Below are 69,323 nucleotides of genomic sequence, written 5' to 3'. Positions count from 1 at the left end.
AAATGTTCATCCACCACCACGCCCGAACGGATAGCGTTTCTCGAACGTGGAGAGAAAGCATGAATGCATAATTAATGTGCTGTTCGGCAGCAGGCCTTCGTTGATCATTATCTTTCGCTATGGTTGTCATTTCCCTCTTTGCACCCCCCGGAAGCACTCGGCCAAACTCGGTCGGTCATGGAGAGTGTAAACAAGTGGAAGCCCGCATCATGGTGTTTGTGCAGACTGGGACCGGCTCGGTCGGTTCGAAGTTACGAACCACCGGCACCAACTATTTGCAGACTTGCTCGGGCCAGCGTTCCTTATCACAATTGTGCTGAACAGACAAACAAAAATTCCAACACAAGCCACCGTCAGGACAGTTGTGTCTTTTATTTTTTGCAACAGAATAAAAAATATGACATAAACGGTAGGAGCTGGGGGAAAAAATGGTGTCTCGGTCTCCCGAAGACACACAAATGCGTAGAATGGGCGTTATCTTCCGTGGCTGTCTTTAGCAGGAACGCATTTTCCCGAACAACGGAGCTTTGTGTTTGATCAGCAAACATCGTCGAGGTCATCCTGAACTTGGCAAACTGGAAACGAGAAAAAAAACGGTCTGGTGCGGTGTAGGCGAGTTTAAAAATCCCACTGCCAGGGTCGGCTGAGCACAATCAAACAACGTGCCGAAAATGTGAAGAAGCTAATTAACGTTTAAATAAAGATTAGATAGCTTTACACGATGCCCGAGCTGATACGCGCCGCAGATAGGCATCGGAACGGGAGTTTCTGAAACGAACAACCGGTGCAGACACTTTAAAGGTAGCGATTTTTTCCTAACCTTGAAGGTCGGCATTTCCCAGCCGGGTTCTTGAATTTTGAAAATCCTTCCATGATCCGGTAGAAGAAGGTGCAAACCCACTCTTCAAAAGCCTTCACCATCCCGGTGTACGCCTGAGGCACGAAAAAAGCTGGCCGAGGTTACGTGTTCGGTTCGTGGAAATGTTTTCCCTACCCATTGCATGCGATGCGAGCAACAGGTGGCATCAAAGTTCTGCGGGACCTTTGATGCTGGCAGGAAAAATCACTTTTTCATTCTCTCTTGTTCCCTCTCTTGAAGACAACGGTGAAGACGATAGGAAGAAACATACTCCAATTTAAAGATAGAATTTCATCCAGCTCTTTGCGGAAAGCAAAGAAAAAAGTGGCACAGTAAATTGCTGTTGAACAGTATTAAATGGTTTGCAAGTTATGTATGATTTAGAACAATTTAGTTTTATCAGAGAAAAAACAAAGAAATATCAAACAGAATAAAATCATAACGAAGTTAGTTGGAAGCTTAAAAATGCTTTACCGACCATTTATAAATATTTTTAATTAAAAATACATCCAAATAATTTTTTTTTATTTTTAAAATAATACTTTCCGGTTATTGAAATTTAACATACTTTTATTAAGTATGAATCTACAACAATTTACCATATTTTTTACCATATAATTTATATTCCAGGCTAGTGTTTAGAAAAAGGTTGTACATAAATTTAACAACCTCCAACCCTACAACGGTATCCACTTAGCGCCGGAAGCTTGGAGAACACTTTAGATTGGACCCTGGACGAGGACGAATGGTTCGGCAGAGATTTCGTAACACATCCGTCAAAAGGCACCTTTTGGGAACGAGCCTCGGTTTGCCGTCCCTTGTTCTCATAATATACCAAGCTGAGGCATGTGTGGGTTCCAAAATCAACAGCAACTCGACTCACGGCGAGCGGAAGGACGGCGGAGTGTTGCTCCGGGGCCTGAGGTTAATTAAAACCTCCACCCCCCAGAGCTGCCCCGGTGCCTACCGCGAGCTCCCTGAATGGTTGAGGACCGTACTGAGCAACTTCTGTTAATGAAAAGGCTGCTCGGAAACATTTGATGACAGATTTTCCTAAAACACACGCGCGCAGATTGGGTGTATCGTTGATGCTGGGCATATGCTCAACAAATGTCTAGGTCAAACAATGTTTCACCATTTCGGGTGATTTTGGCAAATTGATAAAAATATGTGGGACGATGTCAAAGTTAGGCAATACTCAATAAACTTGTTGTTATGGAAAGTTTGTAGCTTATGACAAGTATTACACATTTGACGCAAAGGTCTATTTCGATAAATAAAATATGTTTGAAGACTATGAATATGTTAAGTGCATTCAAATCCTATAAAGTTGTTAGACACATTGGTTTTATTTTTAATAGACACATTGGTATAAAGAAAATACATAAGGGCTATTAAATGAAACCAAGACCAAACCAAGATGAAAGGACTATTTAACTAGCAAATTCAATTGATACATTTAGAAAAGATAAGCTTATGTCGGTAATCAACAACTCACTCGGAGATAGCTTCATATTCATCACCTCAAAAGCAAACATGAACAATCGCTTTCGTACTAGGTGAATCCGCCTTCAATTTGTTTACGAGGCGGCAATTCCCTACGGGTCGCAAAAGGTCCAGCTGCTCCCAGCAGGGTGTTGTTTACAGCTGTGACTAGTTTGTAGCAATTATTACAACATGTTGGCCCGAGTTGACGGGTTCGTGATGCAGCCCTAGAATGCGGGAACGAGGTTGTTTAGAGAATTGAACTGAATTTGATCGATTTCCAAACGAACAAACGGATAGAATAGACTAGATTTGAGTGGTTAAATTATGAGTGACACTTGGGAGCAGCAAATTCATTCGCTAGAACACAAATTACGTGGGATAGGGAAGTTAAAAATGTTTACGAGCGGTTCGATTAAAATATGTGATCCAACCTTGTTACATTTATAATGGGTTGCGGTTCACCAATCGTTTCAAATCACCGTTAATTAATACACATTCTCGCAAGAGTATTTTATGGTTTTCAAGGATCGTCATAAGACTATAAGCAATGAAATAAAACCATTTCATAGTCGTTGGAAAATAAAACTAACAGCTCTCATAAACGGATGCTATAAAGTGCTATCCTGGCCTTGTGCTAGATCTCGTCCCATGAAGGATATCGTAATTGAAAAATGTTTTAATTTCTTTATCAAGCATACCGGATTAATTTTATATTTACTCGGCCGTAAACTTTACGATCTAATATCAATTGAATCACATTCAAATCGTCGGTACACATTCCTTGAGTGCATCGTGTGCGTCAGTTGCACAAATCTCTCATCGATGTTAAAAGTAGTTGCCATCCGTATTCCAGTTCAGTGAAATCGCTACAATCCGTTTTGAAACGGATCGAAAAACATTGCATCAGCTATATACAACCTCAACAAGAGCGCATCTTGTTCGGCAACAAAACTAACGTGTGTATTTTGCGCTGCAAAAGTGTAGTTATTAATAAACGTTCGATTTGTATCGCTGGCCGCTGGATGGTATTCAAATGGCTGGATGCAACATGGTGAGAGCGGTATAATTCATTATTCCGAGTTCAAAACATTCCGTCGAACTTTTGACAGGACCCGCTCTTAAAGAGAAATATTTATGGACACTGGAATGGCCTTATCGCTCCTAAATAAACACAAATATAGCCACACCTTTGTGGAGAGTTTAATATCATTATGGGAAAGTATCCCTATTCTAAAAATAGACAAAAGTCGTCATTAGTTGTACCGTTTAGTCGAAATAAGACGAAAAACATGCAAAGGCAAAGGTGATCATAAATTGCCCGGGTTAGTATCCCTTCTAGCAAAATTAACATAAAACACACATTGCTTTCGGGGAACCGTTACTATTTCCGAAAGGTAAAGTATGAGCATTTGCATATTCTGATATCGACACTAAGAATAAACGGTACTTGAAGATGACATCATGGCTTGGCAACGAAGATTACCCGACATTAAGAGGACTCCGTATCTTTTAATAACCCAACTCTTTCAATATTTATCAGAGCGTCATGGTAAAACAAGCTATTCAACTAAGAAAAGCATGAAAAAAAGGTCTGCACATGTGAAGAAAATGAAAAAGTACTGGGAACAAACGGAATAACAAGAAAAACTGTGCTAACTCCAACAAAAACCGTTCGGAAATGTTATACGAAGCAGTGTGACGTATATTAATCAAAGTTGGTGGAAAACTTTTGATGGAATCTGCTAGAACAACTTTATCCTGTCTGTAGGGATGTTACGAATCCTTCCGGAACCAACACCGATGTCACTAGTGCTAGTGGAAGAAAAGAAAGATAAAATGGACAAGAAAGATGGGTAAATTTTCCTGATGCGAGCTACTCATGCAAACGATAGTTGGTGATTGGTTTGCTTCGCCCACTTGGCCAGGGGAAAAGAGTTTACTTCCCGGCTGTTCGATGTTGTTCCAACTTCCAACAACTCTCCCTAGGTCCTCCCATGGATGTAAATGTTAATGTAATCGAGGAAGTGCCGGGGAACGGGCCGTCGGAATTTCCGTCGACCTGGAATGGAAACTGCGGCGGTGAACAGGAGTCGTGTCGGGTGTAAAACTTTCACTTCCGCCGTTTGAACGCTCGTTGGCTTTTGAGTAACGGTGGATGTTGGGGTGTTTCCGGTATGAACCGGGTGCCGTAATTTGCTCTCCACGCGTCGAGGTCGATGTAAAGTTTATGTTAAATCATTTCGCTAAACTAAGCATGAAAATCGATAGCTTGAACCTTTGAACGGTTCTGCAAAAACCCCATCATATTGGTGAGCTCATAGAGCACCCAACTTTGCACCATTCTTCTAAGGATCTTCCCCTTTCGAACCGAAAGATCAATTGTCAAACAAAGTTACCCGGTGACATACGGCAATGAATTGATTCGTTTGCTAGAACGGCCCACGTTCCTGGTGTACTTCCGGGAAACTGGAAATACGGCTCTTGAGGGGTTGAGCTTGCTGCAAGCCAATGTGTCACCAAGTACGTCATTTGACTTTGCAGTTCAACGCTCCCGCCTTTGGCAACCTTTTCTCGGCTTCACGCGACCGCCTGCTTTCCACTTACCAATCAACCTGTTCAACCTAACCTGCCTTATCGCCCGTCTCTCCTCCGACGCGGGATGATAAATGGGCCTTTGGGACCATTTAACGTTTGCCCTTTTTCCCGCCAATTAGGCGCGTAATGGTGGGTAATAAAAAAACACAACCACACCGTTGCCTATCGGGGGGTCCGACGTTTATGAGACGTTTTGATTAATTTGCGAAATTAGGAAGCCACGGATCGTCTCCGATGGGTTGATGAATGATGCATCGGTGGCACGTCCGATTAAAGATCTGGTTTACGAGCACCTTGTTTAACCTCCACGCCTGGACCTGCCCACCATAAAGTATGTCCGTGATTTTATTGGATCATTTATTGGGCACTTTATTGCCTCCACAATGCATTTATGATGTTGTACGAGGAAGGGACCGCTTATTAAGCGATTAGGGAGTATCTAAAAATGGTACAAACTGCCTCTTGAGAGGTTCATTTGAATCTCACCTCAAGCACCCTAAAACACAACACCCACACCCTCGCGCGAACACAACCACGCGGGTACATTTATGTTTTGATAACTTTATCGCATCGTCAACACCTCGTTCGAGCACGCGTCATTGGCTCGGATCTTCTCAGTCGTTCGGAGATGATGCACGTGAGGTGTTTCGTATGTTTATCTTACGCTTTTTATTTTCTGTCTTCGTTCCAGTCGGGGGTTCCAAAAATCCAATCAACGCAACCGAACGAGTCCGACCATCACAGCTTCATCCAGAGAGTCGTTTACATTTTTCATCGGCTCATCGAAGCAGTGCTGGAGCACGTCGAGCACATGGCCACGCTCTTGTCGATGGCTTGCAGCATGGTGGCGCCTACAGCAGCCTCCAATGTAAGGGGTTTTACAGTGGGGTTTCGAGCTGCGATGTTTGGAGAACGTGTTTGAGCGCTAGATAAACGGCGTTCAGGTGTACTAATGCATGTGTGTGTGTGAGTGCATGTAGACTCCTAGCGAATGGTTTGATCAGCGTCATGCGGCCGATATAGAAACACCTGTACGAATACCAAATTAATTTCCACCAAACGGTTGACGCTTTCGCAGTACTCTTTATTGACTCTCGGTTCGTCAACACTTTATTGAATACAACCTAACACAAGGCAACCAAACATCGCCGACAGCGACACCGAATCGATAGAATCATTTTTTTCCGATCGGTACAAGTTGTTTCAAATTTATTTATGTTTACTCCAAACAACAACCACCGATCGGCACGTTCCTCAATCGGCAGGCGTATATGCTTAGCGCCCGTTCCAGCAATTTCCATCATCCCTTTGGCGCGCTACAATCTGCTATTGCAATCTATCAAACGGCAATCAACATCCACGCGGGCAACCCGTCGGGGAATCGGGTCGATAGTTTGCTCTCGGCATCGGCATCGGTCCAAGTCCGCCTTCCTGCCCTGAATGTGTCGCGGTTTGTTTGACGTTGTTTATTGTCTTATCGAAGTCGGACTACGGCCTGTTTGTTGCACGGGCTGAAATTCCCGTTGCAAGCATCAGCAGAGAAGATAGAGTTTTAATAATTCCCTATGGACCCACCGAGTGGCTAACGCTTGTTTGCTACAAGCTAATCCAGAGATTTAATTTTTATAGCACTGTTTATACTTTATAGTTTGCAGCGACATATGCGAAGATAAGAGAAAGTAGTACACTTAGCAGTGCTTAACAAAGGGTCAGTGCCATGGTCAGTGCAAATCTCTCTTTTTCGTTGCGTAGAATTCATAAAAGGGATTTCTGACAAATAAGGCTTTGATGAAGGCGCTCATTATGTTTATTACAATTATTAACCATTTTGTAGTTCGCGTTTGTGTAGAGGAAGTTCGCTACATTGAACATTTGAAATATAATTCGTACTAATTAGGTAATTTAGAAGCACTTATAGAATCACAATAGCTATTATAACATTAGTAAACTATCGTAGATCTTAAAAACAAGTAAAATTAAATTGTTAAAAGACAGAAATAAAACTTAAAGTTTATAGCTAAAAGACCGGAATAAAACTAAGTAAACAAACATAAGTAATTGAACTATCTTTTTAAAAATGTGCATGAATGACGAAGAAGGAGACAGTTTAAAAATGGTTTGCACTGGAGAATTTTGTACAGAAGTTCCAACAAATAAGGTAGTGCAATTTCTCGAAAACGTGTAATGATAAATAGTAGGCAAGTAAAGCCATAAAAAAAATCATATAAAATAGATTTAATTATAATAAGCTCTTGTAATATGGAATAAGCATTATTTGAATGCTTAAAGTTTACTGCCTACTGTACGACTAACTACTGCCATTTGGGTGTGCTTCTTTTATACTTCTCGTCAGCAAAGGATTCTTCGACACCATAAACAAACAAAAAAGTCTTACAAACACAATAACTGCTCTGTGCGTAGTCGATCACAAATGGTTCTCCGTAAAACTATTTTATTATTTCTTTGATTCTAGCCACGTGCGTTAGAGAAAACAATCCACCTACACTCGATCCTCGAACGCAGATTCCTGCCTAATCCAAAAGGAAACGATCGTTTTACAACTGAAACTAAACAGCGTCGGACCAACACCACGATCACAATCAAATTCAATCCGGTACACGACACTTTCGCCCACGCCAAAATTAACCGTAAACATTCACCCTAAAAACACATTCCCCGAGCGATCGGAGGTACGGTATGATACGCACACGCGTCTAGTGGATCAGCTCTAGAAACGCGATCACCATACGACCGAAACTGAAACCTTGAACGCGGCTACGGAGAAAGCGGATCTCGAACGTCCTTCACCCTTGACATTTGAGTGGACTTGGTCGTGAATCACAAGATCAAGGACAACCTGTTCCGGAGGATCGTCACGCAACGTTTTCCAAACTCGCGCACACACACACACACACACACTCTCGTTGGTTAGGTACAACAACGACGCACCATAGTCTCGTGGTCCACACAACCTCTCCTGTGTCGGCTGTGCGACGGAACTGTGGCACAAAATCGAGTTCGCCCACATCCAAAGCGAACCGCGAGACTCACGGTGCTCTCCTTCGCGATCCGAGGCGACTGATAACGCGCGGTTATATGCGGTTCCGCACTCTCCGCCGTTGTTTGGCCATCTCTCAGCGTTGCTCTTGTGCTTGCGACCGAACGTGGGAGCATCGGGTTCTAACCTCCAACCATTCCAAAACTGGATGATGGTTGTAAATGATGTAAGAAGCCCGATGTTTGTGGAAGGAATGGGAATGGCCCTCGAGAGGATGCTGCTAAGAAATGGCTTATGATAATGTATAATTTATCTCCTAAGCGATGAGTACGGGTTTTACGATGATGATGATGATGGCGATAATGATGATGCTGATAATGGTGGTCATAAGGACTCACATTCCCAGCCCAGACGCCAGGGAGCAAATTCCACCCGACTCGAAGTCCGACCATTTCGCTCGAACAGTTCGATTGAATTCAAGATGAGCTATCTATTCCCCCGTCATTCACCGCAAACGACGTCTTCAGGCACGCGAGCTCCCGGCAGTTGGTGCTGATAAGAAATCGAGAGTTACTGCTTCCCGACGATGATGCTGATGATGATTAGAGTGTGAAGCTTGCTGATACTGATCGCTACCGGTGAGATAGCTTGTCGGTGTGCGTGAATGTACACCATAACCGCAGAATCCGTCCGAATGGAAGCATAGAAATACCAACGCGCCTCCGACGGTGGCGGCATTGATGGGTTGAATCGACAGGATGGTCGATTGGTTGACTGGTGGTTTGGCAGGAAATAGGTTTAGCCTCTTGGTCTGTTCTCCCGCAAACAAGCTCCCAACATGGGGAAAGGAGAACTCCTGTTGAGAGTTTATAACTCGAGCATTTGGCAGGCGCCAATCAACCATGGCGAGCACCGGTACCTATTCTCAGTGGCCACGAACCCCTGGCCTACGCTTAGTCCTATCTTAGGACGGAAATGAGACTCGGTTGATTCGGGTTGGGGTTTATGTAAGCCCTCCGGAGAGGGGTGGTGCCAATTTGTGGGCGAAAAACCAAATGACCTGCAAAAGTCGAATGTGCGTGCCATGAAGCTGCGCACAGGTTGAAAGGATAATAATGTAAATTCATTACTGAAGGCTGCAGGAGCGTGTGGCATCGAGGAGAAACATAACAAAAATGTACCTCCCCAAGCTCATCGTAGCCGATGTTTTATTTTTCGTCCGAATTATTTGCCCTTGGTTAATAGACTGAAGTGGGGTGAATTTGTTTAAGATACATTTATACGGCGTGAGATCGCACCGGACGTGAACCTGTTGCTTCCAACAACCACCATGAAAAAAAACCCACAGAAGAGCGTTGAACCATTTTGGGGAAAGCAGCTACGAAGGGTCATTTCACCATAAATTTGCATTTCTCTTTATTGATTGAAAATGACGACCAGTTTTACAAAGCGGAAAGTAAGTAAATTGTTACCAAATTAATTCAGAGTTTAAAAAAAATGTTTTCTTTTTTCGCAATTCCCTTATGTAGTGAATATTTAGTCTTAGGAATATCAAATACTCGTTGAAATGTCGTTCCTAATACATTTGCTTGTTTTGGTATAGCAATAAATGATTGTTTTCCTTCTTCCCTGAATTTTCTACAAATTTTCATATTTTTTAAAATAATAAATCCTCATTTGCTGTTAAAAGTTAATTTAAAAATTTGAGAAGCATAAGTTTTGCGTTTCATGAACAGTAGAACTAAGGTTTAATCAATAATGTTTTCACATAATAACTAAAACAAGAAAGTTTGTTATTACTGTTCTATTGACTATGCTCCATAGCTTTTGATATTCATCTTTTTCAAACACGTCGCTTTTCAAGATAAATTTATGATTCAATCAATCATGTTCCTCGTTCAAAAAGATGTTACCTAGGAAAAGCATTCTTATTAAAGGTATTTTTGCACCTGAAAGCTTACAAAATTGTTTCAACAATTTGCCGAACACGCTTTCTTTCGTTTCGAATCATTTTCGCGAAACATAAGGAACTTAAAGCACCACAAATTCCAAGAATAAATACGCGTAATGGCTTCCCTGGCTGGTGTGTGAAACACGCTTCCATTTTCCGCCGGTGCGAAAACCAAACATAAGAAGCCGTAGGGAGAGAAATTGCGTCCAACATCCCACCCTTTTCCGAGTGGAAGCATCGGTTTTGCCCGCTTCTCTCCCTTGCCTCAGGACCGAGGGGAAGGATACTCCGTTCGCTTCTCATTAAAATTTCACTGCCTCGTGGAGGTAACGTGGCGGATGTTTTAACACTGAGTTGAAAGGTCGAATATGGACAAAAACCCGCGCCAAACCGGGAGCAACAGTGCTTCAGCAAGAGTATGCTCCTTGTTCAACTTTTGGCACGGGAAAAGTTACAGGAAATTTCGATGTTTTCAAGGAGACGCACACCTTTTCCAACGGAGCCCATTTCCTGCCTCCAGCTTGAGACACTCTTTCCATTGTTTGCTTCTTCGTCCACACCTTGGCCCTGATTTCAGGAATACATCAAACGAACGGGTGATTCGGTGAGGTTCAAAAATTGACTGATGAAAATCACAACCCGGAGGCTAATTAACCTTCCGGTCGAGGCGTCTCGGTAACAGCACAACCCGGCCGAACGGTGATGGGTCGGAATTTTTGAGGTTTACATAATACAACAGTTGAAAAAAGGAACCCAACCTCAGGTGCTATCTCTACAATGTGGTTTTATGCTCACTTTCGGTACTAAGATTCCCACGGGTTCGAGGGTTTTTGATACAGCGGTAGGGTGTTCGAAGATGTTTCTTTCTTTTGTGGTGTTCGCCTTTCGGTACCTTCCGGGAAAATCTGGCTGGAATTTTCCATTCCTTCGGGTTATCTTTCCAGTGTGGAATTAAATTAGTATATCAAAGGTGTTACTGATTGAAACCGAAATCTGCAGATGGTGTTAATGATACACCTGAAACAGAGGTTTCCGTTTTTAATCTGGTTTTGGTAGCAAACTTTTCATTAAATCGTCTCAAAGATGGAACGCAGCATGATTTACAATTTACCTAAAAAATTTAAGATGTTGATTGACTGAAAGTTTTTTACAGTAATTATTAGTTCCAAACTAGTCAGCACACTCATAAATATTCTTCATTTTTCAATTTTTTTTATACTTTTGTAGTTGATAAGCATAAACATCAAATTCATACCTGTACCCAATTTATATAAATGGTATTTACACTTCTTCCAGAAAATTCACATAAATTTCTTCCACTTAAGACAAATTAAATCGAACTTGTAACTGGTTATGCTTTTAAGGGAAAAACATTAACAGTGTAGAGAGCGGTTGCCATAAAATCAACACTCGTCTTTTTAAATGGCATTCCTCGAACGAAGCACTCTGCGGCAAAACAGAAGGTAGGCGGTGAAAATCGTTGTGGTTCGATGTTGCGAATGGTTCATCATATATTCGCCAACGCAAACGCCACTGGTGATGGTGGAGACCGCTTGATGGGTTCTTGTTAAAAAAGATTCCTCGAACCGGGCGGAATATTGTCACAATCGAGCAATGAGCCAAAAGTTGAACGAATTTTCGCCGAGGGACGGAGAAAGCCAAACCAGGCGCAACCAACGGTCGAACCATGCGCACGATAATGGATCGACCTACGCAGAGAAACTTTCCAGCCAGAAGACCCCAAAAGTGCACACGGAAAAGCATGGTGGTACCGATGTTCAGGAGGGGAAACGGAATCAAAATTTCCCTTCGCATCGCTGCTCGGTCAACCATGATGTGGACCTGGTGAAGCTGCTCGTGCCGGCCGACACGGTCCTACGCAGGTAAGCCAGGGGTTCTGGAATGGAACGACAAAATGGCCGGCGAGTATGTTATTCATCATGGTAATGATATGATTTCCCCTTCGGTATGCTGCACCACGATTGCGAGGGGAATTCTAATCACCCGTCGAACAATAAACGATAGTTTGCAAACGTCATAGTCTGCCAAAGGTTCCCACCAAACTGCGGTGCTAACGTTCGCCATTTTACCCATCCTTTTTCCAGAACCGAACGATGGTGGCGTAGGCTTTGTCTGATCGATCCGCAGAGCACCCTGACGAGGCAAATTTTCCGCAGTGACGCCGCGATAAAGCGCGAAATTTCACGCCATCTGACCTATTTCCGCTACAGCATACATCCACTGAGCCGCTTCCGGTAGGTATCGAGGGGCGCTCTGTCGAAACGGTTGTTATGCAAATGTCCTTACCGAGATCTCATCCCTGGACGCATGGTCTGTTTTGTTTCGTTTCAGATTCATCTGGGAGTGCCTAATGATAGTGACGTTTGCACTGGCGTTCCAGATGATACCGTACGACGTGATGCTCCTGTTCCGGGCCGGTGATTATTATCCTTTCACGTCGTTCCACGCGATCCTGTTGGCGATTGGTGAGAGGGACACATTTGGGGGACCTTCATAGGGAATTTTAAATCAATGGTGTAACGTTTAAATATTCAATCATTCTAAACCTTTCACCCGGAAGATGTTGTCTGCCTGTTGGATATAGGAATGTCTTTCATCACCGGAGTGTACGTGCACCGAACGCAACGGGTCGAGCTAAATCTGAAGCAAATCCGTAAGGAGTACCTTCACCCCTGGTTCTGGATTGATATAGTTAGCTCGGCTCCGGACCCAATGATTACCAGACTGGTAATACTTCCTAGAGGTTTTGAATTAATTATCGCTGTTTTACAAATATGGATCTTTATCCCCAGATTCCCTCCTCAACGCTGGACAACTCGTTGCTGTATTGCTTACACAAACTAGACTTTCATCCCGGATGTGCGTGGGACTTCTGGAACCTTATATCGGTGCTGAAGATATTTCGCTTCCGCACCTTTCTCCGTTACATCAGACGGCTCTGTCAACGTCTTGGGTTGCGTCGTAACGTGACCAAATTCACCACCATTATAATCACCGTTCTGACCGTCTTCCATTGGGGCACTTGCATCTTGTTCCTCGTCGTACGCCTAGTGCAGGGAACCGATCCAGCGCTAGTGGACCCACGATCGTGGACACATACGATCCCATTCTGGAACCAGTCGTCGTGTGAGTGCTGGGGGTTGAGGGATCCCGAAACCTGCCTATCGATGGGTTATTTTATACGTTGCTTTATTGCCAACAGTTGTGCAATACCTGGAGTGTTCCTATCGGACGTTGTACACCGTGACCCACATCACGCATGACTTCAGCGAGTCCGTGACGTATGAAGATATGATGGTGTCGCTCGTCTACACCATATGCGGGTACATATTGAAAATCTACCTTCTGGCCGAGTTGTTTATTTTCATTCGCATTCTCTTCTCGAGCACGAGCAAGGTAAGTACTTCCGGTGCCAAGGACATCCGGTTCTTCGGGGGGTTTGTTTGCCTAATCGAAGGTATGTGATTTATTCCAACTGGCGCAGTATCACGAGAACCGCTACGAACTGGGCAACTATATGCGCCACGAGCAGCTTCCGGCTTCTCTTCAGCAGCAAATTCTAGAGTTCTATGACATCCGCCATCCGAAACACTACAGCCGTCCAACGTTCATCCGGGCGACGGTCGGCGAACAGGTGAGGAGGTTGCAGGAACGGACTCCAGAGTTTAACAAATTCCCCAAAGCATATCGCTCCCATTTCTCCATCCGTTGTATCGAACTTTCTCCCGTTAGCTCTTCGGTGAAGCGCGAATGGAAACTCTTGGACCTCTGTTGCGCTCCTGTCCGCTTTTTCGGGAAACTATGGCCGAGGAACAGCTGACCGAATTGGCCGTCACGATGTGCTTTCAGCTGTTTCTGAGGAACGATATCATCACACGCTGGGAAAACGATGGCGCCGGTGGCGTCGGAGGTCGAAAGGCGAATAGGAATATGATATTCATCGTCTCCGGAACGGTGGCAGTCTACACGAGCGGATGGAAGGAAGTGCTGCAGTTGGAAGATGGCGAACACTTTGGCGAGTTGCAGCTCATTTTTGGCGATGATATGGTAGTAAGTATGGAATGGTGTGAGGACTAAAGCTAATTCGGAATTGACACAAACTTTTCTCAAATGTTTCCAGAAATTCCCACATTTTGTTGCCGTGGAAACCACGGAATTATACATGCTTTGTAAGTATAGTCGGAATATTTAAAATATTCAAGAATTTACGATTTAAGTTTCACATGCAATTAAAAAAACGTTTCACTAGCCTCTAAAACCTTCTACATAAACTGTTCTTACCAAACAGGTTAAAATCATGTAGTCCTTTTTCCGAAGATAATTTATAAGAATTCCTTCGATCTACTGAAAACTCAATTACTTACACCATAAAAAAAAACTTGGAAGTAATTTGAATTACAACTCCGTTTTAAAAGCAGCATCTTTCAAAGACACTCTTTTCAATTCAATTTTTTTCATTAAATGAAGTATTTTTATGCTTTATTCAACAGTAAATTCTCAGAAGAAAAACATTATTTTATCATTTGTGATACAATGTAATTAACATATTAACATAAACATTGTGAGAAAAATCACACTGTTTGTTTGGCCCATGGATTTGACCTTCGATTAAATTAAATTCAAAGATTTGATAATGGGCAAAAATATGCAAAGACGGTTGTCCGAGTTGCTATAAATCAAAAAATTATATACTTATCTTTAGTGTGTAGTAGTTTGTATGTTCCGTTTAAAACTATCAAATATTCTTATCATTGGAATAATTTCATTTCCAATTTCTTGTCACTTTGAGACCGGTTAGCTCGCCGACTAACCTTTCACGATTGCACCGGATAAAGCAGAGATCCGGTAGTGGGAGAGGAATTTCCTGTTTGTTACCAAATCCAATTCCAAACCACCGCCCGACCGGGTGGCCTCGAGGGAAATAAACATGTTGCCCTGTTCACATCGCGCAGAGTTTGCAATTGAAATACTTTTCATGTTTCGTTCCATTCTGTGGCGCTCGTGCTCACGTGTGCATGCAACAGCTCGAAATGCATTCGATGCATTTCTTCACCCCTACCCAACACTTCGCAAGAATCTGGTCGCGCTGGGAACGGAATACCTCCGGCAGATGGGTCAGATGACGGGCAGTGGTGCGCGCGAACGCCTGGCGAATGTAGAAACGGTTCGTATGCAGACAGAAATGGCCGATTGAACACATTTTCTGGCCGGTGAAGATGAGCACCAGTAACCGAATTGGTCCATTCCGGTTCCGGGGAAGAATGGACAGCAAATTATTTCCTCTAGCAACATGTCAATTTAGTTCTACTTCAGTGACTTGGTAACATAATTTTTCCATTTAATACACGAGCGCTGCCGAATCCGGCGATATCTGATTCGATGAAATAAAATTGTGCCTTTATTCGAGACTCCGAGATGCTGTTAAACAAAGCGATGTACCAATCGAATTTCATTTGAATTGAAATGAAAGCCTTTCACGATGATAAATTTAATTAAATTTCCGCCGAACGTCTGGTCTGGCGTTCACGGAGTGGTTCATAATTCCGTCAACAGGTGTTTCAATTTATTCATTGCGACAAAAAAAACCCCAAAGAAATCAGAAAGGGAAAACGAATGTGATTCATCGTATCGCGTCACCCCAAACCCAAAAGAGAAAGAAATCGGACGGCATGTATTTGCGAAGGAAGTGGGAGTGATTAAAAATTAAACACGAGCCAATGTTCCCGCATGTTTCCTGAGTTTGTTTCATTCGTTGATGTATTTCCTTTTCCCGACTCCCGAACACGTGGTTCCAATTATTCATTTGTATTACTTTACGTTTGTTTTCATGTAAAAAATGTTTTATGTAAAATGGTTTTGTATGTCATGATAGAGGCACAATAACGTAAAATAATTAAAACTCGTATTGAACTACACAACTTGTACAATGTACCGGTACTAAATACAAATCTGAAGAGTAGAAAGTTTGAAATAATTAAATAGAAACAACGAAATATTTTATCACCTTGAAGCGCTCGTTTTGAACCTGCATTCTGCACATTGAAATCTTAGCAGCTCCAAGATAAGGAAAGTTGTGTTATGATTGACAATGCGGGATCCAAGGTCCGACATGTAGAAGAATTTACTGAACATAGCTGCTGGTATGGAACCTGGCTATTCTGGACAAAGTAGAGTGATTAGAAATTGAGATAACTTTGACGTCGTCTCTGACAACTTTATGGACTAGGCTGGGAAAGACAGCAATCAGATGGCAAACGAGATAACGCGATTTTAATGGAAGCGATGCCTGACCAGAAACGGTGCTCTATTAAGAAACGGAAACAGACAACGTATTTACTTAGAATACAAATTCATAACAAAAACTACTATCCAAAGTATTTAAACGAATAGTTTAATTAGCAGAAAACATTTGTTTTTATTAAATCAGATTTCGTTTAGCGAGAAGAGCAAATATAAACTGCACATGCATCAGTCAGCTTTTCATTAATGACCCTTATGAAAACCGCATTGGACATTGGAATCGATCGTCCGCCTGGACCGGGATTCGAAACTTATCCCTTTTCAGTGGCTTTCTCCCTTCTTACCGGCAACACGCTGGAAGTCGTCCATTTTGGTGGTCGCAATCGGTTGCCCGATAAAGGCCAGATGGTCAATGATTGTCGTTTCACCACCCGATTGGTTGTCCTTCACGAACACCTGGATGTTTTGCACGTTCTGAAACTTTACGAACCGCAGCTTAACCGGATTTCCCGTTTCCAAGTCCTTCGGGTCCACCTCCAAGTCCTGCACCGAAACGTGCGAGTCGGCCATATCGAAGTCGATCGTCCGCGGCTGGTTGATGAACAGCTTCAAGTGTTTCGGCCCGTGCGTCGGTGGCGCTTTGATTTTTAGCGAGTGCAGCTTCACAGCCTGATTGAAGGTGACCGAAATGATCAGCTGCTCATCGCAATCGGACGCCAGGTGGCCCCCGCTGGCGGAAAGTGCATTCGTCAACGGATGATCGTCGGCTTCGTTCAAGCACTCGCACTGATTCTTCTGGATGAACGTACTCAGATCGAGCTAAACAAAAAGCAAAATGCCAACACGAATTAGACCACATTCGTCCGATGAAAAAAGGTAGGCCGTTCGTTCCCTACCATGCCCTGGCCGTAATCCTCGCCCGATTCATCCACGCTCGCCACATAGTGTTTCTGTATCTTTGCCTCCAGCCCATTGATATCGGCGCCCTGCAGTCGGTCGATTTTGGTCTGCAGGAAAAAAGCTGCATCAGAAGACCGTCCACCAAGTTTGCATCGTTTCTTATGCTTACCCTAGCACGGTAGAAGATGAACGTTGGCATCGCGGAGACCCCCTGAGTGGCGGCCGTTTCGGCACATTTGTCTACATCTACCTTAAGGAAGACTCCCTTGGGATATTTGACCGGCAGTTGTTCAAACAGTGGCGCAATGTTACGGCAAGGTCCGCACCAGGTCGCTGTGAAATCGACGACGACCAACTTTCCGCCGGCGGCCGCCAGTTCGGCCTGAAAGTGGCCCTCGTCGTTGATGGTTTTCACTGACATTCTGGAACGTAGCTACTAGTATTTGCCAAGGATAATTTTATCCTTATTTGCCAACTGATCAACTAATAGCACTCTAATTCTTCAAAGCCGACCTCAAGCAATACAAAGCAATATGTGACGATGACATACAGTTTTCTGTATTTTGATTGATGCTGCCAAGGTGATTATGTAAAGTTTCAGGTCGACCATTTAGTTGTTTTGACATTTCCGATGATGACTAAGTCAAAATGACAATCGTCAGCAATCATCATCAACGTAGATTTTAATTTTTATAGCTTATAAAATTAGTTGAATAAAACAAACCAAAAGCAAGAGGCCCACAGAACGGCTAGAATCATGATTCTCTCGTCAAAAAAAAACATGAATCTCTAAAACGAGCAAAGATTCATTCAGATTCATAGATCTGAATCGGAATTACACAACTCTACACATCACTATTTCTAATTTAGTTTCATGACCCACCGATGGTAAACAAGGGCGCTGGGAACGCTAGCGGTATTTCGCGGTTAAACAATATTTATCTTTCATTTGCGACAAAATTGTACCAATCGGCATTTCTTTTCGGATTCCGGGAAGTAAACTACACGTTTGTGAAAGTAATTAGTGCCTCAGTGTTAAAACAATGACTTACTCAAACGTGCATCGCGCTTTTTTGCAGGCCTGTTCTAATCATGGCACTCTCAGCTCTCAACAGGCGTACGAAATACTTATTGGTATCTACGCGCGGTGTAAGTACCGGAATCGAAATCAAAGTATTTCCCTTGTGTGGTTTACGTTTCCTTGTTTATTTTTGTAGATGGAGAAACTGAAACCGTTCCCAAAGAAGATGTCGTTGCGGAGGTGGTGTCGGAGATAAACTCCCGTATCTATCCGTACGATCAAAAGATTGCCTACATGCACTACGATCCTACCGATACGGACTTTTACGTGTTCGTCAGCCTCATGGAATCTCCGATCGACCTGCAGCAGAACAATTACACCGTATCGGAGCTGCACTACTTCCGTGCCCTGCTGCGAGAACTTACGCTGTCCGAAGACCATCAGTTACCCTCGATTGCGTGCTTGAATCTCACCAACGAATCGGCCTCGGAAGGCAACAAAGCACTGTCGAAGCCGCGTGCAGAGCAACTTTTGAGCGAATGGGAAGGTCTGGGGTACTTTCTGGTCCTTCAAGACAAGTGTTACTTTGGCCCGAAGGCGATCGTAGAGTTCGACAAGTACCTCAACACAAACTATGCCGATGTGATAACACGCTGCTGTCTCTGCAATGTAACGATATTTTACGTAAGTAAGAGCAATGATTCGTTTTACGAAGGTGATATATTGACCATGTTTCCGATACTTTTTCGCAGGGCATCCGTTGCGCGTCGTGTCCGCAGATTCTCCACAAAGACTGCCTGAAAAAGTACCTCCGACGGCTCACCAACTGTCCCTCGTGTAAAAAACTTTGGTCCGTTCCTGTATGAATATTCCATTGTTCCATTCCCAATGTTACTTTATTTTCCCATACCTGCGACAATCAATGTTTTAAAAAAATATAACAAATAACAAAAGGAACCAGCTTACAGTTTCAGTTTCAATTCTTTCTGCACAATACTCCAAGCCTTTTCGGCCTGTCGCTGCGAGTACTCGTAGCTCCACATAGTGCAGAAAACAATGTCGGCATGGCGTACTAGATCCTCGTTGCTGTTCGGCTGTGCCTCGACACGTCGAATCGCCTCTTTCTCGTCGAACTGATTTCGCTCCATCAACCGCCGGATTGCTTCATCACGCGGAATAATACACGACCACACTTCGTGACACTGATCCTGCCATCCGGCATGCAGCAACACCGCAGCCTCCATCACAACCACCTCCTTACCGTCTCGTTCGTACATCTCTCGTATATTCTCACGGGCCCGTTTTCCAATTGCTGTCCACATGATGCCATTCAGTTGGTTCAGCTTCTCCCGATCGGCAAACACAATACCACCCAGCTCCCGTCGGTTTATCGTTCCGTCCGGATTGAGAATGCTTTTGCCGAACGTGTCGACCACCTCGGCATAACATTCCTCACCAGGTTCGTAAAGTTGGTGGGCAATCTTGTCGCAGTCGATAATTCCGGCTCCAAGCTTTTGAAAACGCTCGATCATTTTACTCTTCCCCGAACCAATACCGCCCGTCAGCCCGATCACGTACGGTTTCGCTGGCAGATGCTCCGGCGCTGGTTTTCGCGGCTTCAGCCGGCTTCCGAGCAGATCCATACGTAAATTGCTGGAGCTTATTTTGTCTTCCTTGTCCTCGGTGGTGCTCTCATCGTCCAGCAGTTCGATCGTGTGCACTGTCAGTTGATTCAACCCATTCTTCTGCCGGAGTTCGTTAACCTTTGCGCCACCGCGGGCAGTTTCGGTGCTAACAACGATCAACTAAAATTGGGAAAGAGGTTATATTAAACTTGGTACTTGTAAGAGGGTATGAATTGTTTCTTACATCCATGTTGGCATCGGTTGCCGTTGGCCCGAAAGGATCCAGTATGGGGACCACTTCATATTTCAACGATGAATCTATGTCCTCCAGGAATTCCTTCACGTGCTGGATGCGCTCCTTTGCCGGGAGGATTAATTCATATAGTTTTTTACTTTTGATCATTGCCCCATCAGTGACTCCGACGACCAGTCTTTCGGTAGCGAGAAGGGCCGCCTGCGTAAGCAGCACCTTGTGGCCGGCATGAATTCGATCAAACGTTCCACCCAACACAACATTGCGGTAAGTTTGTGTTTCCGGATCAAGGTCTGATAGTTTTACTACACTCGGAAGATGAGCCGTGTCCAATTCCACCACACTGGCCCCATGGTAGCGCTCTGCAAACCGACTTTCCTCACCGGTCGGGCTCAGTGCGTAATCGTAGAAAAGATAATCAACATTGGTAGGCCGTTGTCGTTGTGTAAACGCTTCAAAGCTGCTCCCGTTCGACCGGAGTGATCCGGTCACAATCCGGAGGTCCACCTCGGTACCAATCCAATTGACGGATGATTGATACACGCCTGCTACGAACCGACTGAGAGCACGGGGACATTTCACAGCGGTGGCCACTTTGGGGTGGAACTGTAGGTACAGTGTGTTGAGCGCAAACTGTCGAGTTTCCGACAATGTTTTCGCTATGTTCGCAAGATGTACTGCGGTCAGGAGGCCGGTCCGAGTAGGCATGATTTCGAGCAAAACACGGTGGTTGTTCTACTGCTGCTGCGAACTTTTAGTTTCAACTGATAAGAAAATTTCGTCTATCCCTACGCAATGACAAAACAATTTGAGATAACTGGCTATAGAGGTGATATCAAATCGAGGTAAAGGTAGGTATTACATCGATGTTTACTACACTGTTGTTCACTGTGACATACAATTTGCGCAAACACGAACACATCCATTTTGCATGTAAACAATCCCTTCAGTAACTACAACGGTATTTCATAGAATCAATTGTTTCCTAACTGGAACACAAGAATGACCTATCAAAACCTTTTATTTGCTTTATTTCCTTATTTTGAGCATCCTGTTAACAAGTGTAAGGTCTCATAGATACAAAACAACCGGTTTCAGTTTCAAGAAGAATTGGCGCAGGCATTAATTCAGTACATAAAATAAGTTATTGACCGGTTCAAACATTGTTTTGATCTATATTTGGACTATCTCCGTCGTTCTCATGATCACTGGTCGCCACCGCCAATTCTAGATTGTAGTTCGATACAATATTTGCCAGCGTCTCGTTTACTGTTTTAATTTTGGTCAATTCGAGTGAAACTAAATCGATGTTGTGCTTTATGCTAACCATCTGATCAGCAAACGAGGGACTGTTCTGATTGGTATCTCCTGATTTCGAATCGTCTAGTACTTTGGAAGTATCGATAAAAATAGCATCCATCAATGTCATCATTTTCAGTACATTTAGTAAATCTTTTTCCGTTGTAGGTGATGTTTCTTGAAGCTGTTGAGCCTTCAATTCGTTGACCCTGATTCGGTCGAGGATTGCCTCCAAGCTGCGACATACCGTGTCCCAAATGATCGAGTTCTGTTCATTAGTTACTTCTCTTGATTCATCTGGAAACGAAGACGGGGAGTTTGTTGAGTCGGGCAATCGTAGTGTAATACCAGGTAATGTAAGTACTTACAATGTAAAACTGTCCCCATTTTATCCTTCAAAGTGTTCATGTTGGTCATTAGCTCTTGGTATTTGGTTTTCATAGTTTTTACACTTTTGTTTAAAACAAATTCACAGGACATAAGCACTTGGTCGAGTAAGTTGTGTTCGTTGGCAAATCGTTTCGTTTTAAAATCCAAAACAAATGCGAAGTGACAGCTAACTATCTCAAATTTTTCAAAGTTTGTATATTTCAAGGTTGTGTTACGAGCAAAAATATTTTTTTCAAGAAAAATAAAAAATAACATCTTCCTAGGAAGTTTGGAATTATTCTTCTGGTTTCTAGTTCGGGTTTTGACATTTCCACAAAATGGTCTTAAGCAAGCCGTAGACGTTACATATTAATCTGCACAGATCTTTGACGTCTACAGCCTTTCCTTAGCTATTTCCAACATCCCTCGAGATTGTTAGAATTAGAGGTATATGGTCTAATTTCGGATCGGGAAACAAGGAACACGTGCGACCGATTCCACTATACACACAGGAATGAAATTCTTTATTCAACAGTTCCGGTCATTTGACACATGCAGTGCTGCCAGTGTCATCAATTCAGTAGTTGTTCAAACCAGCTTGGTTCAACACTTCTTGTCAAACCAGGTTGGTTCAACACTCCTCCTCAACGCTGAACGTTTTGATGCCGATTGCCTCCCGATGTTGTCGAAGCTTCACCGCTTGCAACGGTTTCGTGAGTAGATCAGCTTGCATGTGCTCGGTCGGGCAATACTGCAGTAGCACGATGCCGTCCCGAACCATTTCTTTCACAAAATTGAATTTTGTATCGATGTGTTTTGCCTTGCGTTCAGCTCTGTCTCCGCTAACCATCGCAATGCAACTTTGGTTGTCCTCATTGACCACGACCGGACCAACCTGTTGTTCGCCAATATCTGCCATTAGCTTGAGGACCCATTTTACCTCCTGCAGACACTCGGCAAGGGATACATACTCGGCCTCGGTGCTAGATAGTGCCACACACTTCTGCTTATGGCAGCCCCATCCGATGAGCCCGCCGCCGAACTTAAAAAAGAACCCTGAGTTGGATTTGCGGTCGCTCTCGTCTCCTGCCCAGTCGGCGTCCACAAAACATTCCAGCTTCTGTTCGCTTCTTCCGAGGTAAAGTACGCTGTCCAGTGTACCCCTTAGGTAACGTAGTATTCGCTTAGCCTCATTCCAATCCGCTTCTGATGGATCTTGTACTCTCCTTCCCAGAATGGCTGTAGCTATTGAAATATCGGGTCTACTGGTCACAGCAGCGTACAACAGAGCCCCAATAAGACTTTGGTACGCTTTCGCCGAATCCAACTTCTTGCCAATCTCCTCCTTTCGTTTTAAGAAGCCGGGATCCATCGGATATTTTGACGGCTTTGCATCTTTCATGCCGAATCTTTCCAGAACTCTTTCCAAGTAGGCTTGCTGATCAATACAAAATTGTCCTTTGTTTAGCCTAACACGTATTCCAAGAAAGAATCTTAGATTACCCATGACACTTATTGTAAAGTTCTGTTCCAGGACGTGGACCACCTCAGAAAATTCCTCCTCCGTGTAACAAATGACAATTACATCGTCTACGTAAATGAGTACAAAAATGGACTTATCCGCTTTTTTGCAAATGTATAGGCACGGGTCCGCCGTTGATTGAATGAAACCCTTAGTTTTCAGTACGTCGTCGATTTTCTTATTCCAAACACGAGCTGCCTGCTTGAGCCCGTAAATACTGCGACGCAGCCGGCAGACTTCATTCGGTTTACCACTCTCGTACCCTGGTGGTTGTCGCATAAAAATCTCCTCCTCGAGATGACCATGAAGATACGCTGTCTTTATGTCAACGTGTTTCGCCAACATCTTCCTTTTGCTCGCTAAAACCAGCATCGTCCGAAAAGTTATCTGTTTTACGACTGGAGCAAAAACTAGATCATAATCGGTCCCGAATTTTTGGCAAAAGCCCTGCGCCACCAAACGTGCTTTATAACGAACGAGATTGCCGTCTTCGTCCGCCTTGCATTTGTAGATCCATTTCGACCCGATTGCCTTCCGTTGTGGCGGCAGTTCCACTAGCTCCCACGTATTATTTTCGCGATGGGACTGCATTTCCTCTGCCATTGCCGACTTCCACTTGGTGCTCTGTGGACCGGATACAGCTTCCTTATACGTCCTTGGTTCAGGCAAACTTTCCATCACCAAATTCACTTCCTCGTCGTATCTTACCGGCGGAACGCCTGCTGTTTTCCTCTGTGAACGACGAACGGTATCAGTAGACTCCGGAGGTTCGATCTCTGGCACCGCAGCTCCAGCTTGAACTTTACAGTCATCATCATCCCACAGTCCACGAAGCCAATTGTTGTCGTTGTCGTTCCAAAACCCTCGTGGCCAACCATCACCTGGACAATCCTTGCCGTAGAATTCGGACTCAGAGGTTGTTTCGTGAGTCAAATCGGGTTCAGCTTCCTGTTTCACTGTTTCATCGAAAGACCACTCGATTTCTTCCCTTCCAGTCGGACTATCCTCCAGTTTGGGTTCATCGTGATGATGCTCCTTAGATCCGTCGCTGAATTCGAGAAAACGAACATCCCGACTGATTTGGATTTCTCCCGTCCGTGTGTTTAGCATCCGATACGCTTTATGTTCCGCGGAATAGCCGACGAACGTCATTCGTTTCGCCTTGACGTCTAACTTCTTACGCTTTACCGACGGAATGAACACGTAACCGACGCATCCAAATAGTCGCAAGTGGGTCAAATTTGGTTTTCTTCCGAACCAGATCTCGAACGGCGTACGGTCTACTGCAACAGATGGCAAACGATTTTGCATGTAACAAGCGGTGTTGACTGCCTCCGCCCAAAATCGCTTGTGCATGCCCGCGTCCTGAAGCATACACCGGGCCATCTCACTCAGAGACCGGTTTTTCCGCTCCGAAACCCCGTTCTGCTGTGGTGAATGCGCCGCAGTGTACTCCACCTTTATTCCTTCATCCGCGTAGAGTCTCCTAAGTGTCTTGCTGGAGTATTCTCCACCCTGATCGGAGCGAATGATCCGCGGTTTACGTCCGAACTGATTTTGAACCAATTTCACAAATTCGCGAATCTTATCCTCGACCTCAGATTTTTTTTTTTCAGGAAATAGACGAAACTATAACGACTGTGATCGTCTATTAAGGTCATAAAGTAACGACATCCCCCTGGCGTCGTCTCCTCCATTGGGCCGCACACATCACTATGGATTATATCCAGCACTTTAGTCGATGTCTTTTCTGCTTCCTTGGTGTGTCGGCTGTCATTCACCAATAAGGCCCGTTCATCAGCCATATTCAGTCGGTATAGGCCACCCACTTTATCAGCTGTAGCCACGACTTTCGCACCGTAAACAAGCTTGCAATTGCTTTTGTCGAACACTGTATGAACACCTTTACTGCAAAGTTTGGGCACTGATATAAGGTTGCACTCTATACCCGGGGCAAAAATAACGTCCGTTAGTGTTATCGACACGTTCTTTCCAAAGTCATTGTCGCACGAAATAACCACGCAATCCCCTATTCCACCCGTACGGATAGATTTGCCGTCCGCTGTAAAAATCTCAGGACGCACACTTCTGTCTAAACGGCTGAACAACTTTTCATCGTTGGCTAAGTGTGATGTTGCACCAGAGTCAATAAGCCACGCACGCGTAGTTCCGGGAACACTGGAACGCACCGAAAAAAGGAACGACGCTTGGTCGTTTTCGCGCACTGTTTTTGCTCGTTCTATCACCTTTTTCTTTTCGCTGCTTTTCTGCTTCAGGAACTGCTTGCACGCCTGCTTCTTGTGACCGGGTTTTCCACAAAAGAAGCACACAATAGACTCCTTGTTCGTTCGGCTGCCCGTTTTCAGCGCCCGCTCCTCCGCCGCATCACCGCTATACAATTTTTCGCTTTCATCCAGTAGCTTGGACCGCACCAGCTCCATTGTTAGATCTTCGTCGGAGCGGTTTTCCAAAGCGGTGGTGAGGGTATCGAAAGCCTTTGGTAGGCTCCGCAAGATCATAGCTACTTGCATGTATGGTGACAATTTTTCTCCAGCATTCTCGAGACGAGAATACAATTCCTCCATGCTGTAGAGGAAATTCTCCATACTCTCTCCTTCACAGAAATTTGCGCTGCATATTTCCTTTAGAAGTGCCACTTTTCCAGTTAACGTAGCTTTATGGTGGTGAGCCTTCAGGGCATCCCACGTGGATTTGGCGCTTGTTTTATCCAGTATGAGGTTATGTTGGTTGTCCTCAACCAACAAAGCGATGGTAGCTCGCGCCTTCGAATCCCCTTCCGTCCAATCGGAAGTTACCGGTGCCGGCGCGACACCCGGGTCAACGTATTTCCACGTTCCCTCCCGCATCATCACCATTTTTACCTTGAACGCCCACGCTCGGTAGTTCCGATTATTCAATCGAACAACACTCACTTTAGAGAGATCCATTGTATTTTTTGTTTTTCTGACTGCGACTAATTTCACTTTTAAAAAAAAACTTCGCCCGAAAGATTAACAACACTTAATACACACCGCGTGGCCTGGGCCCATAACCTGTTAGAATTAGAGGTATATGGTCTAATTTCGGATCGGGAAACAAGGAACACGTGCGACCGATTCCACTATACACACAGGAATGAAATTCTTTATTCAACAGTTCCGGTCATTTGACACATGCAGTGCTGCCAGTGTCATCAATTCAGTAGTTGTTCAAACCAGCTTGGTTCAACACTTCTTGTCAAACCAGGTTGGTTCAACAGAGATATTCGGGATATCTGGAGGGATGTTTGACAGACGATGGGTACGAGAGAACAAAGGAAATCTGTAGACGTCAAAGATCTGCACAGATTAATATGTGACGTCTACAGCCAGCTTTAAGATTTACAAACAATTCTACAATTTTTAGAGAAATCGTCAAATCGTGGTTTTCCATCTGTCAAATAGAAACTGAACAATGCCCGGTTGACAAATATTCAAATTTTTTGCAGCTGTCATGTAGTACCAGCAAGTTTTTCCATGGCAGATTGCTGGGACTCTTGCTGGAACTACACCGCGTGACTACATTACCGCGTGACCACATTAGGCGTACCATACCAAAAACTTGGTACGGTCGAGTGACAGCGTACCAGAGCCGATGGTGCGCTAGAAAGAGAGAAAAAACGGTTTTTACCACCTGGGCCGCACCAGTTTTTTGGTATGGTACGCCTAATGTAGTCACGCGGTTAGGCGTACCATACCAAAAAACTGGTGCGGCCCAGGTGGTAAAAACCGTTTTTTCTCTCTTTCTAGCGCACCATCGGCTCTGGTACGCTGTCACTCGACCGTACCAAGTTTTTGGTATGGTACGCCTAATGTGGTCACGCGGACATAGTACCAGCAACAATGTCAATTTCTGTCAACCGGGAGGGTTGCAATTTAAATGGTCCGTTGAAATTAGTAAAACACTTTTTTTAACTATGATGGACTGTTCCTGGGTAATATAATTTGCTTACAGCTTTAATTTACTTGAGTTTTACATCCTATTTATCAAAATGTTATAGCATTTGTGTCATTTAAAAATTATGGTTTTTAATAAAGTTCCAAGGAGACGTATTATGGGATAAACCGTGCTGCACTTTCCTACCAAAGGTGAATATGTCTACCAAAAAGACGCCTTTCAAGTGCATTTTTTGGTAGGCTTTTTTGACATTTACACCTCATAACCTACCAATGCGTATTCGGCACAATCGCCGTACGAAACGTCATGTGGCTTCGATAGCCAAAATTTGTTTTCATTTTAATGAAATCGAAGCAACTTGTTCGGGAGCGCGAGTCAATAATAACGCTTTCGCGGGTTTGGGTATCGGAATCGGAGTGAAGTTTATAGAACAAGTTTTTAAACAACATCATGGAACATGGTAGGAAAAGGGCAGGAAAGAAAACAGGATGAGACAATGACCCTTAGCGACAGGCGCCGAAACTGCAACTCTGCACCGATCGGCGTCGTTCCGCTGGCAGTGATTCGTTATCGGGGGGTCAAGATGAATCCTTCATTAACGAGTGTCACGTGGAGGAGTGCGCAAGAGGACGGCCTCACAACGGGTCGTGGTCTGTGTGGGAGGAACTTTGGCTGCTGCTAGACTCGGATCGTGTTATTTCTGGAGTATAATCAATGTCCTTGAATTTATTACGATCCAGTGTGGCTGGGCCTGCCGTTTCTGGGCAGCAACACTTGAAACCTTAAAGGACAAAGCCAGAGCAGTTGGCCGTTACGGGAGGAGTTGACAGTCCAGTGGATTGGCGTACTGGGAACGAGAGACACTTTATTGAACGTCGTGTCAGAGTCGTATTCCAGAGAGATGGTTGGTTCATTGTGCCAAAGCTTGAGCTTATTGTCCCTATGGACCATGCTTCTTTTCCTACAAGTTCTAAGAGATATTACACAAAGGTCAATTTCATTATAGAGTACGCTGAAGGAGACTAAACTCATGCTAGTTATGTATTTAGTTTAAGCAGATCTCAACGTTTGCAGCTTTCTGTTAGCGTTGATTGTCAAACGTTCTCTATACCTCAAACACAGTCCAGGTCTATAATATAATAAGGCCCATTTACTATGATACTATATTTTATGTTCTTTCGTGCAGCTACTGTTACTTTCAATTAAGACACGTAACGTTCTTCTTCCACGGGGGGGTCCGCGACAGCAGAGCGGTAGCGCCGGTTACAAAATCAGCCCATGAGCGCCGGGGCTCACCACCTCGACGGCGTGGGTTCGAATCCCAACCGAGACCGGACCCTCCCCTGTACGAGAGGACTGACTATCCACGAACAACAGGGAAACAAGTCTCGTAAGCCCTCAACGGGCAGGCTATGACCAAGAGGTCGTTACGCCAAGAAGAAGAACGTTCTTCTTAGTAACACTATATTTCTCTTCGGTCCTTGGGCTAAACTTGTACTACACATAAACGGACGCCACGCGCGGCTCGTCCGTGCCCGATGTTCTTGCGATCCCCAGCCCAAATTAATCGACGGACGCTGCACATTGACCCCGATGGATAGCAGGAACCCACATCAGCTGATAACGGTGAGTTATCAGTGAGTGGCTCAAAGCTTATCCATCGGGTCAGGTCCTATCACTATCTTATAATAATATAATTCTTTATATGCATATTATTGTTCCAAACGAACTCCTTCAGAGTATGCATTTCCTTCCCTAGCGCTTCACTGAACACTTCGAGAAGTCATAAACTGAAGATAAAATGATCGATCTGGACATTGGGAGGTGTCAGTTTGGACATATATCAACTGTTACATATCGCTGCTTGGATTGTTCGCCTACAGTTTCTTTCATCTCAGTTTCATCGTCGTACGATACTGAACTAAATTAAGCGCTTTAAGACTGGAGCAACCAAACCTTTCCCATCATGGACAACCGACCGAGGAAATTCGTACTCATGTGACCACAAAAGAACCATCAAAGAGTCAAAAGAACTGTCAAAAGAACCATCAAATTGGGTGCTGCTACAGGTTTCGAACCGTCCGTGGCATAACACGTCTTTAAGGAACCAAAATCAGTAATAGATTATTGTAATTGTTTATTTTTGCGCCAAATACTTAGTAACGATGTATATTTGATTTTATAACCGTTTCGCAAGTTCCATTCCGTTAGCCTTTATGCCGATTGCAAATAGAAGGCGCGATAGTACGGATCGTTAGACTATCTGATTTGAGCCGCCAGCGTTTTGACTATCTGGGCCTTCGTGTGGGTTCGTAGATGTTCCTGGAGACTCATCCCTTCGCTCAAGAGCATTGAGCAGACCGGACACTCTATATACATTTTGTAGTTTTCGTTATAGTATTATAATTTACTATTTACGGTGGAGCTGAAATGGAAGATTAAAATAAAAGTTGAAACAATTATGAAAATAATCAATCAACATTATTCATCTAGCAGACTGTGGAGCCCGTACTGTCTGCAGTGAAAAGTTCCGACTTCACGCACACTCTTTACTATTCGGCGGAGGAAGCAACACATTAGACAAATGCTAAAGAGAAACGTCTGAAGTGATACAATTCCGACTTTTTTTTCAGACATTTCATTTCATCCCAGCATTTTATAAAAAACTCCATGCTTGTTCAAAATGAAAGCCTCTGCCACCAGTAACGGAACAAGGCCTTACAAGCGGAAGGGTCTCGGCCACTTCTGGGTTGCTGCTGGATGATTGTGAGCAGATGCACAACCCACAAACCAGAATCGATCAGTCGAAAATGGCATACGCAAGCAAAACTATTCCGTTTAACTTTAATGTTATTTCTTGAACTGCTTACCTGCTTCGAAACGAATGACGCCAATTGTTCCGTCAATGAAACAACTGTTTTCAAGAACCACTGGTTTTTGGAACTTGGCTCGGCCAGTGTTGCCAGACATTATACTACGAATGCGATTCGAGCAGGCCAGATGTCAGATTCAAAAATCGAGCAGTTTTGCTTATACCGATTTAAAAAAATAACAGTAACTCTCCAGAATCGTACGTCCGATAAAATCAGTCAGACCTAAACCCCTCTGTTCTAGACTTCTGTGCTCAGATTAAAGTTTTCCAATTAAAGAGAACTTTGGTTCATTCCAGTCTGGTGCAGATACGAATGCCTTCCGAGATTCTGACAAAAACAAGAGGAAAATCAGAATCATCAAACTCCTTGAGAAGCTCATTTAGTGAGAAATCCTTGAGAAGCTCATTTAGTGTTGTGTGATAGCTCAACAAAAGCAATAGTGTTCCCTTGTGGAGTGTGTGAAACGTTAAAAGTGTTTCCCCCAGTTCGGGGTAGCCCCGAAGGAAAAGTGTTTGCAGCCGCACCGCGTCGACCCAGCGGCTAGCAGAGAGCGATGGATCGACTGACACTCCCACTGACAGGATGCTGTCAGTAGAGAAGTGTCCTGTGGTGTGAGGAGGTGAAAAGAAGATCTCTTCTGATCGGTATCTCGAGCGGAGCGGACGCGTCGTCGTGACGGTGCGCTAGCTTTAATTTAGTTATCTTGTATTTGTATTTACAGTCTGCTGCAAGTAAAATCGGACGCTCGAAAAATGAGCCGGTCTGCCGTCTTTCCGCAAGCCTACAGCATTCCCGGAACCGAATATTGACCTTCAACGTATACAATTCTTTTCATTAACTCTTTCACTACGTAAGAAAAATGAAAACGAAATCAAAATCGATTGTTTTACTGAGATTCGGCACAAAATGTGCGCGAAGACCCGAAAAGCGGACACGCAAGTAAAATCGGACAGCTAGGTTTCTTTGCCGTTTGGCGCACTGCAAGTGACTTTAGGTCATTCTAGTACCACATTTATGAGTTGGCCACTATTGTTCTTTGTAGTTGCAAGGTAGAGAGCAAAATAAAGAAACAAAAATACTCAAATTTTACACAGAAGCAACAAACTTAAACTTGTTAGTATCAGATGCCCAGATTATGATCAGTAAGATGGTCCAAACATGAAGGGAAACTACTTACGAGGAAACCAGAATAGGATTGGATAATCTTGTGAAATGAAAGTTTGTTGATTTCATTACTGAAGCCCTGAGTTTAACGAGATCAATGAAGCATAACCCAGTAACCCACTTGGAAACGTGGGAAGAAGGATCTTAAAGTAAGAAAACAATGATTAAATGTAAAAATTCATCATATATATTAACATAGTCAAAGGTATTAACCATTAGCTTTCATATCAGTTAAAAAAATATTGAAGTTTGGACATGATTGATCAATCATATGGTATCGTAACTCCGTCGAAGTTCCTGGGAAGCTGCATGTCATACACGGCATCATGAACAAGGTGTATCACATCAATATTTTCAAAATTAAGTCAAAACCTAGCACCTAATAACTAACATTTGAAGTAATATTTTGTATTCTATCAAGATTATTATCCAAAACACACATTGCTGGATACTAGATTATGGGTATTTTTCAACTGCCCAAACTGCTCACTACCGCCATCCAATAACAATACACTTGTGGGTAACAAAGCACTTGTAGGAACTTATGGTGGTGGTTGTACGACTACAAACCAATTTAAAACTTCTTGTGATAATTGAAAGACGTAAACTAAAGAGTTGATGTAAAGAAAATTACAAAAAATAAGTTGGAAGCACGCCAAAACGGCTACAAGTTTTTTTAGCTACAAGTGAAAACTTGAGAAAATGCTGAATTTCAAACACCTGTTTTGATTATTTGCATTTCATAAAGTGAATTGTGTTAGAAACTTATGATAAAAAATCATTTTTAGCTAAATTTTAACTAAAACATTACAAATAATCCACAGTAAAATAGTAAAAATCTTTGTTTGCATTCTCGTCAGCTTATCGTTATTTTTTATGGGTTTTTTGTATGATAATTTGGGATTTGATAATCAAGTACAAAGAACAATAGTGGCCAACTAATAAATGTGCAGGTACAACGACATGCGACCACTTGAAGTGCACCAAACGGCAAAGAAACCTAGCTGTCCGATTTTACTTGCGTGTCCGCTTTTCGGGTCTTCGCGCATATTTTGAGCCGTATCTCAGTAAAACAATCGATTTTGATTTCGTTTTCAATTTACTTACATAGTGAAAGAGTTAATGAATAGAAATGTATACGTTAAAGATCAATATTCGGTTCCGGGAATGCTGTAGGCTTGCGGAAAGACAGCAGACCGTCTCATTTTTCGAGCGTCCGATTTTACTTGCAGCAGACTGTATGTGTTAGGATAATAAAGTTTATTGTTTTATCCCATAAATACAAAAAAAAAGTATCTTCCACAAATAGTTCTTATCCACTCTAGCAGACAACCCCATCGCATAGTTGCATGTTTCGACCGACTGCTGAACACTCAACTCTACTCGACGGGACATCTACAACAACCTTCCAGTCCTTCATCTTTGCATCTTACCCCCGGTGCTAGAAAGTTCCTCCGAAGAAGTCTTTTTTGCTACCCTCAACCACGAGTTTCCGAGGAGCATTTGGAGCAAGATCACCGGGAATGCAATAACGATGCACCGATCAGCGTCGTTCTGCTGGCAATGATTCGTTATCGGGGGGTCAAGATGAATCCTGCGTTAACGAGTGTCACGTGGAGGAGTGCGCAAGAGTCTGTGTGGGAGGAACTTTGACTGCTGCTAGACTCAGATCGTGTTATTTCTGGAGCATAATCAATGGCCTTGAATTTATTACTTTTGTGTTTTGGGGATAAAACAATGATTTTATTATTCTAACACGTTAAAATACAGGAAAAACAAGATTAAAACTGGCGGACCGTCACGACGACGCGTCCGCTCCGCTCGGCAATTCTGATCGGCAATCAGAAGAGATCTTCTTTTCATCTCTTCACACCGCAGGACACTTCTCCACTGACTGCCTCCTGTCAGTGGGAGTGTCAGTTGATCCATCGCTCTCTGCTAGCCGCTGGGTCGACGCGGTGCGGCTGCTAGCATCCCCCCTCTTTAATTCTGCCGATACTGGTCCATCCACAGCGGCGGCCTCCGGACTCGCGAAGATCGGCGTAGCGTCCGTACCGGAGATGGTGATCTACTATCTGCCGTTGCAAATCCCGGGGAGTTAGCGGACCTCGGTGTTTCAGGACATTCTTCTGGTGGGCGAGAATGGGATCCCACACAACACATATGCATGTAAATCGAATATCAACTTGAAATAATCGTACTTCTATGCAATATGATTGAATCGTAAATGATGCTAAAATAATGCCTATACAGACAAAAGTGGAGGCGCTAACCGTATATTGTTCAAAATGTATATGTTTAGTCGTATATTTTCTAAGTCGGCATCTTATACGACTTACGATATACATCAGCCGTACATTGCTCGTATATCTATACGTATGCATAAAGAAAATCGTATTACATTCTTAATCGGCATCATATGCAACAAAGAATATACATTGCTCGTACATTGTCTATGCATAATGCGATTCCGATTCGAAATATACTAATATGAGATTCAATTTATTCAACTTAATACGACTTCGTGTTGTGTGGGATAACACTGAGGACGAAAACGAAGACGTTTACACACAAGGAGACGACGATAATGACGGTGACGACGGTGATGATGATGATGACCCACACAACACGAAGTCGTATTAAGTTGAATAAATTGAATCTCATATTTGAATATTTCGAATCGGAATCGCATTATGCATAGACAATGTACGAGCAATGTATATTCTTTGTTGCATATAATGCCGATTAAGAATGTAATACAATTTTCTTTATGCATACGTATAGATGAACGAGCAATGTACGGCTGATGTATATCGTAAGTCGTATATGTTTAACATTTTGAACAATGTACGGTTAGCGCCTCCACTTTTGTACGTATAGGTATTATTTTTGCGTCATTTACGATTCAATCATATTGCATAGAAGTACGATTATTTCAAGTTGATATTCGATTTACATGCATATGTGTTGTGTGGGGACGACGACGTTGCCGGTGATGATGATGACGATTCCCTACCAGGAACTATCACAGGTTGCTCAATATCACGGGTGCATGGTAGCGCTGTTTTGGATTCATTGAGGTCCTAGGCCTCTAGCAATATATCCAAAGCCATCGAAGGTTGCTGACTATCTCGGTTTTGTTCAAGAAGTTTGCTGCTATCGGCTAATCGCGGTCTCAACTGGTTAATGTGTGAAACCTGCTTTCCACCAGTTGATTTCAAAATTGTGTACATCATCTTTCCTACACGTTGTTCTGCTTGTACTCCTTGGCATATACAAGGTCACCAATGTTATAACGTCTTCTTGGATGGGTTTGATCACAAACAGGCTTAAGCTTTGAAGGTATTCTGAGTTGCTCGAGGCACGTACGTATTCTACGCCCGAACATCAACTCTGCCGGCGATTTATGTTCTTCCAAAAGCTTATGGGGCGTACTCCTATATGTAAGCAAAAACACGTCTAGAGCTTCTTGTAACGTCCTCTTCCCCTCCTTAATTTTCTTAAGCGCTCTCTTGAATGTGTCGACAAAACGCTCTCAGTTGCAGCAGTAACTAAAATCTCCACAGTTGCAGCAGCAGAAATACGTATAGTTGGTACAATTTCAGGCCATTTCGAGTAGGAATCTATGGCCAGTAAAAAGTATACTCCTTCAACCGGACCAGCATAATCTATGTGTATTCGCTGCCATGGCACACTAGTCGTTGGCCATTGTAGGAGTACTATGCGCTGGTGATTTTGCGACAGAGAGACATGATTTACATGTTTTAACCATTCTCTCTATGTCAGCATCGATTTGTGGCCAATAAACATAGCTTCTGGCTATTCCTTTCATCCTCTCAATTCCAGGGTGCCCAATATGCATCATTTGTAACACCTTGTGACGTTGCGATGCCGGTGTTACTAAACGTTCTCCAAAAATGATGCAATTTTCTGCCGTTGAAAGGGACTCACGTCTTACAAAGAACCTTCCTAGCTCCTGTCCTTCCACTTTGGCTGGCCACCCATTCTGGACGTAATCATGCACTAACCGAAGTATAGGATCCTTTCTAGTCTCACGAACGACATCATTGAATGACAGCGGTAAGAACGTCGCTGCATTCTTCACTAGGGCTTCCATATCGTTTTCCAACTCCATGCTCGCGATGATGAAATCTTCTTCTGGCTTCTCATGTCTATTTATTAGTCGGGATAATACATCTGCATTTCCAAACTTCTCTGTAGGGACATATTCTATGTCAAAATCATAGAGAAGTAATGTCAATGCAAATCTTTGCAGTCTATTCGCAGTGTAAACTGGAATTCCTTTTTTACTGCCAAATATCCGAAGAAGTGGTTGGTGGTCCGTTTGTAATGTCTGCCGAATATCATTCGATGAAATTTGGTTACAGCATAAATAATGGCAAGTCCTTCACGATCAGGTTGACTGTATCTCTGTTCTGCAGCTGTCAATGCCCGTGAAGCATGTTGAACTACCTTAAGGGTGCCATCTGGGAACTTATGGGCAATAGTAGCTCCTACTCCAAATGATGATGCATCTGCTGACACAATACATGTAATCTCAAGCTTCGGGTTGTAGTGGGTCAATAGCAGATCTGAAGATAATATTTTCTTGAACTGCTCAAACGCATGTTGACATTTTTGAGTCCACTGGAACGCAGTACCCTCCTTTAGAAGATCATCAAGTGGCTGACGTAACATCCGCATGTTACGAACGAATTTGCCGTAGAAGTTAATAGCTCCTAAAAAGGAACGCACTCCTGATACATCCGTCGGTGGTTGAAGTTTTGTAATAGCCATTATTTTATCAGGGTCCGGACGCAATCCTTTTTCATCTAGAATATGACCCAAGTATCTTATTTGGGACTGATAAAAGCTGCACTTCCTTGGCCTTATCGTAAATCCGTATTCTTGAAGCCTCTGCAATACCGCTCGTAAATTCCGATCATGAGCATCCATAGTGTTTCCTCCGATCACAATATCGTCCATGTACGCAGCTACTCCTTCTAGCCCCGCTAGCATTGTATCGATGAGCTGTTGAAAAGCTCCTGGGCCTGCCTTTACTCCTGGGGGCAAACGGTTATACCTATATAAACCGCGGTGTGTATTAACCGTGAGTACCTCGCGACTCTGCTCTGCCACTTCTACCTGTAGAAAGGCATAGGAAAGATCTAATTAGCTGAAAATAGAGCAGGTGCTTAGATTAGCGAATATTTTTTCTCTTGCGGTCTGAAAAATTTTGATTTATAATTCACGTCTCGCACGACCGCAATACTTTTCTCCGATTTAGCTATCATAGCGGTGTCACGCTTGAAGCTGACCAAACGCTTGCATTCATCGGTCATCTGGACCAGGGTAAGCACTCTCCTTTCTTCCAGGCAGCTTAGTAGCCGGATGCGTGTCTCTGTATGGGACTCCTCTTTTAACCCACACACGAACATTAGACACTTCAGCTCTTCTTCCGACATCCCGTTCATTGTAGACTCGATAACGGCTCTGTTAACTCGGCACGAATACATTACAAAATCTTCATCTGGTAGCTTTTGCAGATTCAAACAACGGAAACATTTTTCAATCTTCGACGTTGGGGAACCAAATAACTTTTTCAACTTTTCCATCGTGGTTTTAAAATAGAATTCGTTTGGTTTTGCCGGTAGCACATGGTTTGCGTATTTTTCATGCTCGGCCAGTCCCAACTTTCTCAGTAACAAGCTGACACGAGCGGCGTCGTCCAACCCCTCAGTGTCCTTTTCGAATAAATCCTCGTACCTGCTGTTCCATCCGGTAAAGGTTACGCGATCTTCCCGGTCGAACTGGAATTCTTTAATGTTGTTCGCTAAAGACTCGATCGTTCTCGCCGTGTCCGTCGGTTCTTTAGCTTTTAAAACCGCAAAAAGTTCCGTCACCAATTTCTCCTGCTGGTTCAGGAATGCTTGCTGCTGCTGCTGCATAGCTTCCCGCTGCTGTTTGAAGATTTCCTGAATCCAGCTTGATTCAGGATCAGTTTGCCGATGTGAGCCATTATCCTCGCGCGAAGGCTGCTGCTCACGATGCGCCTCCATTGCACTTTTGTAATGCGCGACCGTTGACCTCTTTACTTAACAACGTGCCGTGCGCCTTTTTTCATTTGCCGCGTACAATCGTATCTCTACCTCGTCGCCACTTTTGTGTTTTGGGGATAAAACAATGACTTTATTATTCTAAAACGTTAAAATACATGATACTAAGTTACAGATTAAAACTGGCGGACCGTCACGACGACGCGTCCGCTCCGCTCGAGATGCCGATCAGAAGAGATCTTCTTTTCATCTCTTCACACCGCAGGCACCCACCTGTCAGTGGGAGTGTCAGTCGATCCATCACTCTCTGCTAGCCGCTGTGTCGACGCGGTGTGGCTGCTAACAATTACGATCCAGTGTGGCTGGGCCTGCCATTTCTGGGCAGCAACACTTAAAACCTTAAAGGACAAAGCCAGAGCAGTTGGCCGTTACGGGAGGAGTTGACAGTCCAGTGGATTGGCGTACTGGGAACGAGAGACACTTCGTGTCAGAGTCGTATTCCAGAGAGATGGTTGGTTCATTGTGCCAAAGCTTGAGCTTATTGTCCCTATGGACCATGCTTCTTTTCCTACAAGTCCTAAGAGATATTACACAAAGGTCAATTTCATTATAGAGTACGCTGAAGGAGACTAAACTCATGCTAGTTATTTATTTTGTTTAAGCAGATCTCAACGTTTGCAGCTTTCTGTTAGCGTATATTGTCAAACGTTTTCTATACCTGAAACCAGCCCAGATCTATAATATAATAAGGCCCATTTACTATGATACTATATTTTATGTTCTTTCGTGCAGCTACTGTTATTTTTAATTAGGACACGTATCGTTCTTCTTAGTAACGCTATATTTCTCTTAAACGAACATACAGATTAAAACGCCAGTCCTTGGCCTAAAACTTAACCGTACTTGTACTGCACATAAACGGACGCCACGCGCGGCTCGTCCGTGCCCGATGTTCTTGCGATCCCCAGCCGAAGTCAATCGACGGACGCTGCACATTGACCCCGATGGATAGCAGGAACAAATATCAGCTGATAACGGTGAGTTATCAGTGAGTGGCTCAAAGCTTATCCATCGGGTCAGGTCCTATCACTATCTTATAATAATATAATTCTTTATATGCATATTATTGTTCCAAACGAACTCCTTCAGAGTATGCATTTCCTTCCCTAGCGCTTCACTGAACACTTCGAGAAGTCATAAACTGAAGATAAAATGATCGATCTGGACATTGGGAGGTGTCAGTTTGGACATATATCAACTGTTACATATCGCTGCTTGGATTGTTCGCCTACAGTTTCTTTCATCTCAGTTTCATCGTCGTACGATACTGAACTAAATTAAGCGCTTTAAGACTGGAGCAACCAAACCTTTCCCATCATGGACAACCGACCGAGGAAATTCGTACTCATGTGACCACAAAAGAACCATCAGAGTCAAAAGAACTCTCAAAAGAACCATCAAATTGGGTGCTGCTACAGGTTTCGAACCGTCCGTGGCATAACACGTCTTTAAGGAACCAAAATCAGTAATAGATTATTGTAATTGTTTATTTTTGCGCCAAATACTTAGTAACGATGTATATTTGATTTTATAACCGTTTCGCAAGTTCCATTCCGTTAGCCTTTATGCCGATTGCAAATAGAAGGCGCGATAGTACGGATCGTTAGACTATCTGATTTGAGCCGCCAGCGTTTTGACTATCTGGGCCTTCGTGTGGGTTCGTAGATGTTCCTGGAGACTCATCCCTTCGCTCAAGAGCATTGAGCAGACCGGACACTCTATATACATTTTGTAGTTTTCGTTATAGTATTATAATTTACTATTTACGGTGGAGCTGAAATGGAAGATTAAAATAAAAGTTGAAACAATTATGAAAATAATCAATCAACATTATTCATCTAGCAGACTGTGGAGCCCGTACTGTCTGCAGTGAAAAGTTCCGACTTCACGCACACTCTTTACTATTCGGCGGAGGAAGCAACACATTAGACAAATGCTAAAGAGAAACGTCTGAAGTGATACAATTCCGACTTTTTTTTCAGACATTTCATTTCATCCCAGCATTTTATAAAAAACTCCATGCTTGTTCAAAATGAAAGCCTCTGCCACCAGTAACGGAACAAGGCCTTACAAGCGGAAGGGTCTCGGCCACTTCTGGGTTGCTGCTGGATGATTGTGAGCAGATGCACAACCCACAAACCAGAATCGATCAGTCGAAAATGGCATACGCAAGCAAAACTATTCCGTTTAACTTTAATGTTATTTCTTGAACTGCTTACCTGCTTCGAAACGAATGACGCCAATTGTTCCGTCAATGAAACAACTGTTTTCAAGAACCACTGGTTTTTGGAACTTGGCTCGGCCAGTGTTGCCAGACATTATACTACGAATGCGATTCGAGCAGGCCAGATGTCAGATTCAAAAATCGAGCAGTTTTGCTTATACCGATTTAAAAAAATAACAGTAACTCTCCAGAATCGTACGTCCGATAAAATCAGTCAGACCTAAACCCCTCTGTTCTAGACTTCTGTGCTCAGATTAAAGTTTTCCAATTAAAGAGAACTTTGGTTCATTCCAGTCTGGTGCAGATACGAATGCCTTCCGAGATTCTGACAAAAACAAGAGGAAAATCAGAATCATCAAACTTGAACAACTTGATGTTCGCCGAACACAGTTTCTCGCCATTGAGTTGACGGGACATTTTGAGTGGCAACACCCGCTTGCCCAGGACTCGCATAATTAAATCACTAAACGTTTATCTATGCACGCTTGCTGTCCTTGAGAAGCTCATTTAGTGTTGTGTGATAGCTCAACAAAAGCAATAGTGTTCCCTTGTGGAGTGTGTGAAACTTTGAAAGTGTTTCCCCCAGTTCGGGGTAGCCCCGAAGGAAAAGTGTTTGCAGCCGCACCGCGTCGACCCAGCGGCCAGAAGAGAGCGATGGATCGACTGACACTCCCACTGACAGGATGCTGTCAGTAGAGAAGTGTCCTGTGGTGTGAGGAGGTGAAAAGAAGATCTCTTCTGATCGGTATCTCGAGCGGAGCGGACGCGTCGTCGTGACGGTCTACCAGTTTTAATTTGTTATTTAGTTATCTTGTATTTTATCGTGTTAGAATAATGAAGTTTATTGTTTTATCCCATAAATACAAAACACTTCTTTTACACCTAGATTGCATAGGGAATGTTCTGCAAAAGAAGGGGTAAAAGAATTCTGAAAAGAAGAGCGGGCATTTCTGAAGAGAATTCTTTTACACCTGAATAACACAAAAATTTCTCGTTGGGGTTTAATACAAGAGAGAGAACAAGTATTAAAAGCTTGTGTTTGAGGTTTCGCTTCAAGAAAAGTTCTGGTACCCATATTCATGGACAAAAACCCTTTCCAGAGTATTATGTTTGCCTTGACCGGGCAGATCCAGAAAGCAGATTTCCCCGATTCATTTGATCTTTTCAATGTGGTTTCTGACACATTTTGCTTTTTTGTTAGCGCTGCACGTAAATGTTCAAATGAATGCAATGTTGATTTCAAAGACGATCAGATAATTACTAACTATTCCGTATGGATAGTTAATTATTTTTTCATAAATTAAAAGCGTGTTATCATTTTCAGTAAATTAGTAGTAAAGGGAATTGAACCAGAAGCTTCATCAGGCCAAGATCGCTCAGATGTTAACTAAGTAAGTTAGCAATTTCTGTTTTTTTTTCTTTCAAAACATTTAAATCCCTTTTGAATAAAACTCTTCGTGTTGGGAAATAGCTTTAATTCGGTACGATCGTTTTATGGCCTCTTGACGTTTTTCGCTGCAGACAGATCACACGCTACTACATCCCTTTGAGTTGTTGCATATTCTTAGGGGCACGCTAAATTTTGGTTTCTTGGCACGCTCACGTAATTCGGAAGCGAACGAATTGGATGGCGGAACATTCAACAACATGAAAACAGCATTCCATTGGCAGATAAGACAGAGAAAAGAAACAGAAAAGTACGTTTACGTTTCGTTGAGATGTTTGTAAATGAACTAATCAAAATTATGTACAAAAGTATTACAGCTTTGCAGTAAGTAGCGTGTTGACGAAAAGAAGGGGAATTAGTTAATCCTTCTCCTTCTCCTGATGATTCTGTTCTTCCTGTTTTCCTCCTAATCGATCTGCTATTTGTATCGTGTTTTCTTCTCTTCCTGGCTGGTTTTCATGCTCCTTCTACCCTAGCTGTTAGTTTCCTCTGCCCCCTTCCACTAAAGGGTGGTAAAAGGGTGTTTGCTGCTGTCGTGTTCATTTCACTTCTGCTGTATGAGTATGTGCACAGGTCACAGCAAAATGCCTCAACAAATCTCGTCCTATCGTCTCTCCATCCCTCTCTACGACACTCGCCTTTTCAAAATGACTGATGAAGAACTGGCAACGCCATGGAAGAAAACGCTGCACCGCTTACTGCAGGGCCTGCAGCCGGGCAATCTCGGCCTCCAGAGCTTGGATGTTGAAGTTCGGGTCGTCCTTCGGCGGGTTGGCACGGATGAACTCGAGCGTCTTGAGCACATGGTCCGGGACGGGTCCTTCGCGCGGCAGATGGGCACCCTGCGGCTGGAAGCCACCCTCGTTGGCGACGTACGTCAGCTGGATGGGCGTACCGTCACGGTCGGTCCACGAGGCCGAACCCGACGCCGACTGGCCCCCGACGCCTTCCTCCTGCGCCCGGATGCCGTTGCTCGTCTCGTAGTTCCAGGCGTACGAACCGTCCGGGTTGACGACGCTGTCGGAGTTCACGACCTGTGCGTCCGCGTCCGGGTTCTGGGCGACGGCGACCGCGGCCAGGGCAGCAATGACAAACTGGTGGACGCGGGAGAAGGGTTGAGGTGGAAAAACAAGATATTAGTGACAAGATCATGCGGGATCATCCATCAAGAAGCTGAACCGAAACACCTCAACTGGGGATGGCGCAACAAGCTGTTTGCGCAAGGTGTTCGAGCCATCTTCTAACACACCCTCGTGGCATTGAGAGAATTGCCATCACAAGCCATCATCAAACGGCACACCCTATCCTTGAGCTGACGATCCTTCCACGTTCCTTGCCTCCGATACGACACGCATTCCTCGCTCCAACCAGGACTTCACGATGCACGTGACATCCTTTTTTTTGTATAACATCGAGAGATGTCGCAATGGGTGCTTGCAAACCCACTGCCGATGGCACCGATTGGATGCGATTCATCACCGCACACTATCCAGCCGGTGAGGTCAGTGTTTCGAAAATAGACAGAAGCAGATAAATCTCGCCGGCCTCGGAAGCGCATTTACATGCATAAATAAGGCATCAAACGTGCATGCAAACGATACAACCAGACGGCCGGCCGTTCGGCGTGTAATGCGAAGTCAATTACTTGGCACTGGAGGGAGAAGAGTCATCATTAATGTCGACGTTTCATTGACGACCGCTTATCATCCGCAGCGTAACACACGAAAGTCATCGATCGCCGGCTGCTGAACGATGTTAATTCAACTGATCGACGACGATGAGCGATCAGTATCAACACCGTTGAAGATTGGTGCTTGTTTTTCCTTTCGTCTGTCTCTCCTTAAAGATTGATTGCCAGTAAGGCGCTCGTTAACAGAGTTATTTAAAGAAACGAAATGGTAGGTTCATTGCCTTGCGTTTCGTTTGCTTGCTTGCTTTTGTTTGTCAATAGATGTTAATTGGTGGTATATTCGCCACTAAGAAACCGTTTCCAGACGATCAGTCAGACACAAAAATAAATCTACTGACTTCAAAATCATTGCCAAAAAATGAGAAAAAACCATTGGTACAAGAGAACTTTTGTTTACGTTTGACATTGGCGCAGCAAAACAATTAAAGAAAAATTACCCCATCCTAACTGGTGGCACTTGAAAGCAGTTTGGGAATTCAAAAGATACCATTAAAGCGCCAACACGCCATCTCGTGGGAAGGTCAGTGGCACAGTTTTCTGGTGGCATGCACCGAAATAAAAAGTCGACAAAACGAAAAAACATTAGCCAAAGTGCACATGAACAACTGCACAGCTGCTTCCCCTTCAACAAATCATGCTCCCATCACGCTCCGCTCGCATGGGAACTTTGGTCTTAAGGCCCTCAGATTACCCTTTATTTTTCTCTTTTCCTTCTTAATTTCCGTCACATAATCAACCCTTGACGTGTTGCTACTTGCGAAGGTGGCGCTTTGAACTGCTTGCACCGTTTAGTCTCCCACGAGCGCGATTATGTTTCGCCGGTGTGTTGTCATTTCGGACCAGCCCTGCGCGCTAATGCGCGTTTTGTATGCGTTTATGTAAGCAAGAGCTAATCGTTTTGCTTCCGCGGCGACAAAATTGCCCTTGGTTTGCGCTGGGAACGCCTTTTAGGGTGGGTTATTTGCTGAAACGATGGTGCACCCGGTGACAAGCATGCGCAAGCTTTTGGGAGAAAAGGAAGCTTGCAAAAATTAATCCATCCACATTTTTGTATGGAACCCTTCACCAAACTGGATGGTACACCACATCATGCTTGTTAAAGTGCATTGTATAAATACTAATAAAAGTTACTCAATGAAAAAGGGAAGGTGACTTTTTCTTGTGCAATTGGTTTTCAACGAGCTTGAAAAAGATAATCATCAAAAATCAAAATAAAAAGTGTAAATAAATAAGATGAAACTGATGTACTTGCCATGACGTATTGAAAATGTTATGTGACATTTTCCAAAAAAAAAAAAAAAAAGACAATGTAGGATACAAGTGAGCAAAACCAGAAATGGTAATAATAAGCGTACTCCATTCCATTCCATAGAACAAAATGTAACATTGCATAAATACTGGAGCTCTAGGAAATAGGTGTTAAGCATCAGGATTAAAATATAAACCTTGAATTATATGCTAATCATACGTGCTTGCTTTATGAGTAATTTAAACAAATTTGGAAAGATTTTTCGATCGGCAAGGGTAGTTTGTGCTACAAATTAATATTTAAAAAAATACTTTTTCGCGTGCTTCATTTTCTCATTGTTGGTAAAAAATTGCCCTTTTTATATAACTTATACATCAAAGGTACGGATTAAAAACTATTTCAAGCAACATACATTGTGAGTTTGAATACTGACACAAACTATTGGTGTAAAGTATAAGATGTGTGACATGTTTTATGTTTCACACATAGTTTGTTTAAACAAATTAAATTAAAATTTAATTTTTATAACATTTCCACACCGTTCATGATAGGCTAAGTTGCTAAGGCTGAAACCATGAACTGGAATGTTTGAATAAACGATAGTCAAGTGTTAAATTTCCACAAATTTTACGTCATAGCCGCCTTGATTAATAAACATAATCTGCAAATTACTATAAACTCAAAGGAACGGTTCAGCACTTCAACTTCAACAATACAGCTTCACTTTCTTACACGAGCTTTAAATTAAGCAATCAAACAACACTTCAAACCACTTCCCAGAATAACCAATTGTGCCACATATCGCTCCCAAATGTCCTTTTTTCGATCAAATCCTTGCGCAATCCTCGTCCCTTCCCTTCCCACTGCCTGACCCGATCGGCCACAGGTCTACGGTTTCCCTTCGCTGGAAAACTCACCACTCGGAACATGTTGCTAGGAAAATGTGGTAGCGGTAACTAAAACAAAAGAAAAGTTCACTGTTGCAGATCCGATGCGCAAATGGGCTTATGATTCGACCACCGTGTGTGGGCAGAGAACGGTTGAGACTGATCGTTCGTTGGAAATTTACCGCGTTTTTATATTGGCCCGTTGAAGAAAGTCACGACAAAAGAACCAACCTGCCCGAGAGGGAGGACGAGACGCTCCCCCTCCCTCCCCCTCGCCCTTGGTAGTACGGGAAGATTGCAAGCGAGTTGAAGGGGAGAGCGAAACGTGCAGAAAAAAGAACCAAACAAAACAAACGTACGGAACGTACCGCACGAAGGGAAGCCGGCTCGCTGGAAGGGTGGGTGGGAGAGGGCACCGAATCTGTGAACGTGCGCGGAAAAACGATGCGACGAGTGTAGAACGAGCGAAGGGGGGGAGAGCAGCGGTGGGAATGGTTCGCCGGTTGGGGTTTCGGGAAGGAGGCGCCGTAGGTTTACGATGAGATGCGATCGGATGAGAAGATGCTGCTGCTGCAGTACACGCCGGTATGTGTAAGGCGAGCTTCTAGAAGGGAGTACCCGAGAGTGACCGAGAGTGTGAGGGAAGAGAACAGTGATGCGGTGCGAAAGGGATGAACGGATGGTCCTACAGAGGCAACGGCTGTGGATCGTGATCGCAAGGGGCGCTGGGGGAGGGAGGGAAGCGGGGGCAACCAGAAGCGGGCACAAGTCGTCATCCTCATCATGACACGCCGAGACGGACGTTTTAAGAAGGGATGCGGCACCGCGGTGGCATTCGTGCGCGATCGCAAATCGAAACCGCCACCGAAACGACGCCCGAGAGTGGACGATCAAGTCGGGAGCGCGGCGGTGGCACTAAAGAAAAAGAGATAAGTATATATAAATGTGTGGAAAAACGGCAATAGAGGTGTACGAAATAAAAATAACCACTAGTAGTAGATGGTTTGTGCGGGAGGGAAATTGTTTAACTCTCCCTCCTTCGCAAAGGGTGGTGTTGTTGCTGCTGCCGCCTGGGACGACTAGGCTGAGGATCAACTACGATCCTACCCTAGTAGTGGTTGGTCCAAATGGTGTATGTTGTACATAAAGGTGTACGAAAATATAATAAAAAGAACAAGCACTCGCCAGCGCAGCCGTTTGGGACGAGAGTACGCGGCCCCAAAACAAGGAACGTTAGAAGCGTTAGGACGCATGGAGGTGATGATGGTGCATGGGGAGGCGTGTGTAACATGAGTAAATGTAGGCAAAACTGTGCGCCTCCGAATCGGCGCGCCACAGCACACTTTAGTGCAAGGCGTTAACATCTCGACCTTTTTGGCAGGGCAAGCCCCACGAGCGAGGGGATGGGGTGGGGTTGGTAGAGCCGGTATTGGCGGTAGCTGGTGGCGAAGATCATGGTGATCATGACGGAACGCTGCGCAATACTCGAGACAGCACCGCAACAGCAACACTCCACCAAGGGGAGTGAAACAAACGAAACAAGAAGCTCTGGACCTTCTCCCTTTCGAGTTTGACCGCCGTTATGACGCGTTTAGAGTCGATCCGTGTTAAAAAAATGAGAAAAAAAAACCCATAACCACAATCCAACCCATCGGTTTAGATTAATCGTTTAAGTAGCGTAGGAAGCAAAAACCGAACGTCCAGGGTAATGAGCCTCAAAAACAGTGCATTGGATTTCGTTGTTGCATGAAACATTCCAACCGATTGGGCGCCGAACGCCGGGCGGGGACCCAAAGGAGGAAGAAGAAGAATAGAGCAATCCCAGTCCATTGCATGCTCCCTTGCTTAATGGTGAATGAAACGACGCTGGCAGACGCCGCGCTTCCAAGGCGTAACACCAACCAGATGGGGTTCGTCGCTTACCATACATATTGCGCTCGTTGAAGTCTTTTGAATGAACGAGCGTTCCGTTTCGGTGGCCAATCGTCGTACGTCGGGGCATAACTTTGTTTTTGATTTTGTTTTAGCGAAAGGCATATGAAGGAGCAGAGGAAAGTGAAATGAAAGAAAACACTCAAGAGGGAAACAAAAATCGATGGAGGAGAAATTTGCAAACGTTGACAAATTCCACTTCGAAGATGATATTCCTCCGCCGGTTTGCGGCAGGTTCGCGGTTTCTTTTTCTTCGCATTTGCCCTCGTGTGCCTCTGGGTCACCCGGTCAGACGGTCGGTCGGTTTTAAGGTGTCTCTAGTTACCCATAACGCAATCGGCCGTTAAAGGGGTTCGAAACCGCGAAACCAAACGGGGCGGCCGCAAAAACCACACGGTCTGGACTACGATGGTGATGACTTTGGTGGGGTGTGAGAGTAAAAATTACGGCACATCTTTTTTAACGATGTCCTGGGGCCGGTTTCGTCCTCGAAAATTGGGCCTCGATGGGTTCGAGTGTTGTTTTGTTATTTTTATCTGTTGTTACCTTGCATCTTCCATCGCTAGCCTTAGGGAGGACACAGTTCTGCTGTTCGACGTTCGTTTATTTTTGCGAGTGTTCCTTGCTTACACCCCACGCCTGTGTGCGTGCAAATGTGCTGGATAGTGCAAATTTTTGGCGAAACGATCACAAAAGTCAGAGGTGAACCGGGTGAAAATGGGGTTCATCGGTATGTCTTGATTTTTTGGTTTGTGTGTCGTGCCTCTCTTCGTCGTCTTCGGGCCTCGGGCTCCGAAAACTCCGGTCGAGGTCAAGCTTGTCAGGACGATTAATCGTCCGACCGGTGTGGCGATGTTTTAGCGATGTAATCGGACGCGTTTTTTTTCGGATGCACTTAATCATCGATCGGTTGGTGTGTGGGGTGGGATGAGAAAATCTCTCCACCTTCAGCTTCTTGTGCTGCAGGGGCTATTAGAGAAGATAAATTCTCCCCCCACCCGGTTCTGCTGACCTCTTGCATTGAACAGGTAGACGTGAAAAATAAATCGCACACAACAAACCATTCGAATCGATATTTATGACACCTTTAGCTCGATTGGGGAAGGGGAAGAAATGAATGCGAAATTCGGTAGCGTGTGGTAGTAATTTTCCCCATGGACAAAAGCAAGCACAAAAATTAAGAAACACGACTGCCCTTTAATTCGAACGCTCGATATGGAACGGAAGCTGCTGGTTAACTGGACCGCAACGCAACGCAACGCGGCACAGGGTAATCATAAATCAAACTCACATCTGACCTCTTACGTAATGCGTATACAGACACACCCCAGCAGAAAGTTCCCTTCCGTTTGCGCCATTCGCTTGCCCTAAGGCTCGCAAAACTCCTCCGATCTAGTACTTTGCGAGTAGATTTACTCGTCCACAGGCCCTTCCATTACGCGAACCGAAAACGCCTTTCTTAAGCGGGTGCTATCTCGCTCTGTCTGGAACTTCGATCGGGAACTTTCGCTTGCGAAGTCGAAGTTTGCGCACGTGCGAGCACGACAAATCATTCGCAAAATTTTGGGGAAACGATCATTTTCCTCCCGAACCGAATGGCAAATCGAACGCAGTGAACATAATCCCATTCTTCCATCAATCTTGGCCCGCTTCGATCGGGCGGCGCTTAACCTTTCCCCGTTTTCGGTGATACAATATTATTCAATCTTTCCGGCATCGTGCAGGGCGATGAATAAAATGTTGGCAACAGGAAAAAAAGCACACCGAGAAGGAAAGCGAAATGGGAGTAATAAAATAGAAGCGCAGATCGTGGACCACGGACGGACGGTTTCCGGATCGCCCCGAGTCGTGGAATGTCAAACTTGGCAACAATATTTCACAGTCGGTGGTGCCCTCCATTTCGCGAGGAGGAAACCTTTCAACAAAACTATCATTTCTGATGATCGTTTCACTTTCTTCTGTTGATGCTAAAATATGGGTGGATGAAAATCTTAACACGGAAATGGTAAACAAATACGGAAAGATTGATGGAAAACCCATCCAAATTAACGAAGTAGACGGTTTTAAATTTCATGCAAAACTCCTGAAATTTATTGTGATCTTCCATTTTTAATCTGATACATTCATGTAACGATTCAAAATCCTTTTTTGACGATGAAGCTACTACCCTCGGCATAATAACCTTCAATTTTTACGGAATGCTTGCTTTTAGGTGTTGTTAAGGTTGAGGTCGATCTTCGATGAATTTTGGTTTTACTGATCTTTAACGATTGCAACTGCTTTTCAGAAAATAAATTGAACAACCTTTGAAAGGATGAGATCAGAACAGATTCACAAGCAAATGTCTTTGATGATATTTACCCAAATTTTTCACGCAATCCACAACCGGCCATCGTATGGTTTTATCTTCTTTACCACGCGAAAGGTCAGGACTTGTATTTGCACAAAAATAATTGCTAATAACCTGCCTTTTTCGCCACTCGCAGTCTCGATTGGAGTTCAATTAGTAAATGGCACACGATAGCAAACATGTTCTCTTCCGCGATCGATTCCGCGGGGGCTGCGATTCAGGGGACGGTATGGTGCTGGTCGTGTTAATGAGGTGACGAAGGGATGAGTATGGAGTAGAGGCGATGATGCCCCATGGGCACGTACGATCGGCGCCCGCGTGTGTGGCATTTTCTAATGGCGTTTTGACTCCGTTATCCGCGCTGCATCGTCGTGAGCGAAGGGTTGCTGTTCGTTTGGTAGTATAGAAATCCATCAATAATTTCTAGGATCCATCTGGAGACGAGACCGCCAAACTGAAACACGTTCATGTCTGCCTCCAACAGGAGGGTAATTCTCCACGGAAGGTAATTTACTCGTCGCATTAACCTCCGTAATGAGTGTGATTGCTTCTGACAAAGTGATATAACGTCCGCCGACCAACGTGTTCTGTGTATGATTAAAGTAAAATAAACAGATAATTTGTCTCTTTCGAACACATTGTCAAGTGCAAGATTGTTAGCGACGTTTGAATGCCAAGAACACCATTTACGATTACGCACGTTAACAGGGAGCGTGAATTTACAAATATTTACCCTTCGGTAGTTAATTCCAACATGCTTTGATCGAGCGTGGTTTGTTTCGTCGGGTTGAAGTGTTAATTCGTTACTGACATTTTTGTCTCGATGAAGTTTGGTGTTAACTTTTAAGTGCCTCTTATTTAAACACATTTCACTCTCATTGGGTTTGGGAATTTGTACTTGAAAACCGGTTCTTATTGTTCTTCGATGATTCAAAGTAAACAAATGGTTTACATTTGAGTGGCACTGATTTTGTAACAGTTTTTGTCAAGTCTAGTTATTAAAATGCTTCCAATTTAAAATAGAATGGATCGACGCTCCCTAAACAAAATGCATAGGCTGTTTGTTTTAATTAATAAAGTGGTTTTTTGTCAAATTGAGTCCACTCTCACTTAAATGATAAGTCTATTAAATAATTAGGCTTAAATGACCCATTTGCATTTGCATTAACAAAACGAAAAAAAACAAATTTCAACGACTTTTCCTGCAAAAATGGAAAACGCTAGCAAATTTGTGTCAAAACCAAAATAAAGAGTAGCATTTCTATTAAATTTAGAACAAGTTTGACAATTGTATCATTTAAACGGAACCCGAATCTTTAAACTGAGACGTCACTAAAACATTGAACCATCTGCGTTGAATTGTATGCTAAAACATCCAGCTTTATCCAGCCAGACGGCGAAAAGTGGCAAAAAACCTTGGTACTTTATGTTGCTTTTGAAGCATGTTACAATATATTTTAAATGTTTTGGGGTCCCTTAACTGCCATATTACGCCATATCGTAGCTGAAAACCAGCGAGAAGAATTTGCACAAAGTCGCGGTTATTGATAGTTCCTCTCCGAGACTCGTTGCGATCGGACGCACTTTTACCAAAACAGAGCGTTAAAAAAAAAGTGCAAAAGCAAGCCACATCATGGCTGCTTCGAGAAGCACCCTGCGGGTGGATTTCTCGAAGCTCCCCAAAAGGCCGTCCTTGATGGAGGCCACAACCCTCGCCATGACCAAGCTGGGTCTAAGCAGCTCTTCAATCGTTTCAATCCGGACGAAGCCGGCATCCCACTTCCTTCACATCCGAGTGAAGGACCAGAGCCTTGCTCTAAGAACCGTCGAGGAGAACGACGGCAAGCATTCTCTCGAATGCGACGGGAAGAAATTCCCGATCCCGATCGTAATGGTCGACAATTCCGTGGTCATCAAAATCCACGACCTGTCCGAGGACATCACGGACAGATGCATTACGGATTTCTTTGCTCGTTACGGAGAAGTCCGGTCAATCCGAGCCGGAGTATGGGCGAAGCCATACCCGTGTGCCGGAATCCCTGACGGATACCGCTACGTCACAGCGGTCTTGTCTAAGCCGGTGCCGTCATACGTCTCGATTGGAGGGGAAGAGACGCTGATAACATACCGGGGACAGCAGCAAACGTGTCGAACATGCCGTCTTGCTGCACACCATGGGATGACCTGCACCCAAGGCAGGAAACTGGTGGCTCAGAAGACGAGCGTCAACGAGAGGTTGTCGTATGCCTCAGCGGTGCAGAATGGCACCGAAAACCCTGCTCCAGCAACAGTCCCCCGGGCGAGCACACAAACCGTCCGTGCACCGACCGACCCGGTGAGCACACCGACCGTTCCGGCAAGCACAATGCTCATCCCATCGAGCACACCGATCATCCCGGCGCCCGCATCGACCGTCCCGGAGAGCGCTCCGGCCGTCCGCGCACCGACAGTCCCGACGAGCACATCGACCGTCGCGGCGAGCACATCGACCGTCGCGGCGAGCGCACCGGCCGGTGCTTCGAGCCTGACAATAGGCGCACCAGCAACGATCATCCCGATGCAGGCCACTAGCGTTGCGGCTAGTACACGGACCGTCCCGGCAGTAGCATCCTTCATCCGGGCAAGTGCGTTGACCGTACCGGCAGCATCGACCAGCACCAAGATGGACAACGCCGGACTTCAGGTGGACGCCGATGCCTCATCGACGTTCAAAGCCCCTCGTGTCCCTTCACCTTCCGCTACACCTTCATCCCTTTCCTGGCAAACAGTGGCAGGTAAGAGAAAGACGGACGAACAGACGGACAGCGACGTGTCGTGCAAGTCTGGGGAGGAACCGATCAAGCGTAAGCCAGGTCGTCCTCCCAAAAAGACCAATGCCACGGCAGCGAAACCGACTGGGGTAATGGAAGTGGACGCACAGTAGTTTGGTGGAAATGGATGAGTTGATGACATCAGTGACGATCGCATCGATAAACATCAATGCGATATCCAATTCCACCAAACTAGATGCACTACGAACTTTCATACGCACTCTTGACATAGACATAATCTTCCTACAAGAAGTTTCTGTCAAAGACTTAGTGCTCCCTGGGTACAATGTTGTAACAAACATTGACCACACAAGGAGAGGTACAGCGATCGCCTTGCGGGTGAACCTAAAATTTTCTCACGTCGAGCGTAGCTTGGACTCACGACTAATCTGCGTCCGGCTTGAGAATTCTTCCACGCTATGCAACATTTACGCTCCTTCGGGAAGTCAAAACAGAGCTGAGCGGGAACTCTTTTTCAACCGCTCGTTGGCGTACTACCTGCGGAATGTACCGGGACCGGTCATCCTTGCAGGGGATTTCAACTGCGTGCTGAAGTCCAAGGACGCCACGGGTATGGGGAATACGAGTCTCACTTTGCAAAACTTTGTTGACAGTATGCAGTTGTGTGACAGCTGGGAGGCTCTCAAAGGAAACTTTGTAGAGTTCTCTCACATCACACGTGGTTCGGGCTCTCGCATCGATCGCTGCTACGTCTCTAAGGACATGAAGGATCAACTGCGTGCAACAGACATGCACGTATTGTCTTTCTCGGACCATAAGGCGCTCACGGTGCGCATCTGCCTTCCAAACATACCTCGCATGCGGCAAAATGGATACTGGCAACTTCGGCCACATATCTTGACAGCCGAAAACATGGAGGAGTTTAGATGTAAGTGGAACTATTGGACAAAACAGCGAAGGAGCTTTGGCTCCTGGATGGAATGGTGGATTCATTTCGCCAAACCAAAAATAAAATCGTTCTTCCGATGGAAAACGAATGAAAAATACTCCATGTTCCGCTTGCAGCATAACATTCTCTATGCGAAGTTAGAGTCCTCATACGGTCGGTATCTTTCCAATCCGATCGAGTTGGTCAATATCAACCGTATAAAAGGAGAAATGCTACTCCTTCAGAGGCGTTTCTCCGAGGACTTTACAAGGATTAACGAAACAAGGGTGTGTGGGGAAAACCTCTCCACCTTTCAGCTTGAGAAACGAAGGCGGGAGCGCACCGTGATCACCAGACTTACGTGTGACAACAACGTTGTTTTGGACTCTCCAAAACAACTGGCAGACTATATACATACGTACTACAGGGAGTTATACACCGACGAGACAACAAACGTTGACGATACTTTTGCCTGTCATCGTGTAATCCCCGAAGATTGCGAAATCAACAACGATTGCATGGATGAGATCACCTACGGTGATGTCCTTCATGCAATTGAAAAATCGAAACCTCGAAAGTCTCCTGGGCCGGATGGAATTCCGATTGAATTTTATCAGCGAACGTTTGGGATAATTTGGAGAGAAATCATATTGATTCTCAACGATGCTCTCAACGGTCGTTTCCCGGCGGCCTTTGTCGATGGGGTCATAGTGCTTGCGAGGAAAAGGGGAGATGGGTGCACACTATCTTCGTACCGTCCGATCTCTCTGCTTAACACTGACTACAAGCTGCTTTCCAGAATTCTGAAGCAGCGGCTCGAGAAGATTATTGCTAGGTGGCAAATCATTTCACCGTCGCAGAAGTGTAGCAATAAACCCTGCAATATCTTCCAAGCTGTGCTCTCTGTTAAGGAGAGAATATTCGAACTCAAACGGAAGAAGAAGAGTGCAAAACTCGTCTCTTTCGATCTCTCGCAGGCGTTTGACCGTGTTGACAGGGGCTTCCTGTTTGGAACGATGGATTCATTAGGGTTTAATCCCGCACTAGTGCGGCTTTTGAGGAAAATTGGTGAGCAATCTTCGTCCCGTGTCATTGTAAATGGATCCCTATCACCTGCCTTTCCCATCCAACGTTCCGTGCGACAAGGAGATCCCTTGTCAATGCACCTGTTCATCCTCTACCTTCACCCCCTCATCAAGAGACTCGAAGATATATGCTGCGATCAGGACGACCTGATCAACGCGTATGCTGACGACGTCTCCGTGGTGAGTACTTCCCCTTCCACAATCGAGGGGGTGAGAGCAGCAATTGAGGCCTTTGGAGTCACTTCTGGAGCGAGGTTAAACGTCCTTAAAACCACGGCTCTGGACATCGGAATGGTGACAACCGAGAACAGAATCAACCTGCCATGGCTGCACACCGTAGAACGGCTCCGTTTACTTGGAATTCTGTTCTCTAACAGTATCCGGGAAACAGCGGGCCACAATTGGGATACTGTTATCAATCACTTTCGTCAGTTGGTATGGCTGCACAGGGTGAGAGATCTAAACCTGCTGCAAAAGGTAACGCTGCTCAACTCATTCTTGCTCCCTAAGCTATGGTTTGTTGCGTCAGTCTGTGGCCCTCGCGCAATGGACATAGCCAAGGTGACAAGTTTGATTGGGTCTCTCCTCTGGAACGGATCTGGGGGTATACGTGTCTCGCTCCAGCAGCTGGCCCTGCCACGAGACCGTGGTGGCTTAAACCTACACATCCCAGCCGTGATGACAGCAGCCCTACTCACAAACCGCTATGTTGCAGAACATCAGAGTCTCTCATTTGGAGCCCAACACATCTTGTGTGCGGGAAACCCCCCAGATATTACATTGATACCGTCTACGTATCCGTGCCTTCGCAGTGTTGTCCAGCAACTGGCGTACACTCCATGTACGGTAAAAACACAGCTATCCACCAAGGCCCTCCGTAGGTTGCAAGTGAACAGACTACCCCCAGCCAAGATTCAGTCCCATCCGAAGGCAACCTGGAAAAAGGTGTGGAACAACATCCACCGAAGCAAACTAACAGCGGAGCAAAGATCCACCTTATATTTGCTTGCGAATGGCAAGATCCCGCACGGAGAGCTGCTTATGCGTATGGGACGCACGCCTTCGGCTTCCTGCATGTTCTGTGTTGAGTGTGACACCCTGGAACACATGTTCACCTCCTGCACTCGCGTTATTGCCGCCTGGGACCTGCTGCAGCAGTGCATCAGGAATGAAGCTCCAGGGTGTCAGTCGTCCTTCGAGTGTCTCCGATTCCCAGTGCTTGGGAATATAAGCATTGCGCAGCGGAAGGTTGTCCTTCGTTTGTTTGCAAACTACATCATCCACATCATTGGAAACAATGATGCTGCGATCGATGTAAATGTCCTTAAGTGTGCACTGTATTTGTGATTATAGAGTATAAGAAAGTTTTGTTTGTACACCTTATCTATTTATAAAATAAATAGTTTATATTTTACAAAAAAAAAAAATTGCTATGTATAGTTTGCAGTACTTCCGGAATTAAGCAACTTTATCAAAAAACATCATAAAGCGTACGTTTCAGTGGTTTGGACTTACCTGGCCACAGTAAATCATGCGAAAAGAGAATCGGAGGAGTTGAACGGGAAAAATATAATTGAAATACCCCACACTGCTAACCCTTCTTATGTCTCTCAATATGAAACTTAACAATATAATTTACTTCATTCAATTAGTTTGGTTACCTTTATTCTTATCACCGATGAAATTTGTGTTTTTTTAATGCAAACGTTATACCATCATAAAGTCGATAAAAAAATGTATAAGGCATATAAATGTGTAAGAATCCAATAATGTGTAGCAGAAAAATGTTTCACATTGAACTACTCTGAGCTATTTCCCAACATTTGATCTCGCCGACCCTAATTTATTAGTTTTTCCTGTCATATTTGGATTCTTCACTTGAATATTTGTTTTGGTTTTTAGAAACCAGTAGCAAAGCTATTGTCTTTAACCATTTTGGAAAATTATAAAACAGTTTTCTAATAGACCCTCCTAGGCACGCTCGATCGAACCGTGATCGTAACCTTGAGAGCTAGTTTTTATGCTTGCGCATTCTACGGGAGTCATCCATTCGGATTCCCACCGAAAATTGGCCCCCATTAGAAAATTGCGTAAAAACTGCCGCATGGAATGTTCCCTACCCCCGGGCGGTCCCATCTTGGGTGTCCAGATCGGAAACCAATCACCAAATATCATAACACCTTCAATTTTTATCGCCGCGAAGACATTGAGTGGCCATTAGTCCCAATCAAGTCACGTCGGCATCCTTGCCCTGGGGGCGATTGGTGTGAGTGCGTAGCCCGGCCGGCCACTTTAGATGGTCACTGTTCACGAGATCGGGACGAGTGTGTGCAGTTTTCGGTGCGATCTATGTAGGTGAGTGTCAATAGGTCGTCGAATGGTTAGATGATAATGCAACAACTGCGAGAGGATGTCTGGCCGGTCAGTTTGGTTTCATATTTTCGAACTGCCTGCACTCCGACCCGCTCGGATTACGTGCCACGAAGAAAAATGATACCATCCTAAATAGATTGTTAGAAAGGAGATGACACGCGGTGCCCTTTGCTTTGCGTCCCGTCGGGAGGCCCTCGAAACCACACCCAATCGAGACCGGAGTGTTGGGCAAAACTGGGGTGTCACAACACCGGCCAAGCATTGCAGACATTCCAGCATCGGACAAAAGACTTCGGAATAGACGCGCGCGCGCAAGCGACGAACCTCTGGACCATCGTTTGGCGCACATCGCTTTTTCAAATCGGTTTTCAAACTGTCGACGATTCAACGCACCGACATGTTTCGAAACATGCGTTCGCCGGTCGACACCGGAGTCGACCGTTCAGGATGCACACCGGGCCGTCCAGGTTAGCGATTGGGCCGATCGGGTTGCGCGCTGGGTTTGAAGTGAGAGTGATCTGCAACCGGCTAGAAAATGGCCATTTGGAAATAATAAATGAACAGAGAACCAGTAACTCTGCGAACGCTCCGTTCAATCGCCAGCGATGTGGTGTGTTATAATCGCGCCGCGTATTAAATTTATCATCATCAGCGCGGACGGGTTTTATGTCCGAGCCGGCCGGACCGGGACCGGCTTTGAAATTTGCTATTAATAAAAGTAGTAAAATTGTATTCGCGACAAAATTCAAATACCGGCCCTATCGCCGGCGTGTCGCTGCGGTAAAGTGATGGCAATGGAACGCCAGCAGACATCAGCCGGCATAAGCGCCTGGTGCGCGGCACACGTGAACACCGGCGAGCATTCGCACGTCGTAAAGATCAACATTTGCATAAGATGCATTTTTAATTCCTCCCAACTCAATCTCCGCCGGGGAAGAATGGGATGACAACGTGTCTTTACAAACAAGCGGCGACAGCTCTAAAGAGTACGGGTTGAATATAACTTTCATGTTTTCAAGAATTTTAAACCATTATCGGAAATTATTTGTAACGGTTATCAAAAAGGTTTTAAACATGGAATGAAATTTCAAGAACACTAAAACAGCCTGTCATGCCTATCTAAATTTAGAAACAATGCAAAATACCCAGCCGAAAAGATCAAAGCGCAAGGTAGCTATAACCGTGTTATTTCTGCTCGATTGTCTACCGCCGCACGCTAACAAAATTTTCCATCCCTTCTCCAAACACGTCAGAAATGCGTAGGAGCCCCGAAAAAGTGGTTTCGGTTTATGTTTGTGGCAAAATTCCAGCGGCAAAAGACAAAGCAACGTGAACCACTTCTTTTTCCCATCCCATCGTGCGGGTGCGAGGGTTTGGGCGTCTTTTCGGTGGCCATTGTCACGCAGCTTTTTGGACAGTGGTGGGTGGAATGTACTGGAATGTGTGCAGCCACGGACAGCATCCTCCAATTTTGAAGGCGAGGGCGTTTAGAATGCGATGGGAATGGAGTTGAACACATACTTGTGGTATGACGTTGGTGCTTTGCTGTGGCGTCTCAAGGGAAGGAACTGCTTTAGCGAGTAGACAGCGGGTGTAAAGGAGGGGAACATTCCTCCTGCTGTCCCTTCTAGGAAATTTATCAGCCTGAGAATCTCCTTCTGCGGCTTCTTAGTGCGTCACACAGTGACAAACGGAAGAATGTTCACGTATAAACGTATGTATATACGTATCCTTCTGTTTAGTTCACATGACACAGAAAGCAATTATTCCAAACAGTAAAGTTAGTCATTAAACTGTCAAAATGTGCATAAATGTGATTTTCGGTCGGCGATTGAAAAATAAATTTGCAAAAATTTGCCTTCCTTATATAGAGTGCGAGAGCATGAAAAATAGTTGTTTGTGATGATGTAAAATGTGTGTTGATAATATTTCGGTGAACACATAACCTCTCGGTCAACACATAACATTGAATGCGCTTTCATTTGCATCGGTTCACGAATAAAAACGTCTATACGAAACGAAAAAAAGTGATAGCTAAATTTCTATTTACGTGTGGTTTTTCATTCTTTTTCGCCTCGTGTAAACTACGCATTACGGTTTTATTTTGATAAGAAATTTATCCTGAAATCAACTTTTTAAATTTGCTCAACTTGCTGATAGACTGCAATTTTTCTTTTCACCATTACTCAATCCACTTCGTTGTACTCTTGTCGAAAGTGGTTCACTGCGAATCGGGCAATTCGGCTGCCTTCCTATTTTTTTATCTTTTGTAAGTAACAAAAAAATATAATGGAAAGTGTGTTCAAATTACTTGCAAAACAAAAGCAACCCTCGGGGGAGGAAAAATACACCCCGAAGCAATAATCGTAAAACTGGAGGTGGCTCAATTATTTGCGAACTCTTGGGTAAAGCTTTTCGGCGTTGTCCTCAATTTTGGCGATAGTTACATTTACGATGCCAACTCCCGCAATCACCATAAACTGGTAAGCGCCCAAAATGGTCCCCGCTGGCAATCGTCGTCCTCTTTTTTCCCGAGGGGGATGCATACAAAATTTGCAAATGGAAACTTCCAAACTTGAGACAAGATGGAAAATGATGAACGATTGATTGTCTGTAGAAAATGGTCGGAAACTCGAACGTAAGAGCGTCTGATCGCCAGAAATTGGTGGCAGAAGCGTTCGTAAAATGATCACCCACCTTCTTTAACCCTTTAGACTCCAGACAATCAGACTCGGTTTGACTGTTCTCGAGGGATCGAGAGCTGCCGGGCGTTGGTGGGCGTTTGTAATATGGCTTACGTTGGGAAAGGGAAGCTCGTTCGGCAGACGACCTTAACAATTATGCTCTGACGGTATTTTTATGACGGCGCAAGAAGCCATACGGTACAGTCGCACTTCTCCCACGCGCAAGGCTGGCGAATAAAATAAAATCCATCGTCAGTTGCGTCTGGGTTTGACGGCATTGACTCGAATGCGGATCTAAATCCATGCACCAACAACCCACAGACGAAGATGAGGAAGGGATTTGTTGCACTAATGCATGGAACATTCATACACACACACACACAACACTTTCCCACACCCCTCTGCCTAGGATGAACTACCACCGCCTGCCAGTGCCCTCGGCCTTTGGACTTGAAAGTTCAAAAGTCTTGCAAATCATTAATAAAACCTTTGCAAACATAAAAACACCCCGATAGAAGAGCGTTACATTCAACGAGCTGGGTGAAGAAAAATAACCGCAAGCGCAACTGCAACTGGAAACACACTTAGACATATGTTTTTCGTTTTCTGCCTCACTCGGCACAAACATTCACATTGCAGCAAAGGAAAACTGACGGTTTGGTTTTTACATTCTCGATCGCATTTCGTGGTACCCCGCCGTACTGTTTGCTTAAGCCAGGCTAAATGTCTCTTGCATCTCGCGCGCCACCGTTGGCGCTCGTTAAGTCATTCGCAGCTATTTTATTTCTACTGTTTGAGCGGCCTTCCATGTGGGGAGAGTGCCGGCTGGGTGGAGGAGGTGAGGGATGCGCAACAAGAAAAATTGTCTGCAGTGCGCCAGCTGAGGAGGCGTTTAATCGACAGTCAAATTAAGTGCACTTATTGGTGGCAGTTTAACACGTTGTGTCAGGGTTTAACAGCATTTTTCAAATAACTTCGTTGGGAGTGTTGAGCAATGCAGAAAGGAGTGAAATTTAATATGATTAAATTAAAACAATAGAGATGAGATGTCCTCATATATTTCTATTGTCTTAGGACTTTTGAATATTTTTATGCAATTTCATATCACCAATACGATTCACGCTGTTGCTTCACTGTTTGAAAATAACTATTCCAAACATATATAACATCCATTACTTCTATTGTAGATTTGATGTTGAGAAGATTGATGAAGTATACCATAAAAGTACTCGAAAATGAATATACCTTTTAAACAAAACTGTATCTAAATCATAATAAAATTATAGAAATATAAAGATGTAATGCGTAGTTAATAATTACCGAATAGTTCCAAAACTATTAGCCAGTTTACTAAATTGGTTATGATTGACGGATTGGAAAAAATGTTTTTAGAAAAACAAATCAGAAAATAGATGTATCATACAAATATGTTTCGATGTACACTATATTGCAGTTTTTTTTTCAAAATAGCCATAAGAGATTGTAAAATGAATTTAAAAAGTTTGAATTCAGCACCAATTAATGTTGTGAAAATTGACCTACCTCTAAATTCTAATCTACAACACACGAAGCCATGGATTAAAGATAATACGAATCTTGTTGGGATACGTTACCTATTGTATTAGAATCATAACTAGCAGAACAAACAAACAAATCAATAAAAGTCAACAGATTTAACCTCTCCCAGCGTGGCGTGCTGGTTTTTGTTGGAGTTTTCCGTAATTAAACAACTTAGCAAATGAAACAAAAGCCCCCGCGAGGGGTGAAGAAATAATAAATCGAAACAGAACCCTACTGAAGGTAATCCTGCCATCGATTAAGGGGACCCCAACCCAGCAGGTTGCCCGGCAAGGTCGACCGTATCCATTTTCCATCTCGTCCCATCTTCACGGCACGGCAATTTAGTCGCCATGGTACTAAATTACACGGACACACGCACACACACAAAGTCACGGGGACATGTACAAAATTTGACACGCGGCGACTATACCGGATCTTGGCCGAGTCGACGGCACGCTAACGCTTCGCATAACGTAAGTGCACATGTGTCCAAACCCGTTCACCGATTGAACATTCTCGAGCCTCGTCCGTATCCGTATTTTCGATGGCGTGCCCGGGTCCGTTGTAATTCAGCTCGGTTGTCATCGGCGAAGGTACGATTAATCGATCATGCTTGGGGTGGTCCGCTCACGGCGGGTGGGAAAGGTCGTCCCACCCGCCAAAGGGAAGCCAGGTGCCCGGTGGGGAGCTTAGCCTCATCCGAAACCTCCTTCCCGAACCGAAGAGGTCCGATCTTTTTCGGTGGACCCTACAATTAATTCAAGGTGAGTGTGTGTGTGTGTGTGTGGTCATATGCCGCGCCGATGCTCGGGAGGATCCGCATCGACGTCTTTGTCACGCGGGAGGTGAAGACGTCCTAGCCGAATGAGCCATAACCATCGACCAAGGACAGCCAGCAGCACTTTGGGACGGGGCGTCTTCACGGTGTCCCCATCCCAAAGGCCATCTTGGGCGCGGGTTTTTCGGTGGCAATGAGGGGAACGCATGGGTTTTCCCCTCCGATCGGATGAGCACGACCGAATTATAGCTCGATCGAGTGCAACCGATTCGAGACAAGTGTGCTTGGCACCTAGACCTAGGGCACTCCTACTCGATGGCCAGAAAATAAACCATCGCAAACGACGACGACGACCGCGACTACAACAACAACGGTGACGCCAGCAGCCACGGGGTGGCACGGCCTCGAAACGGTGCATGCGAACTTTTGCCAACATTATACGCCACGCTGGACCTCAAAGTTGATCTCGACACGAAAAACTAGCGAAAGAGAGCGAGAGAGAGGGAAGGAGGGGGGTAAACAGAAAAGTTGCACGAAGAACAACAGCGGGCACTTTTGTCAAGATCGCTGAGTGACATTCCGAGCGGCGTCCATAATCGGCGCGCAGCCTCCGATCGATGGGGACACGACGATCGTGATCGACCCGCCGGGGGATGGGCAATCAGAATGCAATCAAAGAAGAAAACTACGACAGCGGGAAAATCCATCGCAACCATCTTCAGTAGCGAAATGTTGTGTTTCAATTGCGCCCGTTGCTTCGATCGACTCTTTTTAATCCTCCACCGATTGTCGAATTGTGGCTGCGCCATACAAAGTGAAATGTGTTGGCCGAGGGTCGATGGGAAAAATTCGCCGACTAATCCCCTCCCCAAAACGGTCTAGCCATGCACTGGCCGGACTGGAGGGTAATTGAATGTTCGTCGAACACGTAGCGAATTGATTCTTTGTGATCGATTAATTCCCGAATGATTTGTTTCGTTGTCTTCTGCTTTTGGCAAGCGAATTGTGACAGAGCATGGGAAATGATCGAGAGAAGACGATGAGAAGAGTGTTTCCTCGAACATATTTTCTGACACATCACTTTTGCATTCTGAAAATGATTTTACCCAAACATATTGCATAATTTCTCAAGCATGGTGATAGTTTCCCTACTAGTTTTTTCTATTTTGGCATTTCCCCCGTCTCTATGGGATGTGTTTTCGTTTTTCCCCTTCCCAGCTTTGCTTCGGTTTATGCTTTTCTTTCATCTCGTTTCTATTCCTTTCATTCCGTGAAGCGTGGAATTCACATGAACCTTCTTCGACCCGTTTTGCCACCGCCCGTCCAGAAAAGATCGCATCGGAATGTTACTTTCATTTTTGCATAATTCACCCGATTTCCCCGTTGCCGGCGGACGCGGCACTTTGTTGTTCGTTCGCTGAATTCTTTTCTCCACGATTGCACTCCGCGCGCGCGGTGGTTTTGTGAGAGAAAAAAAAAAACGCTGGACGAAGGAAGATCAATCATAATTCATCTTATTTATTGAGCGAATTTGAGCAGGGCGTGCAGTGGCCATCGTAACGCGTGGTGCATGATAAATGTTCTCACACGGGATTACGGGTTCATTACATGAGCATGAGCGGGTTGTCAAACTCTGAACTGAAATGCACCACACGTCCTGCGCTTGGCACCATGGTGTTGATCTGTTTGCTGAATTGAATGTCAGTGGGCTGACACAAGCGTGGAAGAATTTATTTATAATGCGGAATGTATCTGTGGTTCTAAAGAGGCAATATGATCCTCATTTTATACTACAAGGGGTAAATTTCAACAAATTGTTTCTCATATTTACGTTAAATATTCAGAAATTTTTTTGGTAAGGATATTTTGTAAGGTATCAGAAAAAAAACCCCGAGAATTACCAAATACAATAATACGCGAATCAAACGAGCGATGAGTTGGCCACCACCATTTAATGTCGCACCGGAAAAAGTGTAAAGGATTTCAATCAGCTTGAAAAATTAGTTTACAAGTTTAACAAGTTGAGTGTACCGTTAAACTTCTGAAAAACTGTTATACCTGATAAGGGCATTTTCAAACCTTTGTGTTAAACGATAAACCCCGATAGAGTGTTTTTGAACTTCATTAACAAATTATAAAACTGAACCCGATTTGTTTTAATTTTTATAGGTGCAGGTGATGTATACAAGTCTAAAACAAACAATATTTTTTTCGTATCGCTAATGAGGATAACTACTTGTTTTTTAAGTTAAAGGATAACGAATTACCTTTAGGTTTACCCTTTTTATAAAAAACCAGTTCTTATTCATTTATGAAATTAAATGAATATTCCTTTATATTCTTTATGTTCTAATCCAAATATGAGAACTTTTTTTTTCTAATTTACCCTGTAGCAAAGAAATCGTCCGTTATGTAATATGTTGTATGAGTAAAAAAAGTTCGCATCAAAGTGTGAAAAATATTTTTAGTGGTAAAAGTTTCTCTTTCACTATTTCATTGATAAGATAACTGTTCGCTTTATCCATATTTAATTTTTTTTCCCAATTAAGGGAAATTTCGATAGAAACTAGTAAAAATTATGTTTAAATGTTATGTATTACGATTCACGATTCAACAAGTGATAAAAATAATTGTTTCCTCCTGTTATTGCTAAATTTCGTAAGAGAAAATCAACAGAAGAACAGTCTAATAATGTGTCTTGCTTGCTAAATTTGCGACAAAGACGGTTACCTGACGTCTAGTTCGTAATTTACTCTATTCATTAAGATCGATGGGATTATTTTCCGATTTCTCAATTGCTGACGGACTCAACGGTCGGCTCAGTTCTCGAAGGATTTGTCAGTTTTCAGTCACGACCAGTAGCATACTCCGAACCGATGCGTATCCATCATGACGAGCGCCTCCTTACCACCGTGTTGGAAGTGAGCATGAGCAGGGTGATTTGAATTAGTAGATGATGATCCACCCCAACCGGCCCGCTCGTCCTGCACATGGCTAATTTATTCCCCTTCCGACCGACAACGACCGCATGGGACCGGAACGGACATTCCAAGGAAGTCACCGGGCGTTGTGGCGCTGCCGGACCGTCCGATCGGTGGTGATGGCGTGAACTTGAGCACACCTTAAGCCACCGCTCGTTTGCTAATTACGTTCGTGTTGGTGGTCCCATCCTGGCCCTTCACTAATTCGTGGCATTCGCGGTAGCCCTCGGACGTTGTGAGGACCCGGTGCTAGGACAACGCTTTCGCACCGGATGCAGGCAACCTTGACCTTTCCCCACCAGTCACCCGCCGGAGCGTACCTTTACCTTAAGCGTCAGCGCATCGTCCACTCGGTGGCACATTTCTAACCGAGTGGACCTTCGGTAGGGTGGCGATAAATCTAACAAACATTACGGGGGAGCATTAGTTATTTATGAAAAATAAGAATTAATCAAATCAAACATATATTGCATAAGTCACAATGATTCCAAAGTCACTGATAGAAGAACATAATGTGAAGGTGTTAATTCGTATAAGAAAACAAGGGTGTTTATAATGAGATCTTTCAATGCGTTCACTCAGACTTTTATGATCCATTCGATGTAATCTGAAAATTCCATCATATGTATTTTATTAACAACACCCTCGCCACTGACCGTGGAACTCAATTACCATACGGAGAAAAATTATGAAGAGCGCACGGATGCGCCTTCCCAAAGTGCATCGGGTGCATAGGGGCTCTCCATCCATCAGCTCTATCAGATCCAATTCCGTGCCAACAGATCACTCTTCCCCGATCAAACCTTCCCCCATTTCCTTCTCCGGTTCACTCCGGTTTGCGCTCATCATCGCCGACTTTGGCATCGGTTGAGCTGAATGAAACAATCAAATCAAGCGTTACGTGCATTCCTTCGCGCCGTTCCGGTGAATGGAGGCGCGTGGTATTTAATGAAGTTGACATTTAGCACCCGCCGGCAAAATGTGCCATACGCGCACGCCAATCCTTTCGTTGCCCGTTGCCCCGCTCGCCAGCCATCGCAAGCCTAAGACCTCGAGGAGAACACCACCCGCCGCCCTCGTCGCCGTTGAAAAATGATTCACCGCAATGTATCGGCTCCGGAGCAGTTTGCCCGAGCGCTTCTTCTTTTCCACACGTACCCATAAATCCGCGCCGTTATGCGCCGGTGCCGTTCCATCTGCAATCTACGCGGAGATACGCGGAGGACTCGTCGTGGTGCAAAAAAGAAGCTTACCTTCTCTGGCGAACGAAGGGTGGACGACTGCATTGGGGGAAAAGATCAAGAAACGGATGAGAAAAGCAAATCGAATAAAAAAGAACCAGCGTAAATGTCGTGTCTAACATAAAATCTCATAGTATTTTCTTGTAAACGATAACAGTGCAATTCGTTAAAACTAAATTTAACCCGATTCTTTTGTGATATTATAATGTATTTGATGATTTTTTAATGATTTTTTAAAACGTTTCAAATTTTCAATTAATATTACTTTTAATCTTATCATTTTTGTTATGATTTTTTTTTTGTTTGTTAAAGTTTTTTTTTCTATACCTAATACAACCTAAACATAAATTTGCATTTCTACCTGTCAAAAGTAAAATATGAGCTTCGTCTTTTTGTATTAGTTTTATTTTTTGTATTTTAATTAAAAATATAGCCAAATATTTTTAAGTGATTCCCAAAATTTCTTTACCCTTATCTGGTCTGCGTGTAAAGATATTCTGTGGATTAAAAGATTTTTGAAACATACTGGATCGAGTTAAGCTTTTTGAAAAAAAACCGACAGATGTGAAAACGAAAAATAAATTTAATGATTTTTGAAAAACAAAATTGAATAAATGAATTTTCCAAACCTCATAATATTAAACTTAAACTTAAAACAAATACATATTGATCATACGGTGAAAAATGGAGAATGAAATTTAATAAATTTCTAAAAACAACGTTAAAATTGAATCCATGAATGTTGCGAACCTAGTAAATATTTTTTTAAGTTTCAACAATTCAATTATATCCACCAGATGTACATTTGCATTTATGGAAACGGAAATTGAACATAACCATGCCTTAAACTTAAACTGGGCAGGTAACATCCAACATAAATTCGACATTTCTGTCATGACTTATACCTGTTGGGAATGAAGCGATCGCTAATCTGTTGCGATTGAATACTGCCCGCTGCGTCGCTGCCAATAGCGTGCAATACCTGGTCCCGATAGCCGATGCCATCGAATTTATGCTCATTATCCTCGTTTAAGCACATAAAGCGTCCGGCTAAGTGCACCCTTTCAAACGGGGTGCGATTGACTCGCATGCTGCCTCGGTCATCAGATGTACATCCTCCATTGGCTCCTCGCGACCCCATGCGGTGATGTATGCAACCTAGAAATGGCACTCATAAAGAACGGACGGCGATAAAACGGTATGGGGCTAAACGGGCGAGGGAAAATCGAATACAAACGCCGAAGGGATCGAAAACAACGACATTACGGCACGATAAAAATCCACTTCAAACCGTTCGGGCCCATAAACAGCGGCCCAAGAGATGTCGCATCGGTGGTGTGTTACACCGTCGGCCACCCTCTTCCCCCACTGGCGATTGTCAGGCAAGGGGTAGATAAGATCCCAGCGTGGCGGAGGTAACACTTTGTATCTTCATTTGTTCACCCAACGCTCACACAAGCCACTCAAGGGTCGTCAAATTCTTCATCGTCAGCATCGAGGGAGGGCTGCCAGTGCACTGGCGGAACACGCCACCCGTAGCCAAATCCGACCGTGCGGTATGCAGCAACATTGTCTGCCGGCTCCGGCTCGAACGGAGGTCCGGTGTCCGGTTTATGAATTTTACATGAACAAACCCGTGCCGCGAAGGCTCCGGGGGGACAACTTGGCTTGGTGCTGGAGCGGTATCGATCGGACGATCGATCGGACGAGCAAATTCTACCAACACCGAATAGGGTTTGATGTTTGAAAATGGCAAGGTCACCCTGCTGGACCTGTGAGAAGTGTGTGCCTGAAGGGATTATCCAAACAGTCCGCGGTGGCCCCAACACGAGCGTTCCGTAATGGACGTTTGATGTTCCGCAAACTGTAAGGTGCTATTGGTTTGTAATTTTCGAACAAGGAAGTTCCTCCACTGGAACACATGCGGTCACGAATTGGGATCGCAATCGATACCACGGCGCGCGGTTCACGCCATGTACGAAACTGAGCTTTGCCTTGACATCTTCTCACAAGTAGCGTGGTACGCCTCTCCTCATGCGATCCCCAAAAAAAGACCTATACCTCTGCCACCTGTTGCGACCTCGCGGGAGGTTTTTTAAGGCACTCCGGAAATGCGACGCTTCCCCAAACTGCGGTGAGCTTGCGGCTCGCAATTCGCTCATCGCTACCCTCGAACCTAGGCCAGCTGGTTCCAGAGCTTCCGAACACCACCCGGGGACCCGGGGTTGCGTGCTGCTCTACCGCAGCGAGGGGTCGACCTCAATTGTACCGAAATGTCACCCGGCGTAATTTACCCACAAGGCAACAGCAAAAAAAGCCCCCCAAGTGCCCCAAGTGTGTGTCCTCCAAAGTGCGGCGTTAGGCGTCACAGTTGCAGCAAGAAGGCTAGCAGTACTAGTGGCATCTCCAATTTCCAGCGAGTCATCACGATCGAGTACTCCGGGTGATCTTTGCTCCGCGTGCGGCTGTTTAGCTGTGCCGGTTTGTTGTTGCGTTTGTTTTCTCCCGCTGCTCTTTGGGGGTCGACCACTCCACATGCCACCAATGGCCGGGATTCTCCCGGTGTTTGTCGCAGATTATGTTGTCATAAGCTCCGCTCGATTACTCCGCTGCGTGATTGGAACTGCGTACGTTCGGTTTGTCGTTTGTCACCTGATTATCGGCGGGGGATCTGCAAGCCGTCGGGCAAATAATAGCAATAAAAAAGATGTGCAAGAGATTCGAAAAGTCTGCCTCACTCATCACTCACGGTGTCAATCGGTGCAGCTGCACCTACGCCGCACAAGCCGCTCAAGCCGGCCGGTAGCAGACTGGTGAGGAACGTGCGGGCAGGAAGTCTACCTTCACCCACAACCTCTCGGTGATATTTAACGCTGCTGCATTGCCGTAACGAAACGAGTAACACACATTGCATTACTGTAAACCATCTGGGAAGTGAATGGGGGAGGGGGCACTGCTCGTTGTCGTTGGCCATAATTGAAGATGCCAAGCGGAAAAGTTCAATCGAATGCGTCTCGGTAAGACCCAGGCCTCGGTTGACCCCAAGCAAATAGAATGATATTTTCTTCAGCGATTATTCGCGCAAAAATGAGAACTTTCGGCTCTTAAGACCAATTGGTGAACGTTTGGCGCAGGGAAAACTTCGATCTGAGTAGGCAATGAACGTCCTTGGCAAAGGGTTTCTCGTAATTTTCCACTACAAAATCGATCAGTGGATGGTGGAGGTTGGGAAGGGAGAGTATTTCGAGGTGCTAGATGGATTATTTCTTTCACGACAAATGTCAGACCGTGACCGTTCCATCGCCTAACCGGAATCCGTCGTGTCGACGACGCTCTGGCGACGAATCCATTGGACAGCGTATTAGCGGGGATCTGTTTTTCTTGCCAGAATCCGTGCACGATCTACCGGGACACGAGAATGAGTTCTAGCCTTTTGAAAACATCCGAAGTGCTGCTTTGATACGTTTTCCATTGCATTTAGTTCATTAGATCTGCCCCTCGTCGCCAGTTCTCGGTTCGCCAAAGGGGTAGCTCCGGGGGTCCAAAGGCGCACAAGAAGCCCCAGGTACTTCACCGTTCTACCGACCAGTGCCCCGATACTTCTTCGTGCCCGGAGAGGATCCGTGTTGAAAAGGTAAACCGGCGGTCTCACGCTTCGGCCTTGTGTGATTTATCGATTTCAGCGGCATCGGCGGGAAACATGACACCAGGAAGATGGTTGGCGGAAATTTGTCATCAGCGCTCCACTCGCTTTGGGGACCTGCCGTGACCTTTTGGGCGTTGGTGGGAATCTCCCGCTTTTTGTTTTGCCGTGTATTGCTATCCGAAGACATAGGTTCATTGGTCGATGGTCAAGAGAACGTGTCTGTTTGGCACACCCTAGTGGCTGTGACTTTCAAGGCCAGCATGAATT

General features: G+C 44.5%; 7 protein-coding genes across 7 annotated transcripts; 3 read left to right on the top strand and 4 right to left on the bottom strand.

Annotated features, from left to right (window-relative positions):
• The first annotated feature begins 11,505 nt into the window (after positions 1–11,505).
• Positions 11,506–15,106, top strand: LOC131294004 (potassium/sodium hyperpolarization-activated cyclic nucleotide-gated channel 1-like). Its single transcript, XM_058322052.1, has 10 exons — positions 11,506–11,774; positions 11,997–12,146; positions 12,244–12,377; positions 12,473–12,639; positions 12,705–13,038; positions 13,115–13,308; positions 13,397–13,546; positions 13,645–13,962; positions 14,033–14,081; positions 14,937–15,106. The coding sequence occupies exons 1-10, from the start codon at positions 11,506–11,508 to the stop codon at positions 15,104–15,106; spliced, it is 1,935 nt and encodes a 644-aa protein (XP_058178035.1).
• Positions 15,107–16,308: 1,202 nt separating this feature from the next.
• Positions 16,309–17,580, bottom strand: LOC131282519 (thioredoxin-like protein 1). Its single transcript, XM_058312012.1, has 3 exons — positions 17,222–17,580; positions 17,049–17,159; positions 16,309–16,971 (listed from the first exon to the last, which is right to left on the bottom strand). The coding sequence occupies exons 1-3, from the start codon at positions 17,471–17,473 to the stop codon at positions 16,474–16,476; spliced, it is 861 nt and encodes a 286-aa protein (XP_058167995.1). The 5' UTR covers positions 17,474–17,580; the 3' UTR covers positions 16,309–16,473.
• A 444-nt stretch (positions 17,581–18,024) lies between these two features.
• On the top strand, positions 18,025–18,991 carry LOC131282631 (non-structural maintenance of chromosomes element 1 homolog). Its single transcript, XM_058312152.1, has 3 exons — positions 18,025–18,201; positions 18,270–18,757; positions 18,826–18,991. The coding sequence occupies exons 1-3, from the start codon at positions 18,096–18,098 to the stop codon at positions 18,937–18,939; spliced, it is 708 nt and encodes a 235-aa protein (XP_058168135.1). The 5' UTR covers positions 18,025–18,095; the 3' UTR covers positions 18,940–18,991.
• LOC131282623 (bifunctional coenzyme A synthase) lies at positions 18,943–20,734 on the bottom strand. Its single transcript, XM_058312139.1, has 2 exons — positions 19,943–20,734; positions 18,943–19,878 (listed from the first exon to the last, which is right to left on the bottom strand). The coding sequence occupies exons 1-2, from the start codon at positions 20,657–20,659 to the stop codon at positions 19,036–19,038; spliced, it is 1,560 nt and encodes a 519-aa protein (XP_058168122.1). The 5' UTR covers positions 20,660–20,734; the 3' UTR covers positions 18,943–19,035.
• Positions 20,735–21,107: 373 nt separating this feature from the next.
• Positions 21,108–21,775, bottom strand: LOC131294003 (uncharacterized). Its single transcript, XM_058322051.1, has 2 exons — positions 21,615–21,775; positions 21,108–21,537 (listed from the first exon to the last, which is right to left on the bottom strand). Exons 1-2 carry the CDS (start codon positions 21,728–21,730, stop codon positions 21,108–21,110), a joined length of 546 nt encoding a protein of 181 aa, XP_058178034.1. The 5' UTR covers positions 21,731–21,775.
• A 19,181-nt stretch (positions 21,776–40,956) lies between these two features.
• LOC131280967 (cuticle protein CP14.6-like) lies at positions 40,957–44,769 on the bottom strand. The gene is made up of 2 exons (XM_058310221.1): positions 44,758–44,769; positions 40,957–41,995 (listed from the first exon to the last, which is right to left on the bottom strand). The coding sequence occupies exons 1-2, from the start codon at positions 44,767–44,769 to the stop codon at positions 41,597–41,599; spliced, it is 411 nt and encodes a 136-aa protein (XP_058166204.1). The 3' UTR covers positions 40,957–41,596.
• A 5,873-nt stretch (positions 44,770–50,642) lies between these two features.
• On the top strand, positions 50,643–51,932 carry LOC131294002 (mucin-2-like). The gene has a single exon (XM_058322050.1). It carries the CDS (start codon positions 50,643–50,645, stop codon positions 51,930–51,932), a length of 1,290 nt encoding a protein of 429 aa, XP_058178033.1.
• The last annotated feature ends 17,391 nt before the right edge of the window (positions 51,933–69,323 follow it).

This window comes from Anopheles ziemanni, chromosome 2, assembly GCF_943734765.1.
Source record: "Anopheles ziemanni chromosome 2, idAnoZiCoDA_A2_x.2, whole genome shotgun sequence".
In the NCBI taxonomy this organism is placed as follows: domain Eukaryota; kingdom Metazoa; phylum Arthropoda; class Insecta; order Diptera; family Culicidae; genus Anopheles; species Anopheles ziemanni.
Note: the sequence above shows the minus strand (reverse complement) of the source record. Positions and strands in the feature narration are given on the sequence as shown.

Coding starts and splice junctions, on each gene's coding strand:
- LOC131294004 (XM_058322052.1), top strand. CDS start 11,506: ATGAGCCAAAAGTTGAACGAATTTTCGCCGAGGGACGGAGAAAGCCAA. Junction 12,378..12,472: donor CGCGATCCTGTTGGCGATTG/GTGAGAGGGACA, acceptor TTCACCCGGAAG/ATGTTGTCTGCCTGTTGGAT. Junction 13,963..14,032: donor TTTTTGGCGATGATATGGTA/GTAAGTATGGAA, acceptor AAATGTTTCCAG/AAATTCCCACATTTTGTTGC.
- LOC131282519 (XM_058312012.1), bottom strand. CDS start 17,473: ATGTCAGTGAAAACCATCAACGACGAGGGCCACTTTCAGGCCGAACTG. Junction 17,160..17,221: donor TCATCTTCTACCGTGCTAGG/GTAAGCATAAGA, acceptor TTTTTCCTGCAG/ACCAAAATCGACCGACTGCA. Junction 16,972..17,048: donor AGGATTACGGCCAGGGCATG/GTAGGGAACGAA, acceptor CTTTTTGTTTAG/CTCGATCTGAGTACGTTCAT.
- LOC131282631 (XM_058312152.1), top strand. CDS start 18,096: ATGACTTACTCAAACGTGCATCGCGCTTTTTTGCAGGCCTGTTCTAAT. Junction 18,202..18,269: donor TATTGGTATCTACGCGCGGT/GTAAGTACCGGA, acceptor TTATTTTTGTAG/ATGGAGAAACTGAAACCGTT. Junction 18,758..18,825: donor GCAATGTAACGATATTTTAC/GTAAGTAAGAGC, acceptor ACTTTTTCGCAG/GGCATCCGTTGCGCGTCGTG.
- LOC131282623 (XM_058312139.1), bottom strand. CDS start 20,659: ATGCCTACTCGGACCGGCCTCCTGACCGCAGTACATCTTGCGAACATA. Junction 19,879..19,942: donor CAACCGATGCCAACATGGAT/GTAAGAAACAAT, acceptor TCCCAATTTTAG/TTGATCGTTGTTAGCACCGA.
- LOC131294003 (XM_058322051.1), bottom strand. CDS start 21,730: ATGTCCTGTGAATTTGTTTTAAACAAAAGTGTAAAAACTATGAAAACC. Junction 21,538..21,614: donor GGGACAGTTTTACATTGTAA/GTACTTACATTA, acceptor AGATGAATCAAG/AGAAGTAACTAATGAACAGA.
- LOC131294002 (XM_058322050.1), top strand. CDS start 50,643: ATGGCTGCTTCGAGAAGCACCCTGCGGGTGGATTTCTCGAAGCTCCCC.